We start from the raw sequence: 72089 nt of genomic DNA, 5'->3' as shown, positions 1-72089 counted from the left end.
AAGGAGCAGGTTCCAAGAGCAGATCTGTCTTTGAACGTACATTGTAGGGATTTCCTTATTGTGTGTTCTTGACAGAGGATAAAAAAAGCAAAATCTTTTATTTTATATGCATGCATGCTTTGCATATATATATGCATATATACATATTATACATATAAACATATGCACACCCTGTATATATGCCTGGTACGTGAATGGGTCAGAGGCAGCATCAGATGCTCTTAATCTGTAGTTATGGATGATTGTGAACTACCATGTGGGTACCAGGAAGCAGATACCTGTTCTCTGCAAAACCAGCAGGTGCTCCTAAGGCGTGGCCATCTCTCCAGCCCTGAAATGAGTTGGTTTTTGGGGGTTTTTTGGTTTTTTGTTTTTTACTTCCATATGCCCGGTATGATTATAGACAACAAAGATGCACTCTCATGTAGCTTATAGGAAAATATTAAAATAAAATGAAATCTTGGATAGAAATAAGAAATTCAATGAATAGAGTTATGTGAATGTTAACAGTGATCAACCAAGAGTACGGACTCTGCAGAGGGCTGTTAGAGTTTGGATCTTAAATGTCCCCCGCAGGCATGTGTGTTAAAGGCACTATGATGGCGAACCTTTAAGAGATAAGTCTCGATTCATTGACATCATGGTAGTCTATAAATAAGACAAAGACAGTAGATTAAAATGAAGGATTTGAGGTAAATGGTAAGACCCTGGAACAGTCTTCTTTCTCTTTCATTTTCAAGGTAGGATGTGAGTAGGCTTGTTCCATGTGCTCTCTCTAAAATCTGCTGCCTCCCCCAACATAATAGGCTTCATTGAGCATGAACTGAACCCTTAAAACTGATCCCAAGTGCACCTTGTTCTATTCATAAGTTGATATCTCAAGTGGTTAATTATAACTATGAGAAACCAATGAACACAGAGTCATCGAATAAGTAAATGAACGCTTTTAGAGCTGTGAAAATCAGGTGAGCTCATGGAAACTCAAGGTCAGTAAGCTTGGTGCTCTGGAGTTGAGCGACTCATGCCCTATTAACTTATATGGGAAGTGGTATGCCACGGGAGGCTTTAGGTTTACTCTGTGTGCTAGAGTCAAGGCAACTCTGTTGGGTAGGGAAATGTCCCATTTGTATTTTAGACGACACTTTGGTTGGTATGCAGTGGATAATTTTCACACAACCAACAGTAGATATAGGATACCTCTGTATAGGTCACTGAAATCAAGAAGGCAAGAGATGTGGAACATGGAACATGAAGAAGGCACATGGAACCAAGTGAAGTGGCTAAAGCCATGATGAATTTAAAGTAAATACAATATAACTTCTAGCTTGATTATAAGGTGGGTTTTTTTTCTCTTATTTTTTAAAATTAGGTATTTTCTTCATTTACATTTCCAATGCTATCCCAAAAGTCACCCATACCCTCCCCCCCACTCCCCCCCCATGCTCCCACTTCTTGGCCCTGGCGTTCCCCTATACTGAGGCATATAAAGTTTGCACGACCAATGGGCCCCTCTTTCCTCTGATGGCCGACTAGGCCATCTTTTGATATATATGCAGCTAGAGACACGAGCTCCAGGAGGTACTGGTTAGTTCATATTGTTGTTCCACCTATAGGGTTGCAGACCCCTTTAGCTCCTTGGGTACTTTCTCTAGCTCCTCCATTGGGGGCCCTGTGATCCATCCAATAGCTGACTGTGAGCATCCACTTCTGTGTTTGCTAGGCCCCGGCATAGTCTCACAAGAGACAGCTATATCAGGGTCCTTTCAGCAAAATCTTGCTAGTGTATGCAATGGTGTCATCGTTTGGAGGCTGATTATGGGATGGATCCCCGGATATGGCCGTCTCTTTAATAATTAAGAATGATTTGCATGGTTTGAGTTTAACTCTTTGAGTGTATGGACTATTCACAAAGTTGAAAAGATTGAACAAATAATAGGGACAGAGAGAGAAAGGGAAGTTTTACTTAGCTATATAAATTGGATGTTTATGTGAGAATATTGAAAAGCACACATACTCAATATATTTAGGTATTAGTATGCACTCACAAAAACGGAGTCAAGGATGGATTGATAAACTTCGACTTTATCAGGTCTAAGTATACTTAAGCTATGAGGATGAAGTGGCATCCCTATAGAAGTGTGTTAAAATACAAAAGAGATCCAAGACCTGGGCTTGTGGAATCTCTATATTTATCAAGAAGTTGAGTATAATGAAAAAAAAAACCCACAACATATGAGGGTAATATACTAGAGACAAAAATAAAGTGTGTTTTCATGAAAAAGGGTAGAGTCTAATGTCACATGACAAAAAAAAATGATTGAATGAGTGTAGAATTGAGTATTGACCGTTGGCCTTGGCAACATAGAGAGCATTACTGATCCTAAAGCTAGGAGATTCATTAAAGTGATAGATAATGATTCACCTTATTGAGTGGGGAAGATTTAAGAAAGAATGAGAGCACTGGAGAGGGAGAGTTAGCTCCGTGGGTAAAGAGCATAGCGCAGAAGCATGAGGATTTGAGTTTGCATCAGCAGAATATAACAGCACATATGTAATCCCAGTGACCCCCTCAGAGAGATAATAGCTGCAGACAAAAGAAACATTGGAGCCTACAGTCAGGAAGGCCAGACATTCCCAGTAGTAAAAAACTCAAACAAAGTAAAAAGTAGACAATGACATCTCCAATGGCCTGTCCCCCAACCTCTACATGCACTCTGTGCATACATGCTTTCACCATGAAATGAATGAGCAAACAGGAGCAGAGGGGGCGTGGTAGGGAGAGGGAGAGGGAGCGCTAAGATAAAGGAAGGGAGGTTATTATTATTATTATTATTATCTCAAAGATAAAGGAAGGGAGGTATTATTATTATTATCTCAATGAGATAATTGAGATAATAATGACAGTTAACATATTTTTGTGAGCAAATGAGAAAGCATGTGACTGACTTAGGCCAATGATTGGCCACGTCAACATACAAATAAACAGTTGCCTTTGTCACTTTGTTTATGTTCTTGTAGTTAACTTCCAAAAGACAAAGAAAAATATTGTTTTCATCAGAATTTGGATATTTACGTGTTAGATAAGTTAGCCCATTAGTCTCTGATGAGGATGACAACTAACAAATAGTAACTAAATAGTAACTATATATACAGCTGAGGAAAAAAAAAGAAGTGTGTGTGTGTGTGTGTGTGTGTGTGTGTGTCTGTGTGTCTGTGTGTATATACAAACATACATGTTGAATACGTTTATTTTAAAAATACATATCTAATTACTATGTCTTATCCTCACAACAGTCTGTAAACAAAAAGACAGTGTTATGAGATCTTTTCCATTGTACAGTTGACAAGGCTTCATATCACAGTATTCTAAAAGTCACATATAAAGGCAGGAATTAAACCAAGATCAAATGATACAGTATTAAGTCAGCTTTACTTTACCACAATGAAGCATCCAGGAAATTAACTTCCAAAAGCCAAAAAAAAAAAAAAAAAGATTATTTTCATCGGAATTTGGATATTTACAGGTTAGATAAGGTAGCCCATTAGTCTCTGATGAGGATGACAACTAACAATGGTAGAAGCATATGTTGAAGCAAATGATGATAGCATCATGAGCTGAGGAGCAGGGAGAAGCGACCCGAGATATTTCTTTTCCTCTCAAGGGTATGGCTCCAGAGACCTTAGGAATAGCCCCTGGCCGTCACTTCTTTTCTGTCCAGAGTAATTCTCAGTACTGCTAACCCAGATGTTCTTTGCACGTGGCCTATGAGGCAGCCTGATCCAAACGATAGCAAATACTTCCTGTTCTCTCTCCCTTTATTAAACAGTGCATACTTGAACTCCAGACATAGGACCAAAGAGAAAAACGAAACAGTATCCAGGACAATTAGACAATGCAAATATCTGACCCAAATAATGAATACCCAAAAGATACTTTAATTCATAAATTATGTACACATGCCCTACTAACCATCCTGAACCATTTGTTTTTTGCAGACACCGTCATCATATTACCAACCCAGGAGATAATGTGTTCTGCCTTAAAAACAGATTAAAATGTATTCTTAGAAAATGTGTATAAAAAAGATAGAAATGAGCCAAATATTTCTTTAACCATTCATTTAATCTGAAAAGAAATATATTACTCTGCAACTACTCATATACAATACTGAATTTGATACTGGGGATATGAGAGGAGATGGAGTGATTGGAACTGTTACTCTCTGGAAATCTACACTCTAGTGAGATACAAACATTAGTCAAACCTGCAAATACTAACTTCTTAAATCACAAGAATGTAAAAGAATGGAAGGGAAAACCAGAAACAATATAACTCAATATCACTGTGACTCAGTACACATGAATTTCCACAGAGTAGGCAAAAACTCCTCCCAGGAGCTAAGGATGAAAAAGGACTCTCCAAAGAGAAGTACATTTAATAACACACTTTGCAAAGATATATGAACAGGAAATTTATTTGATTTCCTAAGGAATTCATCTTTCCTATTAACAGATTAGGTAAAACAAGAAGTGTGCTTCCTTCTCCTAGTCCATAAGCAGCTTACAGAGGACAAGGTGAAGCATTAAAAGACTGAACAATTCTGAAACGCTTCTGAACTGTGGGAGCTGCCCCAAGACCCAGAATAATCAATGTGGAACCCTGCTTACTCTTTTCAAAGGGCTGAAATTTCCAACTGGAAATTGAAGCAACTAGGATTCCTTCCAGGCACTAATCAGTGGGAGTCCTCACTACTTTCTGAGAAGAGTGAAATTCTCCATCAATGAAAGAATCACTGGAGTAAAACTGGCAAACTTCTAAACAGCTTCTTCCCAAAGTGGCGTAAGTTAGAGATATAGATAGTGTTCCTCACTCACCCAGTCCTCTGTCCTCCAAACTGCTCACTATTTCTTATCAAGCTAAGCTACTCAATTCCCCCATCTCTCAATTCTCTCAGTTCTGGTTCCTGGTACCTCAACTGGATCAACTCTTAACATTTTTCAAACAGTTCCTGAGCACTCTGCCTTCTGTCCTGGTTAAGATTCAGAGATTTTTAACTTGATGTCTGAAAATCATATTTCAAGGGCCAATGAAATGCTTGAAAGGAGAGAAGTTTTCTCCTTGACCCTGTGAAATACAGCTTTGTAATTAAAAAGGAAATTTTACTGGATGTTTCACTATAATTTGCCTAATTTTCTAGGTACATATTGATCAATGATGCACAACATGTTTAAAACCATAGTACAGCTTCTGGGTAAGATAGTAGATTAGAAGCTGACTCTTTGAGAGCTGCTGAAGTTGAGAGATACAATAAAAAAAAATTATAGATTTTATCCTAAAAAGGAAAATGGAGAAAAAGTCTTGGAAATCCATAAAGGAAATGAAAGGATGACTGGGGTACAGCCAGCAGAGGTGAGTTGCATGCTACCCCCTCCCTCCAACTCCCTAGCCTTCCCTCCTGAAGAAGCCAGTCTGACCCAGGGCACATCTAGGTTAGACTCCTTCCCACCCATTCCCTGCCTGCCAGTCTGCCTGGGACACAGCCTCCACAGGTGTGCAGCATGCTGTTTCCTGAGCTCCATACTAAGGCCCAAGGCTCTGTCTGCCTCCCCCAGGAGTCCAATCCATGGCAGGAGCACCCAGGCAAGATCAGGACAACCAGATGGCTAAAGGCCATTGGAAGAACACAATCAACAGGTGCCAGGGATATAGATAACGTTCCTCACTTACCCAGTTCTCTGTGTTCCAAACTGCTCACTATTTCTCATTAAGCTAAGCTCCTCAATTTCCCCATCTCTCATAATTGTCATAATGCTATGACACCTTAAAAGCCCAGCTTTCCTAATACAGCAAGACCTGAATATCCTAACACTGCCAAAGCACAAGAAAATGACCTTAAATCCCATCCTGTAAAGACAATAGAGGCCTTTAAATAGGAAATGAATAAATCCTTTCAAGAAATACAGGAAAATACAACCGAACAGGTGAAGGAAATGAATAAAACTGTCCAATAACTGAAAGTAGAGATAGAAAAAATAAAGGAAACACATACAAAATAAGAACAAAGAAAAAAATACAAAGTAAACTTCACACACCTAAAAACAAACAAACAACAGATGTCTATAAAAATACAAGAAGCTTAAAGAACATCAAATAGATTGGACCAGAAAAGAAAATCCTCCTGCCACATAATAAGTAAAACACTATATGTATGAGACAAAGAAAGAATATAAAAAGCTACAAGGGAAAAAGGTCAAGTAACATATAAAGCCAGTCCTGTGAGAATTACAAGTGACTTCTCAACACAAACTCTAAAAGTCAAAAGAGCCTGGGCAGATATATTGCAGATCACAGGAGACCACAGATGTCAGCACAGACTAATACATCCAGAAAAACTTAGTCCCCAGAGATGGAGATATTTCATGACAAAATTAAATTTAAATAATGTCTATCTACAAACTCAGTCTTACAGAAGATACTAGAAAGAAAACTCCAACCCAAGGAGACTAATTACACCCAAGAAAACATAGGAAATAAATAACCACTACCTCTCTCTCTCTCTCTCTCTCTCTCTCTCTCTCTCTCTCTCTCTCTCTCTCTCTCTCTCTCTCTCTCTCTCCCTCTAGCTTTTGCTCTCTCTCCCTCTCCCTCTCAATCTATGTGTGTGTGTGTATACCACCACCAACATAAAAATAATAGAAATTGACAATCAATGATTGTTAACATCTTTCAATATCAATGGACTCAATTTCCTAATAAAAAACAGGCTAACAGGATGAATATGAAAACAGAATCCATCATTCTGCTGCATACAAGAAATATACTTCAACAACAAAGATAGACATTACTTCAGTGTAAAAGGCTGGAAAAAAGTTTTCCAAGCAAGCAGACCCAAGAAGCAAGCTAAAGTAGCCATCCAATACCTAATAAAATAGACTTTCAGCCAAAATTAATCAAAATATGGAGGAAGAACACTTCATACTCATCAAAGGAAAAAATCCAGCAAGATGACATCTCAGTTTTGAACATCTGTGTCCAAAAGCTTGAACCACACATAGAATTCCACACATTAAACAAGGGCGACTTTAACACTCCACTATCACTGGCCTAACAGATATCTACAGAAAATTTCACCCAAACATGAAAGAATATATTTTCTCAGACCTCACAAGTCTCAACATTTACAAAAAGATTTAAGTAACCCCTTGTACCTTATCAGACAACTATTTTCCAGAACAAGAGAAAGCCTACAAACTCATGGAACTGAACAAATTTTCTACTCAATGACCATTGAATCATAGAAGAAATAAACAAATACTTTTTAGAAGTCAATGAAAACAAAGGCACAACATATTCAAACTTATGAGACACAATGAAACCAGTGCTAAGAGGAAAGTTCATACCACTAAGTACCTTCCTAAAGAAATTGGAAAGATCTCATACTAGCAACTTGAAAGCATACCTGAAAGCTCTAGACCAAAGAAGCAAACACACCCAAGAGAAATAGATGGCAGGGAAAAATCAACCACAGGAATGGAATAAAAAATTTAGAAACAAGAAGAGCATTACAAACAATCAATTAAACAAAGAGCTGGTTCTTTGAGAAAACCATTCTGAAAAAAATTTAAATGAAATGGCAAATTTTCTTTTATTTATTTATTTATTTATTTATTTATTTATTTATTATTTATTTATTTATTATATGTAAGTACACTGTAGCTGTCCTCAGACACACCAGAAGAGGGCATCAGATCTCATTTCTGGTGGTTGTGAGCCACCGTGTGGTTGCTGGGATTTGAACTCTGGACCTTCGGAAGAGCAGTTGGGTACTCTTACCCACTGAGCCATCTCACCAGCCTGGAAAATTTTCTTGATAGACATTATTTACCAAGTTAAATTAATATCAGTTAAGTAACTTAAGTAGGCCCATGAGGAAATAGAAGCAGTTATCAAAAGTTTCCCAACCAAAAATATCGCCGAGGGCCAGATGGTTTTAGCACAGAATTCTACCAGACTTTCAAAGAAGAGGAAATACCAATACTCCTCAAACTATTCCACAAAACAAAAACAGAAGGAACATTGCCAAACTCATTGTAAGAGGCCACAGATACCCTGACACCTAAACTAAAGAGTCAACAAAAGAAAGAAAACTTCAGATCAATTTTTCTTATGAAAACTGGTGGAAAATACTTAATAAAACCCTTGCAAACCCAATCCAAGAACACATCAAAGACACCATGATCAAGTAGGCATCATGCCAGTAGTTAAGTGAGCCCAAAATTCTACCAGAGAATACCTACAGCTGATAAACAACTTGACCAAAGTGACTGGATACAAAGTTAACTCAAGAAGAAAAAAAAGCAGTAGCCATCCTCTATACAGACAATGAATGGGCTAAAAAAGAAATTAGGGAAATAATACCTTTACAATTCCCACACTTAATGTAAAATACCTTTCTGTAACTCTAACCAAGAAACTGAATGCTCTGTATGACAAGAACTTCACGTCCCTGAAGAAAAAAAATTGAGGAAGATATCAGATGGAAAGATCTCCCATTCTCATGGATCACAAGATTAACATAGTAAAAATGGCCACCTCACCAAAAGCAATATACATATTCAATGCATTTCTTACCAAAATTACAACATAGTTCTTTATAGAACTTAAAAGAGCACTTCTCAACTTCACATGAAAAGTAATAAACTCAGGATAGCGAAAACAATCCAGTACAATAAAAGAATTTCTGGCGGTATCGTGTCTCCAGTTTCAAGCTATACTACAGAGCAATACTAATGAAAACCACATGGTAATGGCGTTAAACACAGAGAGGTTGATCAATGGAATAAAATCAAAGACACAGAAATTATTCCACATACCTAGAGATACTTGATGTTTGACAAAGAAGTCAAAAAACATGCAACAGAAAAAAAAAAAAAAAGCATCTTCAATGGTGCTAGCCTAACTGGATGTCTGCATGTAGAGTAATGCAAATAGATCTATATTTATAATGCTGCACAGAACTCCAGTCCAAGTGGATCAAGGGCCTCAACATAAAGCAAGATAAACTAAATCTAATAGATAGAAGTGGGGAATAGCTTTGAATGCATTGGCATAGGAGACAACTTCCTGAACAGAATACTACCAGCACAGGCACTAAAATCAACAATTAATAAGTGGGACTTCAAGGAACTGAAAAGCTTTTATGAAGCAAAGGAAGTCATCAATAGGATAAAATGGTGGCCTATGGAATGGGAAATAATCGTCATGAATCCTGTATTGAACAGAGGGAACTTGTACAGCCCACCTCCAGCAGAAAGACAGGGCATCAAGTGAGAGAGGGGATTGCCATCCCGCAGTAAAAAACTCTGTCCCATAGTTGTTTTTGTCTGAAAGAACTGCAAGGACAAAAATGGGGAAGAGCCTGAGGAAAGAGGTCCAGTGGCAGGCCCAAAATGGGATCCAGCTCAAAGGGAGGCTCCAGGGCCTGACACTATTACTGAGGCTATGGAGTTCTCACAAAAAGACTCCTATCATGACTGGGAAAGACCCAACAACTAGATGAAAGAGTTAGATGCAAATATTTACACCCAACCAAAGTACAGAGGATGTTGACTCTTGTGGTTGAATCAGGGTAAGACTGAAAGAAGCTGAGGAGGAAGGCAAGCCTGTAGGAGGACCAGAAGTCTCAATTAATCTGGATCCCCAAAATCTCTCAGACACTGAGCCACAAACGAGGCAGCATACACCAGCTGATATGAGACCCCCAACACATGTACAGCAGAGGACTGCTGAGTCTGGGTTTAGTCAGAGAAGATGCACCTAACCCTCAAGTGATTGGTGGCCCTAGGGAGTGGAGAGGTCTGGTGGGGTGGAGGGGGAAGTGGGAGGGTGGGTACATCATCATGAAGATGAGTGGGGGGAGGGAGGTATGGGATGTTGAACAGTCAGAGGGTGGACCGGGAGGGGGATAAAATCTGTAGTGTAAAAATAAAAAGATTAAATAAATAAGTAAATAACTCAACAGAGAAATCTCTTATGACCAAGAAGCACTAGTCATCAGGAACATGCAAATCAAAACTATTTTGAGATTGCATCTTACATTCATCAGGATTTCTAAGATCAAAAACTAAAGTGGCAGAACATGCTGGCAAGGATGTGGACCAAGCGGAACACTCCTCCATTGCTGGTGGGAATGCAAACTTGTACAACTACTTTGAAAATCACTTCAATTATTTAAAAATATTTGTAATAGTTCTACCTCAAGACCCAGCTATACCACTCCTGGGCATAAACCCTAAACATCTACCATACTACAAGGATACTTGTTGAATTATGTTCATGGCAGCTTTATTCGTAATAGCCAGAAACTGGAAGCAAGACAGATAGCCCTCAAGTGAAGAACAGATAAAGAAAATGTAGTATAATTAACACAATGGACTACCACTCAGCTATTAAAAACAAGGACATCATAAAAGGTGCCATGATATGTACACACTTATAAGTGGATATAAGCTATATAAAGTACAGGATAGCCAAGCTAAGATCCACAGCACCATAGATGCTAAATAGCAAGCAGGGCCCAAGGGATAATGGTTGGATATCACACAAAGAGGAAACAGGGTGGGAGTGGGAACAGGGGTGAAGAGAGCAAAGGGATGATCAGGGGACTGGGAGAAAGATGTAGGGGACATCTCTGTGACAAGCCTGAAGCCTGGGTTGGGAGAAGCTGCTGAGAGTATATGAGGGTGACCCTAGCTGAGACTTAGAGTAGCAGGGACTATGGAGCCTGAACTGGTCATCTCCTATAGCCAGGCAAGACTACCAGTGGAGGGAGGGGGACACCAACCTATCCACAAAACTTTCAACCCAAAATTTGTCCTGACAACAAGATGTCCAGGGATAAAGATGGAGCAGAAACTAAGGGAATGACCAATCAATGACTGGTCCAGCTTGAGACCCACTCCTTGGGAGAGAACCATAATGTGATAAAAACAAACAAACAAACAAACAAAAAAAACCCCCTAAGAATCTAGAATCCAGGAGCTAGAATTAGGAGATGAGATTAAACACTAACAATGTAGGGGGTTTATTCAATGGAAATACACCAGAAATGTTCTCCAACCTAGAGAACGAAAGTCAAACATAAGCCGCATTTAAAACCTCTAGTAGATATGATCAAAGAAAAACTGTTATATGACATATTGTAGTCAAGATGTCAAAAATACAAAGTAAAAAAGCAATTTTAAAGTTATAAGAAGAAAACACCAATTCACATACAAAAAAAAAAAAAAAAGAAAATCAAAATAACATGAGATCGTACAGCAGCATCCCTTAAAGCCAGGAAAATGTGGAATGACATATTTCAAACCTTGAAAAGAAAATAAATTCCAACCAAAACTACTGTACCCAGCAAAATACCGTTTTAAAAAATGGCAGAGAAAAAATTCAAGACAAGTACAAACTAAGGTATTTCATGACAAGAAAGCTATCATTGCAAAAGATACTTAAAAGAGAATTGCATACAAAGGAACATGACAGTCACATTCATGAGGATATAAGAAAGAATCAATTTCAGGAGAAGAGTGGCTGACCAAAGGCGAAATAGGAAAGAACACATAAAGACCAACACAGGAAAGCAGCAGCCTCCAAATACCAATAGGAGAGAGAACAAAGAATAAATAGTGATCCTACCAAAGAGTAAAATGGAACAATATTAAAGGAATTGCTAAATGTCTTATAGCATCTTTAAATGTAGAAAACCACAAGTCACCAGTAAGGACATATAAATTGACTCACTGGATCTAAAAACAAGGTTCAACTTTCTTTTATCTTCAAGAAACATATCTTGGAAACCCAAAAATTGGATGTTAAAAGATGGAAAAAACTTTCAAGTGAACAGAAACTGAAAACAAGCTCACATAACGATGATATCTGATAAAGTGGACTTAACAAAAAAGTCAAAAGATATAAAGAATCTTACTACAGATTAATAAAGCAAATAATCCATTAGGATATAATGATCATGTGTGTGTTCAAAGTATACACACACAAACACACATATATGTATGTATATATATATATGTATATATATAAAACTGTTATACAACCTAATATATATATATATATATTTAATATATATATATATATATATATATATATAATTTGGGGGGTCTACTAATTTCATAAAAATCAAACACTAGTAGACAAAAAGAAGCAAATTAGTCCTGACACAATAATACTAGGTGACTTCTATTCCCCAAACTCTAGACATGTCACTCAAAATAAAACTCAGTTAAAAAACTTCAGGGTTAAATCACACCATAGATCAAAAGGACTTAACAGATAGCTACATAATGTCCAATCCAATAGAAATATAATATGCATGGTCCCTCTCTAAAAAGAGACAGCACTCTTGATCACAAATCAAACCTTACCTATCACCTAAGGATTGAAATGATGTTCTCCATCATTTATCAGATCAAGGAAGAATAAAACTACAATAGTTACTTGGCTAACCACTGAAGAAATCAAGTTCATTCTAAGCCAGCTCTCTCCAAGGACAAAGCTGTGCTCAGCTCACATGCCAAGATATGAAGCCAAACCGTTAGAAATCAAAAAAGTTGGAGTCGGACATCTGCCAGGTGCTTCTCCTGCTGGAGATTCACTTGGACCTCAAAGATCTGCTCGGCATCACAGCAGTCAAGGAAATTAATGTTTGTAGAAGTCAGAAAGTATAATTTTTGTTCTGGTTGCTCTGCTGAAATCTTTCTAGATAAAAGGAACAAGCTTAGGTACTATGTGAATTGGAGAAAACTTTCAGTGGAAAGGATATGTCTGCTGTTCAGAAGAGACTTTTCCACCATAGCTAATTCAAAAAGGCTTGATGAAAATTAACCACAAACTGCACCATGGCATCCTTGAAGACCCAGTCTTTCCAAGTGACAGTGGGCAAAGGGTTCCATGGGAAAGTTCAAGTTCATAAGGTTTGGCTAGACAGAGCACAGCAGACCAATATGTAACACGGTGCTGAGATTTTTTTCTGGTATGTCTAAGAAACTCACGGACAAGGATGCTAAATTTAGACTCCCCAGAGTGCCAATCGCAAACTGAAATGACTAAAGAAATATTATTCACAGTGAAAGAGAGAGAGGCAGTAGAAGGAGGAGGAAGGAATAAATAAATAAGTCGGAGAGGGATTTAAAAGTTTCTAGGATCAAAGAGGAATGTGCAATGATAACATGTACAAAGTCACCATGATGAAGTCTGTTACTTTGTGATCTATCCTAAAAATTAATTTTAACAGCTCATATTACAATTCCTTGAGTAATTGCCCAATGACAAACATATGAAATGTCTCTGTCTTGTGATTAAAGAGATCAGTAATGGTTACTTTGTGCATAGATGAAGTAGCAGGATGCCTCAAAGATTATAGGGATGCGTCTGAAGCCTTTGATTGTACTTTCATCTTTGAAAGGGAACACAGAAACCCCAGTCTTCCTTGTATTGAAAGGCTTATATAAATGGAAGCATGAAGTCGACAAATATAAAGATTGGCCTGGAATTTGTAGACATCCTTTCAAAAGAACTCTTGACTTGGAAATATTGGAAGACTGTAAAGTTTGTCAAGCTAGAAACAGATGTGTCCTTGACTCATTAGTATCCCTTATTCTTACCATGAAGTTACCCCAGCTAGAACCTCCTAGGGAACTCTGAACCCACCAAGTCTCCATTTCAACTTTCTGTTTGTTTTCTTCCTTCCTTCCTTCCTTCCTTCCTTCCTTCCTTCCTTCCTTCCTTCCTTCCTTCCTTCCTTCCTTCCTTTCTTTCTTTCTTTCTTTCTTTCTTTCTTTCTTTCTTTCTTTCTTTCTTTCTTTCTATCTTTTCTTCCTTCCTTCCTTCCTTCCTTCCTTCCTTCCTTCCTTCCTTCCTTCCTTCCTTCCTTCCTTCTTCTTTCTTTCTTCCCTTTTGTTATCTTCCCATTAAAGTTATTGCAGCATTTTTCTGTGTTACTGTAGTTAATTGGCACTGCCTTCATTTTTAAATTCAGGCAAGGTGATTCTCATAACACAAAACAGGAGCAAGAGGGGAGAAAGCCTGCATTCAGCTTGTTTTTTGAAAACACAGGCATCTGGCCATGTTGTGGGAGCTATGGTGGAGAAGCTTTATGAAAATAACAGGCAGACTTAAGCAACCCTTTGTCTATGGAAGCCTTGAGTTCCTGGGACAATTTCTACTATAATCAAAGTATAATATAGTGCAGAGTTACTTTGGGGGACCAAAAGGTTGTTGTTGCATTTTGGTTTTGTTTTACATCTAATGCCCAAACATTTTAACCTGTCTCCTAGAAGAACAGAGAAATAACTTGTTTCTTTGTTTTGTTTGAGTTTGGGAATCATGGTGCAGAAGTGGCTCAGTAAGAGGAGAAAGTTGGGTAATACATTCCAATGTAAGAAAGGCCTGAGATGAGAAAATAAGAGATGGGGCCAAGACCCTCTCTGTGTGATGGATAAGGGCAGGGAAGCTAGAGAACCAACAACAGCTACTTCCCTGAGCCAGAATAATTTCTACCTGTATTCAGTATACTTATCCTTTTACCCACAGATAAGTGTAGCTCATAAAAAAATTCTTTTGCAGCAGATGGATTCTGTGACAGAACATCCTAACTGGTTAAGACACAGAGAACAATTGGCATGCCTACAACACAACCCCTGCACCCAAGGCTCAGAGAACAACATAGAAGACAGTGTGGAAAGACTATAAGATCCAGAGAGCCAGAATGTCTTTTGCAAGATTGTGTCTTCTATACTGGGCTGGGAAGCTCTTTCCTTGAAATTGCAACTATACAGTCACTTGCACAAGATCTACACAGTGACACCACCATCTGACATGCTAACATGGATAGGGGATATCTCACAATATACCATCCCTAGATGAAGAACTACAGGCAATGAATGGCTGAGTAGAGAGGAAAATCCATCTTTCCAGGGGATGAGCCTCCTAATTTGTTTCCCAATACTGAATGGTCAGCCTTAAATAAATATGAGCAATATTAAACAGACACACAAGGTTACTTATGTACTTACATGCACGTACCATGTAACAATAATAAGTAAAAGGAAAATAGAGATAATACACTAAAGTAAAAAGAGGGCATGAAGGTAGGGAAAAGGAACCAGATAGAGTGGGGATCAGAATATGGTAATAGAGGATTGAAACTGATCAATGTATAATACATACACGTATGAATGTCACATTGAAACTGATTGTTTTGTAAATTAATTGATCCTAATAAAATGGGAAGAAGAAACCTCTGTGGTTAATGAGAGATAAACCCCTAGGAGAGTCTGCCATCATCAGTACCATGCGGTACTTTAGTGTAGGAGAAAGGAATAGGGAGACTCTATTTTGTATATGGTATAACAATGTGAGGAGAGGAGAGCAGCTTTGCAGTAGTCATGGGAAGACTGGAAGTGGCCCTGAAACACTTCTGGCAGGAGTTAGCAGGCCGCAGCACAGGGCAACAGCTGGGGAAAATGCTTCATTTTCTGGTGATCTTTGAGTCTACTCTGAGCACATCTCTGTTGTCAGCACCTGGCTTCATTCCAAGTGCTGCCGAATGACAGACAGAAACAAAACTGAACTTGCCTCACTCGTCATGGTGCATAGACCCTTGTGGAAGAGGCAGACAAAGAGCAAACGGTGTTGATTGTGTCATATGGTGGAGATTGTCATGGTGAAAAGTGAGGGAAGCAACAGAAAGTAGCAGCTGGAAGGAGGGACTGGTGACATTTTATGGAAAGAGGCAGGACAACAATTCTCAGAAGATGACATATGAGAAGCAACCTGAAGGAAGGGTGGGTGATCTATGCAGATGCCCATGAAAAGATTGCCCAGGCATAGGAAACAAGGAGAAAAGATTTTAGCCCCAGTGAGCTTGGCACTGCTGACCAGCATGAAGTTCTATGTGACTGATGAATCACTATGGTCTGTGTTGGTGTACATTGGTAAAGAACCTAGTTTTCCATTAACTTCGTCAGAAGCCAAACACGATTTAAATTAGTTTTTCCAGGGCTGGGGAGATGGTTCAGTGGTTAAAGCATTTGCTGAACAAACATAAGTGCAGATCCAAAAGTGAGCATCCCAGCCTGCCTGTAATTCCAGCCTCAGAAAAAAAAGATGGGGTCCCTGGAGCAAGGTACTGGGGAAACTTGCCATAACATAAGCTCTGGGTTTGACTGACTTAAAGAATAAGGTGGAAGAACGAGTGGGGATAATTCCCTACCTCAACATTAGGTCTCTGTGTACAGGAGTGCGTAGCCCACATTTATGCCCAAATGAAAACAAAAACATAAAAGGGGGACATCAACATACATACAAAAAAATGGGAAAATGTGGAGAAAAATAGATTTCCTAGGTTCTCAGCAAGAAATGCATACAGAGTGCAAGTCTATCTTTTTATTAGATATTTTCTTTATTTACATTTCAAATGTTATCCCCTTTCCTGGTTTCCTTTCTGAAAAACACCCTCTCCTTATCCCCTCCCCCATCCCCCTGCTCACCCACCCACCCACTCCCACTTTCCGGCCCTGACGTGAGTCTTACCTAGTGATACTGGGATCTTCAGAGCGTCCTCATGCCCAAGCATCTAATTAATGTCTGGGCAGAAATCTTATTTTTCTTCCTTTTCTTCTCCTTGGGTTTGTTATCATTGTTGTTTGTTTATTTGTTTTATTTTGTTGTAACTGAAAGACAGAAGGAAAGACAACCTGAAGACTTACAACATACAGGCTCACTTCCCCTTTCCTCATCATTACAGCTTCTGGCATCGGCCCCAGAAAGTTGAGCTTCTAGGTTGACATCAAAAGCTGGCCTCAAAAATGTCTTTATTTGAGCATGAACATGTAGCTCAGGGTTAATACACAAGGCATATGCAAAACTTTGGGTTCAGTCTCAGCATCTCAAAGTCTTTTTCTAGCGATATTTCCAAAATGACTTCGACTGCCATTCTAATTTTGCTGGCATGTCCTTTGGGGTTGTCCAGGGTCTTTTACACTCACTTTCAATTATTATAAGTTGCTGTTGTCTAACCATAGAACTTAAAGAGTGACGATCTAATAGCCATTGCTTCTGTCTTTCCAGTTCTCCTGCTCTGCTGCCTGTTCGATATGTGTTGTTTCCAAGCAGTTGGGTGGTTAGAGCCAAGCAATTAGACCTGGTTCATGACAAGTGAAAATGAGCACATTTCTGTCTCTGCATACACATTCTGGTCTTTTCTTATGAAAATACTGGTGTGCTTAGGAGGATAGCAAAATCTCTAACATTTCACACATATTGTTGCTGAACCTCACCAAGACCTCTAATTGCTTCACTCCTCTACTGTCTTCAATATCACCGATAAGGGAAAATTTGACTTCAGTCACTCCACATCCAACATCGTTGGTTACCACCCTGTTCCCTGTTCATGCAAAACACACTTAAACTCAAAAATACCCATTTATTAATGATGTCTTTGATTAGGATATATGTTCAGTGGATGAATGGGTGAACGAATGAATGAATGAATGAATGAATGACAGGTGCTACAATAAAATCAAGGTCTCTAGACTCAATGGGACTCTCAAGTCCAGCAGCTTTAGTTCTGTGCATGTGACTCATAGCTTTTAAGTTGAGGTTTCAACTCTTCTCTATTCTTCCAGCTCCTACCTCCTGCCACCCCACTTATGGATGGCCACCCACATATTTCTCCTTCACACCTGTGGTCTAACTTTACTGACTCCTCACTATCACTGAATCATGCATGTTCTTCAAATGCAAACAAATATCTCAAAGCTAAATATATCATTCTTTACCTTAACTGCTTCCTTTATCACCTTATCTCTCTCCTCCTTTTTCCAAAAACGTTTCCAAAATTACTGTCTTTGTTTACAAGCCATCCTTTCTCATCACTGACTCCGTGATACAATTTTGACCCACAACACACCTCGGAAAGAAATTTTGCCAGTGCTACCTGTTGCAAGAAAAGCTAGGCATTTTGATAGCAATTGGCATGCTGACTTCTAGCTATTTTTTGAAAGCCTTCTTCCACTGAGCTAACAGACTAAAACACCAGCTTTATTGAAATGCAATTCACATGACAAAAAGTTTACCCTTTTAAAGAGTACAACTCAGTAAATTTTACCACGTTGAGTAAGTTATGTATCAATCACTTCTATCTTTCTATAAAATATTTTATCAGACTGGAGAGAAGCTCTATACTTATTAGCAATCATCCACTCTTTTTTCCTTCCCTGACAAATAGTATGTTCTTTGTGTCTTTGGATTTTCCTATTCTGAGTAATTCATTTAAATGAAATCTTATATTAATGTAATTAACATTATACTTAGCATGTTTTAAATATTCATGAATATTTCATGATATAAAAAACTTTTTTATGTCTTAATATAATTGGTAATTTATATATTGATTCATCTGTAATTAAATTATTTCCACATTTTTATCTTCTTGAGCAATACTACTATGAATATTTATGCACAAGGTGCGTATATTTTCCTTTCTTTTGGATACATATCTACAAATGGAATTGCTGGGTTACATGGCTTCTCTATGTTGATGTCTTTGAAGAATTTCCAAACAATTTTCAAAAGTGACTACATAACAATGTATGAAGGTTCTCCTTTTTATAAATCTTGACAATATTTGTGGTCTACATATTATGGTCATTCATGTGGGAATGTAATGGCATCTCATTATAGTTTGTATTTGCAGTTCCCTCATAATTAATAATTTGAAGGATCTTGCAAGTCTTTATTAGCCATTTGTTTACCTCCTTTGAAAAAGTGGCTATTTTTGCCTGAATTTGAGATCATATATTACTGGCTTTCTTATATCTCTAGTTAGGGTTGCTTTTTGTTCATCTGTTTTACATATTGATGTTTCTCATCATTTTTAGCATAGATCATGTGGCGCCACTCAGTCATTTGGCAACTAAAGCATATATTAAACATAGTTAAATCTAAATTTCTTATCTTCCTTTAAACCCTTAACTAGTATTTCTAAGTTGAATGGTCCAACCAATCAACAAATAACTCAGACCATATCTGGGATGGCTAGTTTTATGTCAACTTTATATAAGATAGCGTTATCTGAGGAGAGGGAACCTCAATTGAGAAAACACAACTACCAGAATCTTCTGTAGGCAAGCATATGGAGTGTTTTCTTGATTGGTGATTAATATGGGAAGGCCAAGATCACTGTGCAATGTGTCATCCCTGGGGCTGTCTGTCCTAGGTGCTTTAAGAACACAAGCTGAGCAATCCAGGGATAGCAACGAGTAAGCCTCATTTCTCCATGGCCTCTGCATCCTTTTCAACCCTGACTTCCGTGGATGAGGGGCTTCCCTTGCCACCTCAAGTTGATTTTTATTATAGAATTTTATCAAAGCAGTGGAAACCCTAACGAAGACATTCTCCTAATTACCTTGTTTTTCCATTTCTTTTAGTCATACATCTACATCTGAAATGCCAATTCCACCTTAACTGCCCCCGACCCCAGCAAATAGGTTACTTCATGTTTTTCTTATTCTTGGTGCCCTACTTCATCATCTTTCATTAATTATCCTAACCTCTTCTAAATATCCCGACCTGATTCACAGCTATCTTATAAATGCCCTTCCACACTGCACTGTCTCAATGAGTAGAGGCTGATATCATGAAGAACCATATTCACCATGTTTCTCATGCACTGTTCATAAGCAGTGCCATGTTCTGAGTTGGAGGACAGAAAGGGCATCCACTGAGGTCCCTAAAAGCACTGTAAGGCTAACAGTTTGCTTATCTTCACAGTGTGTCTCTTATGGAGGTCCCTTTACAATTATTCTTAGCCTTAAGTTTGACCTAGCAACACCCAGAGGTTTTGTGATTTGCTTTCAATACTGTGAGTGGGCCCTACTCCAGATCAATTAAATAAAGTCTCTGGGGTGCTGAACAAGTTTTTGTGCTTTTATAAAGCTCTCTAGGTTATTGTTGTATACAGACAGGATTGGAAAGCATTACTCTGATGCCCAGCTGGTCTCTAACTTCTCAGGGCCAAAGCCAAAGTCGTGCCAGCAAAGGCAGCTCCAGATCCAGTAGCTTTCTTGAGTTTGGACAAGGCACTCTGGTTCTTGAGTAGAAGGTAGTGACTTTAGCTGTAGCAGTTCCTTGGCCAGCCACTGTAACAGTGTGACTTGTATAATTATTGTCTGAGAGTCAGCCTGCAGCCAGATTCCTGCCCTTCTGAAACCTCCCTAAGCTGCTTAAAACCTGTAAAAAAAAATCCTTTTCTAAGAAAAAAATAAATAAAAGAAAGAAAGGAAAGGAAAGGAAAGGAAAGGAAAGGGAAGGGAAGGGAAGGGAAGGGAAGGGAAGGGAAGGGAAGGGAAGGGAAGGGAAGGGAAGGGAAGGGAAGGGAAGGGAAGGGAAGGGAAGGGAAGGGAAGGGAAGGGAAGGAAAGGAAAGGAAAGGAAAGGAAAGGAAAGGAAAGGAAAGGAAAGGAAAGGAAAAAGAGAAAGAAAAGAAAAGAGGCCAGATATTTTTCTGAGCCCTGACAAATATTCAAGTATGACAGTATCACATTCTCTTGTTAAATAACTCATTCATTAAATCAAATATGCCTTCACGTAATTTTTATACGCCCCCTTGTGATCTGGTGTCTATCTTTACAGAAAGCATGTTAAAATGATGTACTGATATTCTATTGGACTAGACATGGAGGTATACCTATGTAATCCCAAGCCTCAGAAGGCTGAGGCAGGTGGATCACAATTTGAAGGACAGGTTGAACCAAACATCAAGTATATTTAACAACAGAATGAAGTCACTGTGTTATAATCCCAATCCTGTGAAGTGGGATCAGAAAGACTATGAGTTCATGGCCATCCTGAGCTACATAGCAAGCTCAATGCCACCTTAAACTACCAAAAGTAAAAATATGTATATATGTCAGAAACCTACAACTTAATTAAGAAATTAACATTTGTTGCAAGGAAAAACTGTGAAATTAACATTTGTTGCAAGGTAAAACTGTATGTATGAGAGTACATGTCAGTAAATATTTTTAATAAACTAACTTCAGAGTATACCAGATTATTATTTTTATTAATTGCTTCTCTCATTTCTCATTTTTTCAAGGAACCTGTATTAAGTCTATCCACAAACAAAACAAAAGACCCAAAAGCTAAAAAGCATGTTCACTTTAAAGTAGACATTATAATATTTATAGTTGACAAACCAAACCAATTTGTCAGCGTTCCTTGAAGAACAAGGACCTTGAAAAGAAGGATCCTTTCTGTGGAAGCTGGACTCTTTCTCGCTGGCTATTTCCTTTCATGCAAGCCATTGTGAGCATTGCGATGTCCTTTCTGGTGGAGAAAGAGGTGACAGGAACTGTTATAAAGCAGAGAGAAACTTGGTATCTTGAAAATCACATCTGTTTGCTGCTTTGCAGGATGAGAGTGAGAAAGAGCCCTCAAGAGAGAGAGGAGAGAGAGAGAGAGAGAGAGAGAGAGAGAGAGAGAGAGAGAGAGAGAGAGAGAGAGAGAGAGAGAGAGAGATCAAAGCAGGCCGCAGGGAATTAGGAGACATTTTCAATATTCTCCTGTATCTCCTGCTTCCTTTGCTCCTCCCTCAGCAGCATGTGTTGTGCAGGAAGAGAAAGTCATTTGATATTGACTGATACACATACAGATAAGAAATCATCAAAACATGTTAGCAGTACCTCGCGTCACCAGGAGCTTTAGCGAGCAGATAGATGTCAGGATTCTCTCAAGAGTATCTTACCCGGTTCCTTCAATAACTCCGCATGATGGCGATTTCTGCATCATTATTTTAGGTTGGGAAATTGAAGCTCCGGGAAATTAAATCCCTTGCTCAGATCAGCACAATTTATAAAGTGGCAGGCCAGGTTTCACAGCCCACTTTCTCTACCGATTGTCAAATAAAAACCTACAGAAACAACTCAGCTTTCAGCCAGGTCTACCAGGAAGAGAATGAGTAAGAAGAGCCCAGCTGAGACACACAATAGCAAGCAGGTAAGTACCTTGAAAAGAAAACAGAGCCTACTAATCCCCCTTTTAGCAAAGTAAATTTGAAGAGAAACACTCCTTTTAGAGATGGACAGTTTAACGCAGGAGACTGGTGGCTACATGGATCCGTGTAGGTGAGATCCAAGCAGGACCCATGATGCTGAGAGGCACCCAGCGCTCCTACCCTCTGTGATATACTCCTGTGAAACACTTGCACACCACTTGATCAGCAAGAGCCAGTGTATTCTCATCTGCCTCTCAAAAACCGTTAGCTTCCTATATACTGATGACTTAAACATCAATAATAATAATAATAATAATAATAATAATAATAAGCACCACAGGAAACTCCTTTAAATGAATACTATTTATTTTTGCCAAAATGTGCAATAACTGGAAGCAAAGGAAAAGTCCTGCCTCCAATGTCTTTCCCACTTTACCATCCTCATCTTTTCTGTATAGCTGACTCTTGAGAAGATTAATATTGATCCTGACAGTGAAAAGACCCATGCCCCTAACAGAATTTTCTTCTATTTGCAATAATATTCTTTCAGAATGTTTATAGGCATACACTGTACATCGTGCTTATTGAAAGTCATTGTAACAATATTGAAAATAATGAGGAAAAATACATAGTGCTGGTAAATACAAGTCTTCTCAGATAAACTATGATAGAGCACACCTCAAAACAAAATATGCAAAAGAAAACTTAGCTAGACATGAACAGAAATATTTAAATAATTGCCTACCAATCCTTTCTCCTATGGGACTTTATGCTTGTCTAGGAGGGAGGTGAAGTTCAAAGAGTTCTAGGAAAAGGCAGTTTACTCTTCGTCCCCAAATAATTACTGAGTAAATGAAACTCTTCAACCCAGATTATTAAAGAGAATTGAAAAAAAAAAGCAGAATGAAATTGCACCTGACAATACTCAAAGTAAAAGCCCTGCCTGGGCTGAAAGAGCCCAACACAATATAACCAAGCTTGTAAGACATGTGAGTTATTTTTGCTACTACTTCTAACTCCATCCAGGCATCCAAAATTTTCACGCTCTCTCTACCTTCCTGCTATCAGCTCAAAGACTGATCTGAAATCAATCATTTACAGCTTACTGGGAATACCTTTCAGAGCCAAGGTAGACCTGGCTGAATTGCTCAAGAGCCTATTCCCAGAAGTTACTGGAGTAGAGAAACACATGCAGGTAAAATACTCCCTATCTTGAATAGTAAAATTGCTTTCTAATTCCCCCACTTAAAAACTATTTTCATTTTAAATGGGTAGTTTTCATCTATAAAGGGCCAACTGTGTAGGTTGTGGGCTGGCATGAAGAATGACCTTCTTAATACTGTTCAATAGAGAGATGTGACCTAAATTCCAAAACAATTGATATCCATGCATTTAGAAAACATTGTTTCTGCTTCAAATTACTCTGGTGCTAAATTAGAAATTACAAGTTTTAAAGCAGCACTGATGGCTGTTGAAGGGGCATTTGTCTTAAGAACTGGGTTCTGAATATTCCTCTTGAAGGTAGGAGGAAGCCACTGGGGTTGTGAGCAAGAGTGAAAAAAGACATGTGACACTTTGAGAAATCAATTTGTCACTGGTGTGGAGAGTGTGGCAGAAAGGACAGAGTTGAAGGCAAGAGACTGAGAAAGCTTCTGCTGTATGTGTGCCACTGAATGTCTCACAAGTCTAACTTGACTTACTCATTACAGTAAGAAGATGATCCTTGTATTTGCATATTCCTTTGACAAGTTAGAACTCTCGTTGAGACTCCTGGCCTTCACAGAATCACACTGCTGTTAAACATCTGCCCATCTGAGAGAAGAGAGTATATAGTATTAACTTATGGGACTTTAGACATGTAAGAGACCTTAGATCATCCGCAGTGAAAGCTCTCTAGGAAGTGTTTCCAATTTCCCTCACCAGGAAAACATCTGATACTTACAGTACTAAGTCCAGGACTGCAAGCTAGAATGTGTCTGGTCACAAGCCAGATTAGAAAAACACTGCTGTGATCCTGGTGATTACTGAGTCATCTGGATACAAGAGAAACAGACTTTGGTGGCTGAGGGATTCCAATTAGACCTTTGGAAATCTGAGGGGATGACAAAGCACCTGAGAACATTGACAGATAATTTAAGTCTGGAAACATAGCTCATAGCTTAGTAAAGTGCTTGCAAACATGACATAATGAATTTAGTTCCACAGAATCCAAGGTAAAAACAGTAAATGAATAAAACGTAGCAAACAAACAAACAAAAACTGGGTAATTGCTTAGAAGGTAGAAGTAGGTAGGAACTGAAACTCCCCTGGCTCTTCATCCTTTTCTTCTAAGTGGGTTCCAAGCTAGAGAGAGACCCTATCACAAAAGTAAAAGAAATTAATAGGTTTATCACAGAAGGAAAGATACCTGAGGTTTCTCTGTAACCTCCACATGTATTCACATATTTACATACATGGACACCCTTACACACGTGTACCCCCTCATACACAAACTAGAGTATATATGAATGTGCATATACAAAACAATAGCAATAATAATAAGTATATTGTGTTAGTATTGAGAATAAATGTCAGAATGAAAAGAATTAATTGTGGCATTTTCTGCATGGAGATGATAGCATATAAGAGCTGTGCCCAAAAGAACAACAGTAGAGACTAAGGGCAAAGAGTAAACACATACCCAGGTAATTATGATAGCTAGAGAAGAGGGCTATGAATGGAACTGAGTAATATTTAAACTGACATGGAACTAGGAAGATTCTGTGCCTCAGAAAACAAAACAAAAGGAGCCTAATCCTATAACCATTAAAAGTAACAAGGACCAACACTGGGGTATTGGGCTACTACTGCTAGGTATGAAAACATAATGACTTAACTCTGAAAGAGTGCATGGCAAACCCAGAAATATCTACCACACTTTTCTCTGCACAACTGATAGAGGCAGACTGTCCTTGTAGGAAGAAGATATAGTACAGGCAAAGGCCTGTCCAGCATCATTGATTGGGTTCCACCTCCTGAATGATGCTTCTGCCATATGGAGCTGCATTGGAACAGACGATCTGGAGTTCTTTATGACTTACAGGTAAGCCTGGTAGGTCTTTGAATGAAACCGGGGTAGCTTGTCTAAGACATTAAGAACACATGTGCTGTATCATTTAGCCCTAACCTTTATATATGGCCACCTGGAATGAGGAATGGTCTAAAATTCAAGTTTGCTTTTTATTTTGATGACCAAATTGGAAAGAACATGATCTTAGGCCCCTGGGTCATATGCTAGTCTAGAGTCTATCAGAATTCTTCCTGATAGAGTATTTTTAACTTCCTATTGAATGACTACTTTGCTCAGAATTAAAGTTCATGTATTTCTGGGTATCCTGATCCTTTGGCCACCCCCCAAGTTCATCCAGATTTGTTCCAAGACTGCATTCGGACTCAAGTAAGAACTCTTTAGAGGTTAGAACAAAAAGAACAAAGCAAGCCAAACGTAAGGGTAAGACTAAGGTTTAAATAACCTAGACACCCACCTATACTATCCACAGCTTCCATCTCTATTTTACAGAACAGCCTCCACTCCTATCTCCAGGAGGAAAAATGAGGTACTCCTCAGGAAAGTGTTCTTTTCCACTGCCTGCATCTCACCCTTTTTCTGTTGTACATCAATCCCTTTGCACACACATTGCATTCTGTCTCATTTGTCTATCTAAGGCCTGTCCTTTTCCTCTAAACTCAGGTTTTTTACCTTCTGTCTTTCATATATCTTCATCTCTTCCCTCTCAAATGGACCCTTTTAATCTTTAGTAACACCTAAGATCATCCTTCAAGTGTAGAAGCTTTCCAGGGCTGCTTCTCTCTGGGTTCATCATGTTCCCCTCAGCTTCCCTCTAAATTATTTTTCAGTAAAGAGGTTCTGCCTCATTTTTTCTGTTTTGCCATTAGCCGCTCTAACCTTCTCCAAGATGTCTACCACTCACCATACTACTAAAGTGTTTCTGGGTTCCCACTGTGGTCACCCACCTTAGGCCAGAGTCAATAGGCATTTTCAGTTTTCACCTTACTGAACTATTAGTTGTTTTTAGGAGTGATCATGGCTTCACTTCAGAGACTTTTCCTCAGGCTTCAGTAACAAAGCATACATCATTCTGTGCTTTCTGTAGAGTTTGTTTCTCCAGCCTCTTCCTCCCTGATCCAGCCTGCCCTACCTACTTGGCAACTATTTAGTTAATTTAAACACCATTTCCTAGGTGTTTTCTCAGTTTTATTTTTTGTCCTTCAAGTGGTGATTTCTATCTATCTAATAATGAACTCCAGTGTATACATTCACTATAATCCTCTCATCCAAACTCTAGACCACTAACTCAACTTCCCATTTTATTATATTCTTTAGTGTAAAAGCTCTTTAACTTCATAGTGCTCCCAAATGAACTCAGGTTCTCACTTCAACCTCTGATTTTTCTCTATGATCCCTTTCTCATGGCAACTTGACACCCTCTCCATTCTCTTTCTTATTTTTTTTATTATTTCATTTATTTGCATTCCAGCTGTTGCCCTCCTCTTTGTCCCCCTCCCACAGTTCCTTCTTCCCTCTTGCCTCTGAGAGGGTGCTTTCCTCCACACATACGCCTCACCCCAGGCAGCCTCTTTCCCTGGGGCCTCACTTCTCAAGGATTAGGCTCATCTTCTCCCCCTGAGGCCAGACCAGGCAGTCCTCTGCTGTACATGTGTTGGGGACCTGGTATCATCCCATCTATGCTGCCTGGCTGGTGGCTATCTCTGGGAACTCCCTGGGGTCTGGGTTAGCTTAGACTTCTGATATTTCTTTAGGGTCACCCTACCTTTTAGCTCTTTTAATCCTTCCTCTAATTCAACCATAGGGGTCCCTGACTTTAGTCCCATGGTTGGATGTAGGTATCTGTGTCTGTCTCAGTCACCTGCTGGTACTTAGGATATACAACCCATTCTCTTTCTTAACTCACACACTGTCTCTTGGATTTCTCTCTCTCTCTCCTCTTTTCATTCATGCACTTCTCTTGTTCACTCAAGCATTGTTATCTTAAAATACACTTGTAGAAAAATACCTTGAGACATTTCCCAGTCTCTGGTATTCTAACATTACAAAACAAAATGTGTAATTAAATATTTATTAAAGATTAAATGACGACTCCCATCCCAGTATACTACAATCACTATGAAGTGGTATCCCTTATATAAAACAAATTTTGCCCCACAATAACCTCAAGTATTCACTTATTTTTCCTATTAAACTAGGCAAGAGGTCATAAACAGCATTCAGTTTTAAGCTTAATAATAATCTCCAAAGATCAAGTTAGAGTCAAGCTAAAGAAGAGGTAGTCTCAGGTTCTATTACTCATAGTTACAGTCAAGAGTAAGGGGTGCATCAAGCAGACTTAAAGGACCAGCCAAGGTGGAGTTTTCACCTTCCAGGACTACTCCAGAAAGTAAAGAAAACCATACATGCAATTTTTAATTTATTTCTTTGATTCATATACAAATATACTTTGATTTGTATTGTTCATATGAAGTTCAGAGGACAACACATGGAGTTGGTTCTCTTCCTCCATCAGGTAGTTGGCCCCAGAAGGTGAACTCCTGTCATCATGTTTTGCAGCAAGTGGCTTTACCTACTGAATCATATTAACACCACTGTAAAATGTTTATAAAGCAAAACAGCAATCGATTGATGGGTAGATATGGTATAAGCCCATAGAATGTGGCAGCAGACTGAAAGCAGGGGAAGTCTTTAACCACAGCTCTAACCCCAGTACCCAGAGGTGTGTCTGGCATATAAATGACTCCATTAGTGGCTTGTTAGTGAATAAGTGGTCCACCCTCTCATTTCTTAACAGTAGAATTTCTAGACTATATTTTTTGAATGACTAAACTCTTCTCTTTGAAGAGTCAGGCTGCCCTTAGAGGGATTAAAATCAAAGCTGCTAAAAAAAAAATAACATAGTCTCATATATGAAATGGATTCTAAGATGAAAGTGGTGGGTTACTCAAAATTACCCCTTGCAGATAATTCCATATCCTATTTCTTTAGTTAATTGATATTACTTCTTGAAAATCAACTACAGGGTCCTTCAGAAAGCCCTCCCCCACCCTGATTCCCATTGTTTATAACTCAACACTCCCCACAGTACTCCCAAAAGAGTGTAATACATTAGGAATATCTTTCATGATAGTGTTCACATTTTTAAATCCACTGATCCTCTCCTTGAGCCTCTAACTTCATTTAGGAAGGTAACATTGTCTTATTCTTGTAATAATTCTTAATTCCTAATATAGTATCTGGCACCTAGTAGATGCTAAATATGTTTCTGTCAAAGTGAACTGAATTCTTGAAGACTTTCATAGATGCTATCAATTTTATAACCTGATTCACTCATGCATTAGCTTTCAGCTAGTTTTTTTCAACTAATCCCTGTTCAAACCTGGGAGGAATGATAACGTATCATTTCATAAAGACTTTCTGGACTACTTTCAAGGTACCGAATGTCATTTTGAAAGAATTCTAATCAATAATAGTTTAAATTAGATATCAGAGAATCCAATGCATACATAAGTGCTTGCAATATTTATATAAAGCTAAACTCAACAGCTTTTTCATTCCCTTTCCTTCATTTAGCTGACATTTTAGCTGATCTTCCTGAACTGCTGAGTAGAGCAAGAGCATTTCTCTTAGAGCCTCTTTTCCTCTGTGGCATTCCACCAACAGGTGTGCAGGATTCTTTATTTTATGTATATTTTTTCTTTGCTTGCTTTATTATAAAAAAATTTACTTTGACTGGTTCTATTTCAATAAAGGCTCACTTGGATTGCATGTATAATTCAAATACAGGTCTGAGATGTCTCAGCCTGTGAAGTTGTCTGCCACCAAGTCTAACAATATTAGTCCAATCCACACATGATAGAAGGAGAAAACCAACTTTCCCAAGTTGTCCTCTGTTTTCTACACATATACTGTGGTGCACGTGCATGCACACACACACACACACACACACACACACCACATGAATGCAGACACACAGACACACACACAAATAAATGCAATTTTTAAAAGTTAAATCTAGCCCAGCCGGAGGACAGTGATCCGCCCTGCAGGGAGCACCATCTTGGCTCCGGGGCTCCGCCGAACATAGTCTGCACAGGTGAGAGTGAGGACCACAGAGGCAGACAGCTTCTGGGACAGGCGGGAGCCACAGAGCCGCTGAGGCAGCACCTTATTGGGGCCGCAGATATCCGGCACCCTCCCAGCCGGAGGACAGTGATCCGCCCTGCAGGGAGCACCATCTTGGCTCCGGGGCTCCGCCAAACTTAGTCTGCACATGTGAGAGTGAGGACCACAGAGGCAGACAGCTTCTGGGACAGGCGGGAGCCACAGAGCCGCTGAGGCAGCACCCTTTTGGGGCCACAGACATCCGGCACCCTCCCAGCAGGAGGACAGTGATCCGCCCTGCAGGGAGCGCCATCTTGGCTCCGGGACTCCGCAGAACTTAGTCTGCACAGGTGAGAGTGAGGACCACAGAGGCAGACAGCTTCTGGGACAGGCGGGAGCCACAGAGCCACTGAGGCAGCACCCTTTTGGGGCCAAGTCATCCAGCACCCTCCCAGCCTGAGGACAGAGGTCCGCCCTGCAGGGAGCGCCATCTTGGCTCCGGGACTTCACCGAACTTAGTCTGCACAGGTGAGAGTGAGGACCACAGAGGCAGACAGCTTCTGGGACAGGCGGGAGCCACAGAGCCGCTGAGGCAGCACCCTTTTGGGGCCGCAGACATCCGGCACCCTCCCAGCTGGAAGACAGTGGTCTGCCCTGCACAGGAGTCCTCTGCCCCAGGAGCAGGGAGCACATCTTGGATCCAGGACTCCACTGAAATTAGGAACTTAGTCTGCACAGCTGAGAGTGTGCACCACAGAAGCTGACAGCTTCTGTGACCTGCCAAAGCAACACAGCATCTGGGAAAGGTCCTGTTTTCGGCCTTCTTCTTTGGCCAGGAGGAGGTCCAAACGCCAGATATCTGTACACCTTCCCTTTAAGAGGAAAGCTTGTCAGCAGGGAGTGCTCTAACCACTGAAACTCAGAGGAGAGAGCCTGTCTCCCAGGTCTGCTGACAGACGATACTCAGAATCACCAGAAGAACAACCTCTGAACAGAGACAACTATAACAACTCCAGAGATTACCAGATGGCGAGAGGTAAACGTAAGAATCTTACTAACAGAAACCAAGACCACTCACCATCATCAGGACCCAGCACTCCCACTTCACCCAGTCCAGGGCACCCCAACACACCTGAAAAGCTAGACTTGGATTTAAAAGCATATCTCATGATGATGGTAGAGGACATCAAGAAGGACTTTAAAGAACTACAGGAGAACATGGCTAAAGAGTTACAAGTCCTTAAAGAAAAACAGGAAAACACAACCAAACTGGTAGAAGTCCTTAAAGAGAAACAGGAAAACACATCCAATCAGATGATGGAAATGAACAAAACCATACTAGACCTAAAAAGGGAAGTAGACACAATAAAGAAAACCCAAAATGAGGCAACACTGGAGATAGAAACCCTAGGAAAGAAATCTGGAACCATAGATGCGAGCATCAGCAACAGAATACAAGAGATTTCCATCTCTTGTAGAAGAGAGAATCTCAGGTGCAGAAGATTCCATAGAAAACATCGGCACAACAATCAAGGAAAATGGAAAATGCAAAAAGATCCTAACTCAAAACATCCAGGAAATACAGGACACAATGAGAAGACCAAACCTACGGATAATAGGAGTGGATGAGAATGAAGATTTTCAACTCAAAGGACCAGCAAACATCTTCAACAAAATTATAGAAGAAAACTTCCCAAATCTAAAGAAAGAGATGCCCATGAACATACAAGAAGCCTACAGAACTCCAAATAGGCTGGACCAGAAAAGAAATACCTCCCGACACATAATAATCAGAACAACAAATGCACTAAATAAAGATAGATTACTAAAAGCAGTAAGAGAAAAAGGCCAAGTAACATATAAAGGCAAGCCTATCAGAATTACACCAGATTTTTCACCAGAGACTATGAAAGCCAGAAGATCCTGGACAGATGTTATACAGACACTAAAAGAACACTAATTCCAGCCCAGGCTACTATACCCAGCCAAACTCTCAATTAACATAGATGGAGAAACCAAAGTATTCCACGACAAAACCAAATTCACACATTATCTCTCTAGGAATCCAGCCATTCAAAGGATAATAACAGAAAAAAACCAATACAAGGACGGGAACCACGCCCTAGAAACAACAAGAAGGTAATCCCTCAACAAACCTAAAAGAAGACAGCCACAAGAACAGAATGCCAATTTTAACAACAAAAATAACAGGAAACAACAATTACTTTTCCTTAAAATCTCTTAATATCAATGGACTCAACTCCCTGATAAAAAGACATAGACTAACAAACTGGCTACACAAACAAGACCCAACATTTTGCTGCTTACAGGAAACTCATCTCAGAGAAAAAGATAGACACTACCTCAGAATGAAAGGCTGGAAAACAATTTTCCAAGCAAATGGTATGAAGAAACAAGCTGGAGTAGCCATTCTAATATCTGATAAGATTGACTTCCAACCCAAAGTCATCAAAAAAGACAGGGAGGGGCACTTCATACTCATCAAAGGTAAAATCCTCCAAGAGGAACTATCAATCCTGAACATCTATGCTCCAAATACAAAGGCAACCTCATTCATTAAAGAAACTTTAGTAAATCTCAAAGCACACATTGCACCTCATACAATAATAGTGGGAGACTTCAACACACCACTTTAACCAATGGACAGATCATGGAAACAGAAACTAAACAGGGACACAGTGAAACTAACAGAAGTTATGGATCAAATGGATCTGGCAGATATCTACAGAACATTTTACCCTAAAACAAAAGGATATACCTTCTTCTCAGCACCTCATGGTACCTTCTCCAAAATTGACCACGTAATTGGGCACAAAACAGGACTCAACAGATACAAAAATATTGAAATTGTCCCATGCATCCTATCAGATCACCATGGACTAAGGCTGATCTTCAATAACAAAATAAATAATAGAAAGCCAACATTCATGTGGAAACTGAACAACACTCTTCTCAATGATACCTTGGTCAAGGAAGGAATAAAGAAAGAAATTAAGGACTTTTTAGAGTTCAATGAAAATGAAGCCACAACATACCCAAACTTATGGGACGCAATGAAAGCATTTCTAAGAGGAAAACTCATAGCTCTGAGTGCCTCCAAAAAGAAACTAGAAAGAGCACACATTAGCAGCTTGACAACACACCTAATAGCACTAGAACAAAAGGAAGCAAATTCACCCAAGAGGAGTAGACTGCAGGAAATAATCAAACTCAGGGGCGAAATCAATCAAGTGGAAACAAGAAGAACTACTCAAAGAATCAACCAATCAAGGAGCTGGTTCTTTGAGAAAATCAACAAGATAGATAAACCCTTAGTCAGACTCACTAGAGGGCACAGGGAAAGCACTCTAATTAACAAAATCAGAAATGAAAAAGGAGACATAACAACAGATCCTGAAGACATCCAAAACACCATCAGATCCTTCTACCAAAGGCTATACTCAACAAAACTGGAGAACCTGGATGAAATGGAGAAGTTCCTAGACAGATACCAGATACCAAAGTTGAACCAAGATCAGGTTAATGATCTAAACAGCCCTATATCCCCCAAAGAAATAGAAGCAGTCATTAATAGTCTCCCAACCAAAAAAAGCCCTGGACCAGATGGGTTTAGTGCAGAGTTCTATCAGACCTTCAAAGAAGATCTAATCCCAGTTCTTCACAAACTATCCCACAAAATAGAAACTGAAGGTACTCTACCCACTCATTCTATGAAGCCACAATTACTCTGATACCTAAACCACAAAAAGACCCAACAAAGATAGAAAACTTCAGACCAATATCCCTAATGAATATTGATGCAAAAATCCTCAATAAAGTTCTTGCTAACCGAATCCAAGAACACATCAAAACAATCATCCATCCTGACCAAGTAGGTTTCATCCTAGGGATGCAGGGAAGGTTCAATATATGGAAATCCATCAACGTAATCCAATATATAAACAAACTCAAAGACAAAAACCACATGGTCATCTCGTTAGATGCGGAAAAAGCATTTGACAAGATCCAACACCCATTCATGATAAAAGTCTTGGAAAGATCAGGAATTCAAGGCCCATACCTAAACATGATACAAGCAATCTACAGCAAACCAGTAGCCAACATCAAAGTAAATGGTGAGAAGCTTGAAGTAATCCCTCTAAAATCAGGGACTAGACAAGGCTGTCCACTCTCTCCATACCTATTCAACATTGGACTTGAAGTCCTAGCCAGAGCAATTCGACAACAAAAGGAGATCAAGGGGATACAAATTGGAAAAGATGAAGTCAAAATATCACTTTTTGCAGATGATATGATAGTATATATAAGTGACCCTAAAAATTCCACCAGAGAACTCCTAAACCTGATAAACAGCTTCGGTAAAGTAGCTGGATATAAAATTAACTCAAACAAATCAATGGCCTTTCTCTACACAAAGAATAAACAGGCTGAGAAAGAAATTAGGGAAACAACACCCTTCTCAATAGTCACAAATAATGTAAAATATCTTGGCGTGACTCTAACTAAGGAAGTGAAAGATCTGTATAATAAAAACTTCAAGTCTCTGAAGAAAGAAATTATAGAAGATCTCAGAAGATGGAAAGATCTCCCATGCTCATGGATTGGCAGGATCAACATTGTAAAAATGGCTATCTTGCCAAAAGCAATCTACAGATTCAATGCAATCCCCATCAAAATTCCAACTCAATTCTTCAACGAATTAGAAAGTGCAATCTGCAAATTCATCTGGAATAACAAAAAACCTAGGATAGCAAAAACTCTTCTCAAGGATAAAAGAACCTCTGGTGGAATCACCATGCCAGACCTAAAGCTTTACTACAGAGCAATTGTGATAAGAACTGCGTGGTACTGGTATAGTGACAGACAAATAGACCAATGGAATAGAATTGAAGACCCAGAAATGAACCCACACACCTAAGGTCATTTGATCTTCGACAAGGGAGCTAAAACCATCCAGTGGAAGAAAGACAGCATTTTCAACAAATGGTGCTGGCACAACTGGTTGTTATCATGTAGAAGAATGCGAATCGATCCATTCCTATCTCCTTGTACTAAGGTCAAGTCTAAGTAGATCAAAGAACTTCACAGAAAACCAGAAACACTGAAATTTATAGAGGAGAAAGCGGGGAAAAGCCTTGAAGATATGGGCACAGGGGAAAAATTCTTGAATAGAACAGCAATGGCTTGTGCTGTAAGATCGAGAATTGACAAGTGGGACCTCATGAAACTGCAAAGCTTCTGCAAGGCAAAAGACACCATCAATAAGACAAAAAAAAAAACCACCAACAGATTGGGAAAGGATCTTTACCTATCCTAAATCAGATAAGGGTCTAATATCCAATATATATAAAGAACTCAAGAAGGTGGACTCCAGAAAGTCAAATAACCCCATTAAAAAATGGGGCTCAGTACTGAACAAAGAATTCTCACCTGAAGAATACCGAATGGCAGAGAAGCACCTGAAAAAATGTTCAACATCCTTAATCATCAGGGAAATGCAAATCAAAACAACCCTGAGATTCAACCTCACACCAGTCAGAATGGCTAAGATCAAAAATTCAGGTGACAGCAGATGCTGGCGAGGATGTGGAGAAAGAGGAACACTCCTCCATTGTTGGTGGGATTGCAAGCTTGTACAACCACTCTGGAAATCAGTCTGGCGGTTCCTCAGAAAATTGGACATAGTACTACCGGAGGATCCAGCAATACCTCTCCTGGGCATATATCCAGAAGATGTCCCAACCGGTAAGAAGGACACATGCTCCACTATGTTCATAGCAGCCCTATTTATAATAGCCAGAAGCTGGAAAAAACCCAGATGTCCCTCAACAGAGGAATGGATACAGAAATTATGGTACATTTACACAATGGAGTACTACTCAGCTATTAAAAAGAATGAATTTATGAAATTCCTAGCCAAATGGATGGACCTGGAGGGCATCATCTTGAGTGAGGTAACACAATCACAAAGGAACTCACACAATATGTATTCACTGATAAGTGGATATTAGCCCAAAACTTAGGATACTCAAGATATAAGATACAATTTGCTAAACGCATGAAACTCAAGAAGAATGAAGACCAAAATGTGGACACTGTCCCCCTTCTTAGAATTGGGAACAAAACACCTATGGAAGGAGTTACAGAGACAAAGTTTGTAGCTGTGATGAAAGGATGGACCATCTAGAGACTGCCGTATCCAGGGATCCATCCCATAATCAGCTTCTAAACGCGGACACCATTGCATACACTAGCAAGATTTTGCTGAAAGGACCCAAAGATAGCTGTCTCTTGTGAGACTATACAGGGGCCTAGCAAACACAGGAGTGGATGCTCACAGTCAGCTATTGGATGTATCACAGGGCTCCCAATGGAGAAGCTAGAGAAAGTACCCAAGGAGCTAAAGGGATCTGCAACCCTATATTTGGAACAACATGATGAACTAACCAGTACCCCGGAGCTCTTGTCTCTAGCTGCATATGTATCGAAAGATGGTCTAGTCGGCCATCACTGGAAAGAGAGGCCCATTGGACTTGCAAACTTTATATGCCCCAATATAGGGGAATGCCAGGGCCAAAAGAATGGGAATGGGTGGGTAGGGAAGTGGGGAGCGCTATGGGGGACTTTTGGGATAGCATTGGAAATGCAATTGAGGAAAATATGTAATAAAAAATATTAAAAATTAAAAAAAATTTATCAATTTCTATTGTATTGTATATTATCTCTCTTTAATGTCCTGTTTTGGTATTTTTCTTAACCATGATATCACTATTGTTTTATCAAAAAATACACAGAAGTATTTTAATTTTTAGAAATAAATTTCCAATGAAATAACAAAGTTAAAATTTAAAACTATATTAATGACTACATTAATACAAAGAAATCTGATCCCAAAAGGGGAAATCTCAGTTTATATGAGAAACTAGAGGTAAAAATTTACTGTTTCCATTGTGTAATTTTCTATGGTCATAACTTAGATTTAAACTCTGTATAAATGTGTCAGGTTACTCTAAATTATTCCATGTCAGCATCTTATTATTCAGTTTTCTTCCTGATCTGTCCAAATAACTGAATACAACAACTTAAGAAAGGGTTTATTTTGGCTTACAGTTCAAGGGGACAGTTCAGTATGGCAGAGCATCTTATAAAGTGGATGGTCAACCAATGGAGGCACCCATGGCTCCAGCTGCATATGTAGCAGAGGATGGCTTTATCTGGCATCAATGGGAGGAGAGGCCCTTGGTCTTCTGAAGGCTGGACACCCCAGTGTAGGGGAATGCCAGGGAGGTGAGGTAGGAGTGGGTGGATAGGTGGGGGAGCACCCTCATGGAAGCAGTGGGAAGGGGGATGGGATAGGAGGTTTGAGGAGGGAAAGGGGATTAATAGTTGAAATGTAAAAATGGGGCTTGAGAGATGGCTCAGCTGTTAAGAACACTGTCTGCTCTTCCTGAGGTTCTGAGTTTAATCCACAGCAACCACATGATGGCTCAACCATCTGTAATGGGATCCAATGCCCTCTTCTGGTATGTCTAAAGACAGCTACAGTATATACATAAAAACAAAAAGACTAACTATTTATGTAAACAAATAAAATGTCCAATAAAATTTGGATGATAATTGTAAAAAAAAAAAGTGGGTGGTCACATTGCAAATAGCCAAGAAGCAGAGAGAGATTCATGCCTTTGCATTAATCAGCCCAGAACCCCAGCACCATGGAGTGGTTCCACCTACTGTGACTGAGAGGGCTGTTTGGCTGTTCTCACCTCTGTTAACCTAATCTAGATAATCCCTCATGAATAGCAGTAATTTATGCAAATGACACATGTCTATGATAGGCCTAAGATAGGAGAACCATATCTTTCTCACTGGAAGTCTCAGCTGACTTAATATCCCCAATCTCACCATATTCTGACTTTACCAATCAAAAGACAAGATCATTATTTATTATGCGGAACATAAGGTTTATGGTGGTACTCTTATTAAAGAGAGGAAAAGGTTTGTGGATCAGGTACACTCTTTAAGCAAGGAAAAATTTGGTCTTTTATAGGGCTGTTAGGAAGAGTGCAGTTGTGGGATTTATGGGTTGCTAAGACAGGGTTATGTTGACACCAGCTACCGAGGGTGGTTGCTAGGGGAATACCATCATTGAGAACTTGATATTCAGAACATGTTTCTTGCAAAAGTCCATTCTCTGGTGGGTGATGTTGAGAAGCGAGAGCTGTTACTGATTGGCTGATATTCTTGAGCAGTTCCAGTGATTATTATTGCCATGGCTACAGAACTGTCACTGGCAGATCAAATGCATTGAAGAAGTTCTGCTTAGTTGTTACTGTGGATTCTGAACAATCATTTGCTAAGAGTTTAAATTTTTGTCATGTTATTCTCCCATGTCAATAAGAAAAGGAAAGATGGTAGGACCATATGGAGGATTGTATAGCTTGGGAGTGGCTGGTGCCATTTCATACACATTTATTGTTCAGAGAAAATAATAGGGATGGGCTAACAGCAATGGAAAAGGAAGGAACAGTCAACACATATCAATGGGCAGCAATATTTTCAGCAATCATAGGTCCTTCTACCCTGGTAGATGTTATGGTAGACGAGAAGTACCATGCACTTATCTGAAAAGGAAGGGCATAATGTCTGTTTAAAAATACAGCCAATACTATTATTACTTGAAAAATTCCCTTTCTTCCGACCATCTTGTGAGTGCCTTCATTTGTGGAACTGAAAGACGGATCAATACTGAGGAAATCAAGTTCTTAAATGTCATGCTTTTTCTGTAATGTGTATTTTCTATAACAAATTACAAGGGACAAAAACATAGTATGTAGATCTTTAGTTTGCTACTTTATGTGAATTATAAAGTGAGGGACATGACCCAAGAAATATAAGACAGACTTATGCGACTGATGCATTAAAACACCACAATAATTACACCTAGAATGGAATCCTCATCATCTTTAGACTGGAATTTCTGCTTTCATTTATTCTATCCTCATGTTAGATCTCCTATAATGAGTGCAGTAATAAATTATATTGTTGTTTTCTAGTTTTTAAAAATCTCAAAGACTCCCTTTTAAAAGTTACTCATCAAATAGTATAAAGTCCTTTGCTTTATTGTTGAAATGAGAGGCAACCAAATACAACACAAATACTCAGAGAAGTGAAAAATACTCATTGAACACCAGAGAATGGATATTGAGATTTATTTTAGGTCTATAGTCTTTTGCCCTACAATCTGTTGGGCCACACAAATTGACCTGCTTTTAGCTTCCCTCATCTCTTCTGCTTTAGTTTGCTGTTAGTCCTATTATTCCCACCTTTATTGTGTGACTCAAATGACCCTCATGTGGGCAGAGGAGGCAATGCTGTTCTCTCTCAGCTGCTTAGCTGACAGGATTTCTCAGTATGGAACAGCGGCATCTATTAGTGAACTAATCATGTCTTTAAGATTAGAACTGGAGAAATTTCCCTGAGTTTCATCTCACAATATTTTCAAATTAAAAATAAATATGATCTTCCTAAATTTTAAGCTTCTGTTAGGGTTATAAAACTGTCATCTGAAGAGGCTTATAGTTCCAAGTGTGTACCCAAATGGACATGCATGTACCTATGTGAAATAGTGATGGTGGAATCTGATATGGATTTTCCTGATTTTCTTCCTTGAAACTGTATTTTGCCTGCACCATCCTTTTCAATGCTTGTCACAACAGTGTAGATTAGATATAAGGTATGTAATTGCTATGTGACAGGTGCAGTTTGAACATCAGTAAACAATAAACTGGGTATCAGATACTTAAGCTCCAGAACTATTTTAACCACATCCCTCTGTCTTTCACAGCAGTAAATATGTCCTTGTGTGTGAGGTGGTGGTGGTGGTGGTGGTGGTAGTGGTGTGTGTGTGTGTGTGTGTGTGTGTGTGTGTGTGTGTGTGTGTGTGTGTGATTGGGTCAATATTTCCATGGCATTGTCCACAACTCTGACATACAAACCATCATTTAACAACGGGGTAGCAGGATTCTTTAGCTTTGTCTGATTTCAATCACTATTACCTTCATGCCAGCTGTATTCGTCTGACATAAAGCAACTTCATCCCTCCTGCATGTCTGTCTCCTGAATTATTTTGGACTGCTTCTCTCTGGTACACAAATTGCTGAATAATCTCCTCCTTGCATGGCATGCTGCTAATCTACTCTAGACACCACTATCTAAGGTTAAATCATCCAGTGCCAATAAAATACTCACTTTTCATGTCAAACATTGTGTGGAAGAAGCATGCTTCACTTCTGCTCCTTGGGATACATGATGGATTGACTCTGTAAACATGGTATTTTGCACACACACACAAAAACATACTTTTCAGGTAAACAGACTATTTTATTATTTTCATTTTTCTTCCCTGCATATTTTTTTTCTGAAAAACATATAAAATAAGTTTTGTTATTGCCTCAGTTGGCCCTTTAAGGTTGGATGAACAGCTTTTAGATTCCCCAGCTGACCAATGAATGGAACAGCATCAAGCTTGTCTTCTGAAACAGCTTCAGTAGATGGGACAAAGTCAGTTGCCCAGTAGAGGTGGTCTTTAGCTAAAGGTCAAATGAAATTGTACTGGAAGCTGTGAGATTACCTTCAAGTGGGTATTTTAGGTGGTGGTAGTAATGGGTAAACTTTGTGGGAACTGGCGAGAAAACTGTAACTTTCTAAAGCCAGTGGTCTTTATCCCTCTCATTTTGTCTTCTTTATTCTAAAGAAATAAGAAATGCTGGCTTGTACTTGATTTATTTTTTTCTCCTTTGTTAGACTAGGCAAAAGGTTGGAGTAGGGTATTTACAGTTAGAAAGTTTGTATGTGTGAAAGACTATACCTTGTGAAATTCACTACATTGGTATAAGGCCTATTTTTGAGCTATAGCTACTTCCAAAACAGCAGAGGCCAAAATGCCACCCAAATCTCCCCTGTTCTTTCTAAAACAGGAGATTGAAAGGCCATGTGAACAATGTCCTTCCAGTACTAGGAGAAAAATGAGTTGTTTATCAAGGAGTCTAGACCTAGAAAATTCTGCACAAACAAGTATTATTTAAATAATTCTTATCTCCCTCTATCTTACCCATTCCCCACAGCATATAGTTGTTTTCCCATATTTACCTATCTTTGTTCGACTCATATCAAACCCCGGGGCTTTGTTACCCCTTTTCTTCACAAGAGATCTGATGCTGTGTTAAATTCTCCTGTTCATATTTCTTATGTCAGTTCATGCTTTCCTCTTGTCAGTTTAATTTTCAAGCCAGAATGACCTATACGAACTATAAAATTGTTCCATACTCTAAAATTATTGGGGGGGGCATAAAAGGTACATACTAAGTTTCTTTAGTGATTCATCACAACCTGGTTGCTCAGGACAACAGAAAAGCATTGTCTGACAGTTCTGGAGGACAGATGTTCAAACTGTGTCCCTATCTGAAAGCTCTAGAAAAGGATCCCCTCTTGATTCTTCTAATGGTTGGTAGGAATACTTGATGTATTGAGGCATATTGACATATTACTCTGACCTCTGCCTCTATCACCACAGAATTCTTTCCTGTGTGTCTGAGTCCCAATTCATTTCCTTTTTGGACATAGGTCCTCATATCAGTACAAATATGCCCAATATGATTTTTTTCTTAACTTGATACCTGCAATGATATAATGTCCAAACATTGTCACATTCTCAGGTGCCAGGGAATAGGAATTGAATAACATCACTTGTGAGGAATGTCACACTCCTTACATCATGAGGCAAGACTACATTGTGGTGAAAGCCCAGGGCTTGTAGCAAAGGAATTACTGGAAACAGGGATCATGGATTTCCTCTTGGTTTCCAGCAGCAGCAAGAGTCCCCTTTTGTCCACAATTAAGGCTGTGTTTTCAGCAGGGTGTGTTGTCACTGTTCTTTCTATCTTGATGTGCTCCACAACCAACAAGGAGACTATAGAATAACCAGAATCTTTATCTTACCTTTCTCTATCCATGTCCTTAGCAACAAGGCTCTCTTGTGAAAGAGATGTACCTTTCCCACATTTTAACAGATGTACCTTTCCCACATTTTCTGTATGGATTAGATTCTTGGTTTGCTTTGGGCAAGAGAATATGGCAGGAATGAGTCTTCAGTCTAAGTCTGTTATACTATGAAAGTGTTGTATATTTTCAGTCTTCCTCTGCAATCTAGCCATCATGGTTAGAATAAGTCCAAGTGAGATTTCCCATGTGGAGCAGAGGAATCTTGTGTCATCTTTGATGCATCTGTACTGGACCAGGGACCACCCAGTTCCCATGTTACTCACAGTTTCCTGCTGATTTATGTGTATGTTAAGCTATGTTCAGATGAGCATCAACTAGATAGTCTGAAATGCCTTGCCAACCATAAATTTGTGGAAATAACACATACTTTTTAAAAAAAATTTTATTATTAATTCATTTAAAAATTACCTTGGTTTGTGTGTGTGTGTGTGTGTGTGTATATATATATATATATATATATATATATATATATACGTACATGTATCATGTTGTATATATGAAGATCAAAAGACATCTTTCAGAAGTTGGGTCTCTAATTCTAGTACATGGTTACCTGAGTTCATACTAAGGTCATTATTTTTGCAACAAATGCCTTTCCCCACGAGTCCATGATTATTGGTTTAAAGCATTGCAGTTTGAAGAACTTGGTGTGCAGTATCTATATGGCACAGAACAAGAACTTTTGGGGTTATACCCAATCTCCAAAAACATTGTATTAATTTTCCTTAAAAAAGAAAAGTTGAAGTAATTTTCAATAATGTTCATAACCTTTGTTATGTGAGAGAAAAACATGCTGGAATTGTGGCCTGGGATAATTTAGAAACTAGAAACTGCTCTTTATGTGTGTTTGGACTCAGTCAAGATGGTTTCCATGCCAATATTTAAAACAGTGACATCTGGTTGCTCTCAGCTGCATATGATAAGGAACCCTAAAGAATGAGACAAGTTAAAGAAAAGAGCTAGCTGTATGCAGAACTCGGAGGTGTTACAGAGAGCCTTCTTTGTTGGAAAATAAAACTGTTTCCCAGCTTCAGTTCTGTTGCCAAGATCAAGTTCTCAAAGTAATATAAGGCTGGAAGACAAATTAGAGCTAGCTTGTGAGAGCCTTTGCTAAGATTTTAAAAAGAATTAAGGCCATGTTTAGTAGACCTTGTCAGCTGGATAAAAGGGCTGTTAGGAAGCGTGTATAGGCTGGGTGGCACTGAAGTCTCATTCCAAAGTAACTGTGATTACATCTAGAAAGTGAGACTTAAAAAAAGATTTTTTCAGGTGACTTTTCTACCACAAAGTAGATAATGATCAGGTTCATAGAAAGCCCACACAGTTTTTAATTGACTTCTATTGACTGAAGAGCTTCAATATTGAACTAAAAGGGACGGACGTCTTTCAAATTGCAAAAGTAACTATGTTCCCTTAATTTTACTTGAACAGGAATCATATTGAGAAATCTACACAGCTGCAAACACAGGACCTTTCTTCAGAAATAAGATGTGACAGAAAAAGGACATTTCAGATCTTAGGAGATAAGTCTTTGCAGAAGCATCCAGAGGGGGCGTCGGACAAGTGAATCAGTCCCAGGTAGTAGAATAAACATTGGATAAAGGGACACTGCTTGGACCCAATATCTTAAGTCTGGCGTCGATTTACTAAACAAAAATCTTAGAATTACTACCAAATTCTGATTATTCTGTAACCCCTAGCCTGAATTTTTAATAGGAATGAAAATTTGCAATGGATTAGCAGCATCTGTCTTGGACCATTATTGTATTTGGAGTATAGAAGCCTTGTCTTTTCAGTTGAAAACATCTCTGCATTATGAAGAGGCACAGAAGACTTGATGTAAGACTTAATGACACAGTGTGGCAGAGACTGTAGCTCTTGAAAGGTGGTGGCTATATTTTGTCTATGAGATAGACGTAATTAATTGAGATCATGGGGTCTTTATAGTCATTCAGTTGTAAACGCCATCCTGATTATTCAACCTTTCATTTTTCTTATCTCTTTTTACAATGTGAAGGTGTCATTTGTACTTTCAATACATAGCATCTATTTCCTTCCTTTTTGAATGTCAAATGGCCCTGTGAGTTTTTGTTTTTGTCAGTTAATACAGCTGATGCGATGGTATTCCAGTTCTGTCCTTACGCTGTGTGAAACTTCGCATTTGCCTTTTCTTGCTTTTGGAATCTAGCCAGGTTCATGCACATCCAGGTTAGCTTTTCAGATAAGAGATAGATGAGGGTAGAGTCTCCGAACTGCTTCCTAGCTGGTTCAACAAAGGAATGGACAGGCCTAGATAAGCTGCCTTCTTAATCCATGTGTTAGTGACCCAAGTCAATATGCAGTGAGCCTCACATCTAGACCACGGTGCTCTATGGCTCCATTCATTACTTCTGAGAAATTACAGTTACTCGTGGTTTAAAGAGTGCTATATATTATAATTCTCATGCAGCAATACTAATAAATAAAATATCTTAGTCTGTGCTGCTGTAGCAATACCTAAGAGCAATATATAAGTGACAGCTGTTTATTTATCATAGTTACCTAGACTGGGAAGTCCAAAATCAAGCCACTAATTTGTGTGCTTATGTGTTGTCTGTTGATGTTTGATCCCTGTCTTCAAGATAATGCCTCACGACTGCATTCCCCAGCAGGAAGGGATTCAGTTTTCAAACTGAGGATGGCAGAGAAAGAAACAACCCTTGCCTTTCAAGTTATTCTATGAGCCCTAATCCCATCTGCCAGACTCCACCCTTCTGACTTAGCTACCCTTTGTATACCTCTGCCTTTAAAAATCCTACCATATTGACTGAAAATCAATACACACACATTCTGGAGTGTGTTTAGACCACAGCTCTGCCTAAACCTAAAGCTAGACAGGAGAAGGAAGAGCTCATCAAAATGTGTGCTGAGCTTGGGGAGGCCACAAGCACATGTTCCATCCATGTTCATCCTGCTGGTGGATGAGCTTGGTCCCAGCCCTGCTGGTGACATGGTTGCTGGAGAGAAGCGGAAAGAGATAAAAACTTTACTAAATTCACATTACTTTTGGGAAGTAGACAGTAAATAGTTGCTGATGAAAGTTCACAGTAGAAATGGGTGTCGGGGGCAATAAGGACAGGTTGGTGACAGTGGGAAATAGTGACAGACAGCCTCACATTATAGCCTAGTGATAAGATGCTTTTCTTTAACCTAGGAGGTGCTGAACTCTGAAATGATATTAGAATACACCAAGAGCACACCAGAACCACACCCAACTCCAAGACTCCTCATGGGTATGCAGGGGTGGCAGAAATAAAATGTAAGATTGGTGCTTATGGAAATCATGTGACAAGGATTGGAGAAAGGAAAACTGCTCCAAGTCCTATCTGAGCAAATTGAAATTATATTTCAAAGTGAATAAAAATACCATCCATTTGCATTTGTGGTTTACAGTTATAAAAAACATTTACAAACATGGTTTTATATATAATTTATACATTATATATGGGTGTTTGTATATACATATCTATATATTTATACATAGGAATGTCTATAGGTATGTATATACATACATATCTATGTATGTATATGTAGGAATATCTATAGGTATGTATAGGTTTATATATATATGTATATATTTGTATAACACATTAACATGAATACTACTCTCTCTCTTTCTCTCTCTCTCTCTCTCTATATATATATATATATATACATACATATATATGCATTTATGTATGAATAAAAATAAAAAAATGTTAAATGTTTCCTAAACTGTTGTTCCAAAAATAATGGGTTGTTTCAAATATTTTTTTAAATATTTGTTGCCATATGTACTGTTATTTTCAAAGTAAAGGAACTAAATATTTACAAACTTCCATTTGTTCCAAAACTGAATGATGCTTTTCTTCTTATTTTATTCTTCTAGGCCTCATTAAAAATATGGTTGCTAACCCTATAGTTGGAACAACATGATGAACTAACCAGTACCCCGGAGCTCTTGTCTCTACCTGCATATGTATCGAAAGATGGTCTAGTCGGCCATCACTGGAAAGAGAGGCCCATTGGACTTGCAAACTTTATATGCCCCAATATAGGGGAATGCCAGGGCCAAAAGAATGGGAATGGGTGGGTAGGGAAGTGGGGGGCGCTATGGGGGACTTTTGGGATAGCATTGGAAATGTAATTGAGGAAAATATGTAATAAAAAATATTAAAAAAAATAAATAAAAATTGAAAGCTTCTAAAAAAAATATACACACAGGCACACACCCACTAATAAACGAGTTACTCCTTTCAAAAAAAAATATGGTTGCTAATCTTTGCTATCACCTTGATTCGACATAAAAATCACTGTGAAAAAAACACCATTCATGTGACTATGAAAGACTTAGCCAAGAAGCCCTGCTCAGAATGTGACAGCCACCAGTATTCATCTCAGCTTCCAGATACATATGCACGGTGACCGGCCATCTTGTCCTTAGGCTGATGTGCCTTTGCTGACGTGACAGACTGTATCCTCTCATATTGTAAGCCAAAACCTTGCCAGATGTGTTGTCACAGAGCCCAAAAATGTAATTAATATAGCAACATTCAAAATTAAGAAATGTTTAACTTCTGATTTTATGCTACTCTTGCAAGGTACATGTTTAAATCTTGGAGTCAAATTCAATCTAGAAAATTTTAAGTTTTGTAAGTAAAACAAAAATACTAAATATTTCTGCATCATATACTTTACTGAATTTAATGTTTCCCCTTTGCATGCTCTGTACTGATTCTGCAGTGTGCTAGTATGTGCTTTGCTCTTCGTATTCCTAGGACATCTCCTGAGAAGAAAAATGATAGCATGTGTGTGTGTGTGTGTGTGTGTGTGTGTGTACTTGTGAGTGAGGGGTGGGAGTCAGGGAAGCATTGAAGGCCATTTGCTGGTAGGTGTCCCTCTTATTTCTAAGTGGTCTCTCTTTTGTTTTACTAAGGCCTTGGACTAAAAACATGGTGTTCATTTTTGCAATTAAAACTTTTCCCACTGATTGCAATGTCATTTTCACCTAAAAATACACTTATGGAAAAATTGAGAATAAATGTTGAACAAATATCTGTACTCTGGTCCAGTGAGGTCTAAGTATAAAATTACACTACACATGCGTGCATGCATTGTGTGTATGTGTGTGTGTGTTTGTGTGTGTGTGTGTGAGTGAGAGTGTGTGCATACACGCATGTGTGTGTGCCTTTTTCTAAAATCTTTTGAGTGTTTCTTTGACCATTTCTTTTCTTCATGAGCTAAGGATCTAGCCATATTTTAGCAATGATTTTAGGACCGATTTAACAAAATGCTGATTTCCTACTACTGTTACCCCTTTGTTTGTGTTCCTTTACTCTTCATACTGATAAAACTTATATATCCATTTATTGTGTTAGCTATGATATTAAGTTTAGTAATTAAATACAAATAACTGATTTTTATAATTCTCTACTACTATCTACATTTACTTACTTATATCCAACCTAGGCTAAAGCGCTGATCAAGATGTGCTCATCGTTGAGACAAAGTCACAATCATGCATCCAGCAGAGTAAATATGTCTTATATTTTGGTCTCAATGTCATACTGAAGTGCTGTATCTTGATTGATTATAACCCCAAGCTCTTGCCTTACAATGCTGCATCTATCAACTCTTATCAGCTCTCCACTCCTTATGCTTTCACTTTTTTGTTTTTGCTGCCTTCCTGAATATGACATTCTATAACACAATATCCCTCACTTGTCTCACACCCGGCTCGGCCTTCCTTCCTTTCCAATCTGGTACCACGAGTCAAGGCAGCCTCTATCTTCATGTCTCAAGCAGATATGTTTGCAAACACTGCTGAATTGAATCATAACAGAGAATTTCCAAACCACTGTGTTGTAATCATCCATCTCAATCCAATGGCTATTCTTGGTTATTTGACCAAAGTTTATTTATCATACAGAAGAATACTGAGTTTATGGAATGTTATGTTTTTCCTCCACAAAATAAATTAACACCTACATGAAAAAGCTGAAACTTTCTGGAACCTTCCAAGTTTTCCATACTGGAATTCCCTTAGCTTTCTATGTTCCTGTCATGTAACTCCCAAACACCAAAGATCAACTCCAACCAGGTTAGGTTTATCCTGCTCCTTCAGACCTTTCAAGCCTCTTATCAGAATCAGTATTCTTTCCTTTGCCTTGCTTGCTCCCAGGTTCCAGCAGACTTCCAGGATCCGATGCTCTCTGACCTTTTATGTGTTCCCTTCTGTGTTCCCTCCATGTCAATTTGAACTCCTGATCACTGTTGAAAACAGAGCGCCTTAGTCACCTTCAGATCCACATTGTTAAGGAGAGCCGACACCTAGCAAACTCATTATTTATAACCTATCTGTTCTTTGAGAAGGACTTATAGACATCCTGTATGTGTATAGTTTTCTATTTTGAAATGCATTCTGACACACATCCTCACATTTAATCCTCACTACAAGCTTGCCAGGAAGCAATGGAGATTTCATCTGTTTTGAAATGAGAACAGTCAGTCTCAGAGAGATCAGGACCCACAGAGTTTACAAAACAGCCTCAGGCCAGGAGACTGGTAATGACAAGGTTTAGAGTACAGGTTTTTGACTGCTTTTACTATGGTCATACCGTATGCTACTGTATGGCGAAAGTGTGGGACTATCTTAGTAAATAGAAAAGATACCTTTAAAAGTTTGTTTAATGATATCACTATTTTAGAACATTTTAAGAACTTCTGCATACTTATCAAAGCCATACTTATTCTACTTTGAGAGTTCAACCAGCCATTCATAATTAAATAATAGGGCAGATTTTTGCTAATAATACATCTTTGCTGTGCTTAAGTATTCAGCTGCCACCACCAACAATCTGATAAGGGCATAATGAGGACGATGTATCTGAAAAATAAAGATATCCACAGTAGGACTAGCTGGGTGGTGAAGCTCACCTGCAAAATTACATATTAAGTCTCTATACTCTGTCAAATATTTAAGTAACAAATCAAGCAAGAGAGTCTTTGTCAGCCTCTTATTTGGAACCAGATGTACTTTTAGACTTTTGTCCCATCTGTATATTTAATCTTAGATATGAAAACATCATATTAATTAGAACTGCCCCATTAATTACAGCAGATTGTTTAGGGCATGAGATAGTGAGCGTATATTTAGTGCAGCTGGAGTGATTCTTAGACATATCATATTCATGGCAGACTGAACAATTTATTTTTAATCTACCCTGGTAAAATCTATTTCATCGAAAAAGTATATAGATACTTCAATCTTTAAAAAAAAAACTACAGTCCCTTTGTTGCAGTAATTTTTCTTTTTATAATAAAATTTTTTCTTATGAAAGAAAAATGACTTTACCATAATTGGTTTCTAGTAGACTTTATTCTTTTGTGCATACACCTGTCTTCTTATCTTCGTGTCTTTAAGATTTAAAGCTGCAGGACTGGCTCTAGTTCATGGTGGTATTTGTGATGCAGTATGGATTGAATTGAAATCCTTTGAACCTCATTTAGGCTGTGACATTTTATGGCAGATTAATTAAAATGATTCGTAGTTACTTTAGCCTCGGTGGGAGAAGTGAACGGGTTTCTCATGTAAAATTCTCTCCTGGTCCACCCCACTCTCTGCTTGCTCACTCTAGCATTCTTTGCATCTGCTTCTGTTAAAGGTTATTCAATAAAGACATTTGAGTTGAATGCATAGATAATTTTGTTTGTGGTCCAAGACAAAGCCTTTATAATAACAAGTGTTTGTGACTCAACAGGTCACCATTTTTTCAATCCAGATCACTTTAACTGCCTGGGAACAGAGCATCAGAAAATCAGCAGGCTCTCTTTTGCCAGGTTTGTTTGAGAAGTTAATTAAACAAACAAACAAACAAACAAACAAACAAACAAAGGAGACAGCTGTATGCTGTGGCTCCAGTAAGAAACTAACCCTGGAATGCAAGTTTTTTGTTTTGTTTTGTTTTGTTTTGTTTTGTTTTGTTTTGTTGCTTTGCTTTGCTTTGCTTTGCTTTGTTTTGTTTTGTTTTGTTTTGTTTTGTTTTGTTTTGTCTATTCCTTCACAAAATATCTGAGTCAAAAATAATGATCAGTACCTATGCTATTCACTAGGGACATTTTAGCACCACAACTATAATCATTTTCAGAGGTCTGTCTGTTTGAAACAAGCTAGTCAGCATGTAAAACTGGTCTAGTAAGTATATCATGTTGAAGATGGGCAGGAAGTTAGCTCTTTGATTGCTTCTTCAGCTGACATTTTAGTTGTTTTGTTGTTTTAATTTTTCTCTTTTATTTCTCCTTTGTTTAAATTTCTCTTCTCTGGTTATTTTGCTATGTATTAGCTCTGGCAAAAAAAATTGGTGCTCATTCTTGATGAATGTTCTAGTGAAAGGAAGGCTGAAAATGAAGTGAAAGCCATAAAGCAGAAGAAAAGTTTAGAAAACATGCAGTTCAATTTCCTTATTTGAAGTCTGTCAAATTTTAGATTTAGCTGTTAGATGAAAATACTATGAAAAAGATCAATTTGGAAAAACACTTAATGGATATTAAATAGACTTGATATACTATAGGCTTTTAACTTATAATATCTTTACCAAAAATCAAGAATTATACAATATATTTTAGATGTATTATATGGCTATCAGTGATGTTAGCATACTTTATTTATTCCATATAAATAGCTCATATTTTATGATGACCACATTAATGACACAGGACTGCTGGTTATGTGGCATTTCAAACAGTTCTAAAGGGCTTTTGTGAATACTAGAACTTTGTCTTTTAATCCCAATCAGAAGATTTCCTTTATACTTTCTTATATTTAAGATAATTAAAACACAAGAATTATTAACATGCACATTAGATTTATATTTATTTAAATAGTGCTTATGTGCCTGTATCTAAAAAGAGTAGAGATATATCATTTGGGATTGGGCTAAAGAAATTTCACTAACCTAGCCTAAGCCTTACCTGAACAAAGACAGCAACAATAGACAATGTTAAGGTGGATGGAGAAAACCTCCTGAGACATAAACCCTGCACAAAGAACTACAGATGATTAAGGAATACAGAAATAGTCTTCTCTAGGGAAGAGCAAATCAATTGCTTATCCAATATTGAATGGTTAATATTGAAAACATATACATACAAGTAAAATCATAAAGCCTGAGTAAATTGTATTTATGTATTCAGGAATATATATATAGATCTTTACCTCTTTCTTTCTCTCTCTCTCTCTCTCTCTCTCTCTCTATCTATCTATCTATCTAAAATTTTATATAATAGTGTAATGTAATTAATATATATGTATATTACTATTAATTTGAGAAAAGGGAGGGGTTGGAGGAAGGAATGTGGAATAACATATACATTTTATTATTTTTTTTCGAGGCCAGTCTGGTCTACAAAGTGAGTTCTAGGACAGCCAGGGCTATACAGAGAAACCCTGTCTCAAAAAAAAATATATATAGATAAGTAAATAAATAAATAAATAAATAAATAAATAACAGGAGACTTTTGTAAGAAGCCACGTGTATATCAGACTTAAAGCCACCGATGTGCCACCTCTTTATACCCTCAGATAAATATTATATCCTATAACTATTTAAAACCTCTGGTTTGGGTCATCTGAATTTAGATGATACTATACAAACTCTATTTTGGCCTCCTCTCTCTAAGGGATAGAGTAGGGGTTTTACAACCATGTACAGGTGTCAGTTCCAGGCACTACCTATAGCTGTAAGTAGATAGTGCATACTTGTCATGGTCTATGCCATGTGACCATTGGTTTTCTCTAGGCTGCTGGTCTTCAAATGATCATGACATTCATTTGGTAGTTCTTTACTGCCTTCCACTTTTAGTCTCAGATGTCTTGGTCCTGGTGAGTTATATTTTCCCTCTTTCTTTTCCAAAGAATAAAATTATTTCAACACAGAACAATAAGCTGAGAAGCTCTTCAAAACTGAAAAAAAAATGTTCAGAAGTTTCTGCCCCAGCAGCATGTGGTCTGACCAAGTCTCTAAAGGCTATAAATCAAAGTGCTGAAGAAAATTCTTATTGGTCCCAGCTAGGCATTCACTTCAGTTGGATTTGGTCAAATTTTTATTTAGGACCCTAAATAAAAATAAAATGTAAATTAAAAAAACTGGGTTAGTCAGCTGAAGAGAACTGAGATCTTTGGAGATTCAGTTGCGACATGTGATGTTTTTCTGGAAACTGTCTTATTGAGAGAATGCTTTTGCTGAAGTAGACAAGTGAGAGGATGTTTTGCTGAGAACAGACGTACGTTATTTTTCTGGAAGCTGCCTGGAAAAGGGGCATGTGATGTTTTGGTAGAGCAGATGCTTGAAAGAACACGTGATGTTTGGAAAGGGTATAAGTATAATCCAACATACAGTGAACAACACTGTGTGGCATTGGCCCTCCTGGCCATTCTTTGCTGGTTCTCAATGGTCTTTGCTGACTTTGGTCTTAGCTGACTTTGAGCTTTGCTGATGACAGTTTGGTTTGTCTTGCCTTCTTTGTTGATCATCATTTGTGGTGAATTCTTAGAGAGAAACAAACCAAAGAACGTCTCGTTATGTTCCAGTGACTTCTTGCCGCCTCTGCAGGCTCATGCTGATTGGTGGAGCTTCGGGATTCCTTCCGGATCAAACTGCCTTTAAGTGAATGGTGTTTGTGAGGGGATCAAGCTACCGCTGCTGATCATGTAAACTGAACTGCGTTACCCTGACAACACAGATTGGATTCTCCCCAAAGAACTATATCTAAAGAGATCCACATCTTCCTTTGCCCTACTAACCTTTTCTTTCTACTACCTCTTGTGGGTAATGGGGCTAGAAGGGAGGTTAAAGTATTTAAGTACACTTATAAAAGTAGGTTTTAAATATAAGCCTACAGCCTGCTGTCTGCAATTGGCAAAAGCACAGGCCAAAATTTATCAAAGCAAGAAAGCAAGTAAGTGAAGAGACAACCCAGAGAGTAGAGGAAAATAACTTCAAGCTCTCCACATGATAAGGCACTAATATCCAGAGTAAGCAAGTAATTTTAACTCAATAACAAGAAAACAAATAATATGCTTAAAAATAAGCAAAAATACCCAAATAGACAGTTTCCTTTGGAAATCATAGAAATGATTGACAGGTTTCTTCTTAAAATTATGCTCACGAAAAGACTGGAAATGCAAAACACAGGAGATACCACCTCAAAGTGAATTACTATTATCAAAAAGGTGAAAACGAACATGTCTTTGTGAGGACACAGAGAAAGTGAAACACTTGCAGATGATCATTACCAATGTAAACTAATACAGTTATTACAGAAAACAGTGTGAATACTCCCTCAAAAAATCAGTCTAGTATTTACTATGTGATCTATATCCCATACCCTTAGGTACACATACAAAGGAAATTTAAAAAGCATTTTGAAGTGCCTCTTAAGCCCTGTGTATCATATTTAGTATAACTAAGCTATGAAACAATATTAGACATCTGTCAGTGAATATGTGAATATAGAAAATGTGATTCTGGCACATGCACCGTGTAGTAATTCTCTGCTTGAATAAAAGAAAACATGACACTTGCCACAAAGTACATGGACCTGGAGGAGATGAATAGGAAATGTTTAAGACAGAAACACTACATGATCTTATATATAGGTGGAATTAAAAAAAATGTTGGTTCTCATAATTGAGAATAAAATGGTGATGACCAGGGTCTGCCATGGAATGGTAGGATGGTCAGGATGGAGTGCATAGAGCTGGTTAGGAAGGTGTCAGCTAAAAAGTGCAAAACTTCAGTTGTGTGGTAGAAATAAGCTTAAGAGGTCAATTGAACAGCATGATAGCAATAGGCAGTGTTACTATGTTATATCTTAAAAATCTCTAAGAAAGTAATTATATATCTCAATATAAAAAAGTGTGATATAATGAAAGTTAATTAACTCAGTTAAGTCATTCATGTACATATATCAAAATAACATTTTGCATATGTAAGTACATATGATTTTAATTTATTGATTTAAAAATTAGTCACAAGGAATGCTCCTAAGTTTAAATTTGCTTTGATTAGGTAATAATTTGGGATATAGAAACTAAACAACAGCTTTCTATTTATTTTGCTTTAGCATCATGTACACAGGCTTCTCCAATACCAACAGATGAGTGGAGAGTTGGCTTTGAGTCCTAATGGCCTAACATGGTCTTTCTATGACCTTTATTCTTCCCATGACACTTGCTTGCTGAGTCTCTCAGTGCCATTCACTTTTTGTTCTACACTATCATGTATTCTCCAGCCATATCATGTGTATTTGTTAGCCAATCATTTCACTATTTCCATGGCAACCAGTCTCCTTTTATATGGTGATGGAATGGGCACCATTTCAGGGAAACAAAAACACCCTAAAAATTTCCAATGACACTAACCTATCCTCAGTGGGTACATGGGAGAGACATGATTAACCATGCCTCATGATTAAGATCTTGTCAGGATGATAAAAACCCTGCTTTCTTGGCAGAAAAAGTTACTTTTTGGAGAGTTCTGTAAACTGTGAAATTCTAGGACCAGGAATCAAGCTTCATTTAAATATGACTATGAAGAATTTAACACTAAAAAAAAATCTGTGAGCTATTTTAATAGGTACACTTGTGCCAGTTATCAACTCCTTGGGAATCATTACATGATCTCATATGGTATGTTATTTACTAAGTCCAGTATGTTTACATCAATAGAAAAATTGATAGCTATGCATTAAATGTACATCAAATTATATGTTATAATCATTATTTTGATAATCATGCTTACTGGAATAATGGTATGACAGATAAAGGACATTTGGTGACAGATACTTAAAACTTAGTCAGGAATGTACGAAGTGCCAAACTCTGCTGTAGGGCTGCCCTCTAAAAGCCCCATAATAAAATCAATGCCAAATTTTCATTTGTTAAAAAACAGACGATTCCTGGATTGTACTGCCTCTGAATCAGAGGGGAAGGAGCATTTTCTGAAACCTGTCTTTCAGACAAATATCAAGTGTGACTTTTATAAAGATAAAGCAAGAGAGTCACTGATGTTGGCACTGTGAGCTATTTATGAATTTTGAATCAAAGCACAGTAGGACAAAGCAGTCTTTTTCTATCCCACCTCAGTACAGAGGGTGGACCAGAGACGAGAGAGCTGGAAGGCTGATGCAAGGCACTAGGTAGGGAACCTTGGATAAAGTCCAAGTGAGGGGATAGATTTGTTGGCACTAGGATGCAAAGACAGAGAAAGCCGAGACTAGGAAACATGATGATTTACTACGTGATCACAATGTAGAGCAAAGGAGTCTGGTGATTGCGAACTTCTATGATGATGGGAACACGCCACCCTTTTCAGGGAACAAACTGCAGAGGAGGACAGTAGCAGCTGCTGCCTGTGAATCCATGCTGATCTGTAGGAGGCTTCATATCCCACACATGTGAGTCATGCTGTGTCTGCAAGTACATGTACCCATAACAAAACTCACGCTAGCTCTGTTTCACAGATGTGGCATCTCCCTACCTGACTCATGAGTAAGAGGTCTTTAGAGAAGTGGGTGAAGCCCAGAGATTTAATGATACTGTGCACGATTATTGGGTTAATGGCTTGTCTAGCTTTTACTTTAGAAGGTATTGTTATTCATTTCAATTTAAAACCAAGCATCATATAATAACAATCCTTACTTTTGTAGAATGTACAACATGGAGTTTGTATATTAACATAGGATTTATTCCATCTATTCTTGCAAGCAGTGTTCTGTGCTAGACTGCACAAGTCATTTTTCTCATATCTGTGAGGAGAGATTTGGTTGCTTGCTGCCTCTCCATGTGAGATACATCTGCATCTACAGTCTTCCTTATCTTGCCTTTAGAGACCAAACTAAATATCACCCCTTCGAAAGTTTATCCAATCCACCTTCACAACTTCTTATTTCCTCTCATTGCCTGAATGTTTTACACATGATATATTATTCCTGTCATTTCTCTGTATTTAGTGATTCACTCATCTTGATCTCTATCTCTGACCACAGTGTAGGTCAAAGGAAACCCTATAGACCAAAGCTGAAGTTATGTTTGCATCTAAGATCAGGAGTGTCAGAGATGATAAAGCATCAATAGACCTGTCAGTCAAGATCTGACTCAAGATCCAAGACATTCAGTGGATGTGAGAGGGTTCCTATCACATCATACGAAGTGATAGGATAGGTCAGGATCAGGGTAAAAAAACCTGACACTTCAAATTGTGGATGAACGCCCTTAAAGAAAGCCAAGTAAGAGCACAGCTCAAGTCAGTTCTCAGTCCTGAGGGATTCACCTTCCTTAAGTCTGCTTTTTTTTTTTTTCTTTCTGTCCAGATCTCAAGAGTCATCACAGAGGTCGCACCTAACATCCTTGTCTTTTCTGTATCCATTGTGGGTTTTGAATCTGCCTAATTGTGCTCTATGAAATGTGCTATTCAACAAGCATGAATACAATTCCGATATCCGTTCCTCGTTTGATCAGTTTGGGAACTGCAGAGAATCATCTTTATTAACTCCAGCATCCCACAACAGCCTGCATTGTCATTATCGATGACATTTTACCTTCTTTTTTTTTTTTTGTCAGATCCTTTTAGAAAGCATTCATGGCTGAATCAGTTTTATCTACAGTTGAATTGAAAATGTGCTGGGTGCACGTTAAACACATTGTGAGAGTGCAAATAGGCAGCATTTCCCTGATTCCCTCTGTCCTTTAATTTTGTCAGTTTGCTGAAAAGAGCTATTGATTGTGTCGGAGATGACTTGCTCTTTTGTAAAACTAGGCTGCTTGTTGTTCAGGAGTCCATCATCCTCCAGGTTTTGATAAATTCATCTCATGGGGGCATGTTTTATTTTTTCCACTGTTGATTTTAGCTTTATCTGGCCATTATGAGCAAATTCATTTCTCGTGTGTTTTGTAAAATGTGTACTTATACCCACATATGTTAGGATCCTCCCCTATATCATACAGTGGACCTTACAATAACTGAATGTATACTATTTAAACTACACATAGTAAAGGTGTTGCAAAAGAGCTTTTTAAAATGTAAATAAAGTGGGGGAAAAGTTCTTAAACAGAACACCAATGGCTTATGCTCTAGGATCAAGACTTGACAAATGGGACCTCACCAGTAAGAAGGACACATGCTCAACTATGTTCATAGCAGCCTTATTTGTAATAGCCAGAAGCTGGAAAGAACCTAGATGCCCCTCAACAGAAAAATGGATACAGAAAATGTGGTACATTTACACAATGGAGTACTACTCAGCTATTAAAAGAATGGATTTATGAAATTCCTAGCCAAATGGATGGACCTGGAGGGCATCATCCTGAGGGAGGTAACCCAGTCACAAAAGAACTCACATGATATGTACTCACTGATAAGTGGATATTAGTCCAGAAACTTAGAATACCCAAGATACAAGATACAATTTGCAAAACAAATGAAACTCAAGAAGAACAGAGACGAAAGTGTGGACACTTTGCTCCTTAGGATTGGGAACAAAACACCCATTGAAGGAGCTACAGAGACAAAGATTGGAGCTGAGACGAAAGGATGGACCATCTAGAGACTGCCATACCCGGGGATCCATCCCATAATCAGCCCCCCAAACGCTGACACCATTGCACACACTAGCAAGATTTTGCTAAAAGGACCCCGATATAGCTGTCTCTGGTGAGGCTATGCCAGGGCCTAGCAAACACATAGGTGGAGGCTCACAGTCAGCCATTCGATGGATCACAGGGCCCCCAATGGAGGAGCTAGAGAAAGTACCCAAGGAGCTAAAGGGGTCTGCAACCCTATAGGTGGAACAACAATATGAACTAACCAGTACCCCCCAGAGCTCGTGTCTCTAGCTGCATATGTATCAGAAGATGGCCTAGTGGGCCATCAGTGGAAAGAGAGGCCCATTGGTCTTGCAAATTTTATATGCCTCAGTACAGGGGAACGCCAGGACTAAGAAGTGGGAGTAGGGGGGGAGGGGAGTGAGAGGGGAAGGTTTCGGGGACTTATGGGGTAGCATTGGAAATGTAAATGAAGAAAATACCTAATTAATAAAACAAACAAACAAGCAAACAAAACAAAACAAAGCAAAAAACTGCAAAGCTTCTGTAAAGCAAAGGACACTGTCAATAGGACAAAACGGCAAACAACAGATTGGGAAAAGATCTGTAAATATCTCACATCTAATATATAACATATCTAATATATGCAAAGAACTCAAGAAGTCAGACTCCAGAAAACAAAATAACCCTATTAAAAAATGGGGAACAGAGCTTAACAGAGAATCCTCAACTGAGGAAAATTGAAGGGCTCAGAAATACCTAATGTTCAACATCCTTAGTCATCAGGGAAATGCAAATGAATATGATCCTGAGAATTTACCTCACACCAGTCAGAATGGCTAAGATAAAAAACTCAGGTGTCGTGTATGTTCATGGGCATACAAGACACCTGTTTTTTTTGTTTGTTTGTTTTGTTTTTTGGTTTTTTTAAAGAGGAATGGATACAGAAAATGTGGTACATTTACACAATGGAGTACTACTAAGCTATTAAAAAGAATGAATTTATGAAATTCCTAGGCAAATGGATGGACCTGGAGGGCATCATCCTGAGGGAGGTAACCCAATCACAAAAGAACTCGCACAATATGTACTCACTGATAAGTGGATATTAGCCCAGAAATTTAGAATACCCAAGATATAAGATACAATTTGCTAAACACATGAAACTCAAGGAGAACAAAGACCAAAGTGTGGACACTTTGCCCCTTCTTAGAATTGGGAACAAAACACCCATGGAAGGAGTTACAGAGACAAAGTTTGGAGCTGAGACGAAAAGATGGACCATCTAGAAACTGCCATATCCGGGGATCCATCCCATAATCAGCTTCCAAACGCTGACACCATTGCATACACTAGCAAGATTTTGCTCAAAGGACCCAGATATGACTGTCTTTTGTGAGACTATGCCGGTGCCTGGCAAACACAGAAGTGGATTCTCACAGTCAGCTATTGGATAGATCACAGGGCCCCCAATGGAGGAACTAGGGAAAGTACTCAAGGAGCTAAAGGGATCTGCAATCCTATAAGTGGAACAACAATATGAACTACCCAATACCCCACTGGAGCTCGTGTCTTTAGCTGCATATGAATCAGAAGATGGCCTAGTGGGCCATCAGTGGAAAGAGAGGCCCATTGGTCATGCAAACTTTATATGCCTCAGTACAGGGGAATGCCAGGGCCAAGAAGTGGAAGTGGGTGGGTAGAGGAGTGGGTGGGTAGGGGAGTGGGTGGGGGAGCGTGTGGGGGACTTTTGGGATAGCATTGGAAATAAAATTGAAATAAATACCCAATTAAAAATATGGAAAAAAAACTCAGGTGTCAGCAGATGCTGTTGAGGATGTGGAGAAAGAGGAACACTCCTTCAGTGCTGGTGGGATTGCAAGCTGGTACAACCAGCCTGGAAATCAGTTTGGCATTTCCTTAGAATATTGGACATAGTACTACCTGAGGACCCAACTATACCACTCCTGGACATATACCCAGAAGATGCTCCAACATGTAATAAGGACATATGCTCCACCATATTCACAGCAGACATATTTATAGTATCCAGAAGCTGGAAAGAACCCAGATGTCCCTCAACAGAGGAACGGATACAGAAAATGTGGTACATTTACACAATGGAATTCTACTCAGCCATTACAAACAAGGACTTCATGAAATTCGTAGGAAATGGATGGAACTTGATAATATCATCCTGAGTGGGGTGACTCAGTCACAAAGGAACAAACACAGTATGTACTCACTGATAAGTGAATATTAGCCCAAAAGTTCGGAATACCCAAGATTCAATTCACAAACCATATGAAGCCTAAGAAGAAGGAAGGCCAAAATGAGGATGCTATAGTGCTTTTTAGAAGGGTAAACAAAATATTCACAGGAGGAAATATGGAGATAAAGTGTGAAGCAGACTGAAGGAAAGACTATCTTGAGACTGTCCCATTTTGGGATCCATCCCTTATACAAACACCAAACCCGGACGTGATTGTGGATGCTGGGAAGTGCTTGCTGATAGAAGCCTGGTATGGCTGTCTCCTGAGAGGCTCTGCCAGAACCTGACAAATACAGAGGTGGAAGCTCTCAGCCAACCATTGGACTGAGCTCAGCGGTCCCTGATGGAGGAGTTGGAGAAGAGACTAAAGGAGTTGAGGGGGAGGGGTGCTGCCCCATGGAGGGAGCAACAGTGTCAACCAGACAGACTCCTTGGCGCTCCCAGGGACTGGACCACCAACCAAAGAATACACATGGAGACACCCATGGTACTAGTCATATATATGGCAGAGGATGACCTTGATAGTCATCAATGGGAGGAGAGGCCCTTGGACCTGAGGATGTTCAATGCCCCAGTGTAAGGGAATGCCAGGGTGAGAGAATGGGAGTGGATGGGTTGGGGAGCACCCTCTTAGAAACAGGGGGAGGAGGATGGGATAGGGGTTTCCACAGGGGAGACCTGGAAAACATTTGAAATGTAAATAAAGAAAATATCCAAGAAAAAAAAAAAGAACACACACACACACCACACACACATATACATGTTGTAAATACGATAGAAAGTGTCAAACACACCTATAATAATGTTAGAACAAAACTCTATTCTATATATAATTAAAAAGGTTAACTATTTAATTACAAATCAACTTTAGACAAAGTGGAAAAGGAAAATACATTTCTAATGCTCTCTATTTACTAGGGAAAATGTACGTATTCTCTGTACACACAGTTAGTACTGAACTCTTACTGGATACCAGCTATAGATGCTCTTGTGCACAGTTTACCTGCAAGGCACAGGTACAGAGAGGTTTGCCCTGTAAAGCCAACAACAGGTGGGGAGGCTGGAACTTAAACACAGGCAGGACAGCCTTTCACACTACTGGTGAGCCAGGTTCAACAACAAATTTTCCTCTCTTTTTAGGTATTTCTATTCTGCTATATCATCAGAATGAATCAGGCTCTGATCTTACAATTAACCCTTGCTGTTCTATTTAGTTTCATTTCTTTGTTGTTGATTGCTACACTGAGCTTTTCAGACTATAATATGTAAAGTTAACTGCACCATGGAAGTGATATTTGTGAGAGCCACTATAACAAGAAATTAAAATTCACAAGTGAAGGAGGTATTGTTAATGTAAATAAATAAAATATGAACTTTTCCTTGACTTAAAATTAGACTAAAAATTGGGTACAAATGCTTTAATGGTCCTTTGGGAGGGGTTGGAAATGTTAGGAATGCCACCTCAATACAAAACAAAATTTTCTTCAGTGCCTACTATTTGGGAAACCATATGAAGATGAAATAGAAAAATTAATAACATTCTGTATGACAGAATGTTAGACATTCTGTATTTTCACTTAGTTATTCATTCATTTGATAATATTCACAAGAATCTGCTGAGTGCCCTAAAATAAGAACAAGAAAACAATACACTTATTTCTGGGAAGTACATCAAGAAATGATAAGCAAAAGAAATGTAGACATTCTATGGGCAGTGTCTCATCTCTTATAAGTTCTATTTTCAAATGTGTATCATTATTAAATTTTTAAATATTTCATTTTTATTTTGAATTATATGTATGTGTTTGGGTATGGATATGTGCACCTGAGTGCAGGCACTCCTGGAGGCCAGAGGTGTTGGCTTCTCTAAAGCTGAAACCCAAACAGGGTGCTAGAAGTCACCTATGAGAGCAGTATGTGCTTCTAACTATTGATACATGTCTGAATTCCTCGAGGTCATCTTCCTTCTTACCAACTCTACAGCTCACTTATTTGGACATACGTTTCACGTTATGAAGAATCTTACATATCAATCTGGGTTGAGAAATTTAATGTTAACTTGTTGATGAAATTTCCAAACATTGGTTATTGATGGGGATGATTGAATCAATAAAATGATAAAGATTATTTCTTTTAAGCCTATAGTATCCCAATGCAAATATCTGGCTTAAAAATTAGGGTTACCATATAAATATATTGGAATTTATTGCCACAGGTGATAGAAAAGGTTTCATACCTCTGTGCAATAAATAGCTGACAAAAATAACAACTTTTGCTTTGAAATTATATATTCAATTTCAATTATTCAAATGTAAAGAATTTTACTAAGTTGTAGGAGCTTACTTATAATATTTGACAATATTATTTTGTCTGTCTTTACCTTAATAATGCCATCTAAGGGTGACAGTGTACTTAGGAAAACTTGTAGAATTATATAATTATTTATTAATTTGATTAATTAAATTTTGCCTAAAACCTTAGTTAGGAGTAGAAGTATAATTTTTTAGCACGTGAGATTTTAGAGTACTGTTGTTGTTTAGTTTTGTTTTTCTTCTCCACAGGAGTCGAAGCAACCCATTGATTTAATTACACTGGCAAAGATAGTAAATTATTTTCATGGCTTTTATCATTCTTTCTTATTTTGTTTACATGAATAAACTTATTAAGACATTTAATTTGTGAGTACAAAGACTCCCATAAGCCACTCTTTGGAGCCTCCATCTCTTAGCTCCTTTGTGAAACTGTAAAGTCCGCACAGCTGCTTTGGAGATATAAAAAGCTCTGATTTGTTTGAAAAAGCTTCACTGTGCATAGGCAATGTTTAAGGAGGCTTTGGCAAAATAAAATGTAAAAGCTTTAAAGCAGCCATACAGATTCTGTCAACTGAGGAGTGGATCCAAGATGGTGGGACACATTGGAAAACTACCCAGTGTGGCTCAACAGTCCCTTCATGAAGTGCGACTGACAGCTGGGGTAGTCATGTTAATATCCACAGGGTCCTTATTGACCAAAGATTAAATTCAGCCATTGCCATCAGGGTCTTCCAAAATGCTTCTGAGATTAATTACTGCAATATCCCAGTTTAAGGGGTAAAAAAAATCTGTAATGGCTCAGCTGTGTGTATTTGACCATTATATTAAAAATTGATTTTGAAGTGATGGGAAAGGCTTTATAAATGTGATAGAGAATTAAAATTATATAGCCAAATTTTATCTTAGGTTTAGTGTATTTTCTACTTTTAAGTAGAAATAAGAGTTTGTCTTACTTTTTTCTTCTCTTTGAGAGAATTATACTATGTACCAAGGATATTTAACTAACAACAAGTAAGTAAATCAAGTGAGTTTCCTTGTTCTATTTAGCTGAATGTTGAGTTACGCTTTTCACTATACATTGGAAAGCATAAAAATCAAAAATGAAGAGACTAAGTCCTTGCCTTCAAAGAGCGTATGCTCTCATTGAAAGTGAAAAATAAATGTATACATGAATAATTAAACAGCAATCAGATGAACTGCAACAATGAGATCTTTGTGATAGAAAATGCAGATAACTACATGTTAAAATGATTCGCATCGATGTAGCATTCTTAGATTATCACAGTAGGAGAAGAAAGTGCTAAAAAGAACATCAGATTTCAAAGAAATCAGGATTTAGTGTCTAGCACTGCTACGGGACAATTTGACTCGCCTTGATTTCCCTGAGATAATACCTGCATTTAAGGGTTTCTTTTACCACTGAGAAAGTACTCAAATGTCAGGCTTAATAAATTTGGCACTGCCACTTTTTTCTTTTTCAAATGAGACAAATTCTCCCCGAGTGCATTAGGATGTGGGGGGTGTTAATATCTACCCTGTTGTTAGGCATTTAGCATAAGTCATAGTCTTTTCTTAGAAGTTATGTGTTTAATTTCAATTACTCATGAAAATGAGGAGGAGGGATATGAAGACTTGTGCAGTTTTATAAGCCATTCTTTGCCCATCTTGGTGTGTTAGTCACATTTCTGTCATTGTGCAAAAAGGTAAGCTGTTGTGTTTCTGCTCCTAGTTTCAGAAATTCATTTTGCTTGCTTCCTGCTGACTTCACCTTGAGGAAGACATAAAAATTCTCCCAGGGAGCATATGACAGAGCAGAGCTGCTCACTTGTTAATGATTAAGAAGTGAGGCCAAAAAAGGGAGCATAAACCACACGATTCTCCATCACAGGCTGTAATGAGAAAATGGCCAACTTCTAGGCTCTGACTTTGAATCAGTTGCTGAATCAGTGTTGGGTCACACTGCTTGTTCTGAAACTTAGATAGAGACTGAGAATCCAGTGCTTAGAAATGTCTATAGTAATTTGATAGGGCATTCCCCATCTGTTGAATTAATCATAAAATCAGAAGATTGAATGTTCTCATGTCTATAGATTTATTTTCTTCTAAAATTTATTTTTATTGAATTTTACAGTTTTATTCATTTATAATTAGATCTTCATTTCAAGTAATCTGAGAAGTTGCATTATAGTAGATAATTACACTATTTGTAAGTTGATATGGAAGGCAATTTTAAAAAATCAACTGTGCAGTTTACTCTGCTTTTTGGACTATGGTGTACATAGTATGCTTTTGTCAAGATGATGCTGGAAGTTAGGACTGAGAGGATTACATAGGGCATAGGGTATGTCTGTAACTGCTTATCTAGGGGTTTAGGGAGGCACACAAAATAGGTGTGTGTGTGTGTGTGTGTGTGTGTGTGTGTGTGTGTGTATCTGTCCTTTTGTATGTATGTACATGTGCCTATCAGTGTCAATGAAGGGAGTCAGAACTCTTGAATCTGGTATTACAGGAGGATGAGAGCTACCAGATATAAATGTGAACCAAATTCAGGTCCACTACAGGAACAGTAAGAACTCTTAACAATAGAGCCATCTCCTCAACCTCCGAGAAAAGGATTTTCTCCTTTTACAAATGTTTTAGATGAGAGGAAGACTTGCAACCAAATCAGCGAAGGTTTATTCATACAGAACCTCACATGTGCAAGAAAATAGCAGCTGTCAAACAAACAACACAGAAGCAAGCGGCAAGCCCTCTGCATCCTTACAGAATCCCGAATATGTTAATTCAGACTGGCTCATGCTACTCAGGTAAATAGCAGTCAGCAGCATTTCCTTCCCAGGTGGTTTATATGCCCCATTCCTGAACTGTGGTAAATAACTGGAGGGGAGTGAGGACTACAGAAGAGACTTCTGGCACTGTGAGTAAACTGGGCTAGAAGGACATCAAAGCCATCTACAAACATGATGTGTGCATCCTGCTTGAAATGCCTCAACTTTGGGCTGTGTTCTCTGACTTGTTCAGGTATGTATAACTGCATGAGTAACACGTACCAAAACATATCTGAGATTAAATATTAGGAGCTCGAGGTAATTTATTTTTCAAATTGGTGATGGGAAGCCAAGACAGTGCCAGAGCGCATGTGATACATAGGCAGCAATTATACTGTCAACACCTGCTTGACCCCACTTCTTCCTAGGAAATAAAAACACTTGCTGGACAAAATAACCTATTTGCCAATTCCATTCAAACTTTCATTTAAAATTTATTTTTGTTTTTTATTTGTGTGTGTGTGCATGTGTGTGTGTAGATGCCTGTGGAGGACAAAAGAAGGTGTCAGATTGTAGGACCCCAAGAAAGAGCCCCCCACTCAAGTCTCGGGACACGGGGTTACCCAAAGAAACATGAGGGACTTCCTCGATGCAAAAGCACGAGGTAGCTTTAATGGCAGAGCTCCGGGTCATTATGATACGTACAATACGTAACTCATGCAGGAGACAGAGGAATCCACCACGAGGCTTGGAAGCTAGGTTTTTTTTTTTTTAATTTATTCTTTTTTTTAATTAGGTATTTTCCTCATTTACATTTCCAATGCTATCCCAAAAGTCCCCCATACCCACCCACTCCCCCATTTTGGCCCTGGTGTTCCCCTGTACTGGGGCATATAAAGTTTGCAAGTCCAATGGGCCTCTCTTTGCAGTGATGGCCAACTAGGCCATCTTTTGATACATATGCAGCTAGATACAAGAGCTCCGGGGTACTGGTTAGTTCATATTGTTGTTCCACCTATAGGGCTGCAGTTCCCTTTAGTTCCTTGGGTGCTTTCTCTAGCTCCTCCATTGGGGGCCCTGTGATCCATTCAATAGCTGACTGTGAGCATCCACTTCTGTGTTTGCCAGGCACCGGCATAGTCTCACAAGAGACAGCTATATGTGGATACTTTCAGCAAAAAATTGCTAGTGTATGCAATGGTGTCAGCGTTTGGAAGCTGATTATGGGATGGATCCCTGGATATGGCAATTACTAGATGGTCCATAGAAAATGGGCTGGGGCTGGGGGAGGAATTGGTGAGGTTGCACATGATTGGGTCATTCAAACATCAGCAGGGAGGAATTGGTGCGGTTACATATGATTGGCCCATTTAAACATCAGCAACATGATTATGAGTCAGCAGAGTAGTGCGTGCAGGCTGGGGCGTATAAGGATTCTAAAGTCGGGGGCTTATCTGAGTTGACAATGCATCTGGTTAATGTTTCAGCTTTTAACTATGCTCTCTATAGAAAGGGGTGGGGGTGAGCAGGAGGCGCCGGGCTATTTGACATACATTACATGAATCACAGGTCTCAAGTTTTATTTCCTTCCAAGATCTCCTAGAGCTGAAGTTGCAGACACTTGTGAGCCTCCTCACATGGGTTCTGAGAACAGAACTCATGTTCTTGACAAAAAAAGAGCAAGTGTTCTTAATCCCAGAGTCATCTCTCTGATTGAAAGACAGACAGATAGACAGACAGGCAGAAAGAAAGAAAGAAAGAAAGAAAGAAAGAAAGAAAGAAAGAAAGAAAGAAAGAAAGAAAGAAAGAAAGAAAGAGGGAAAGAGGGAAAGAAGGAAGGAGGGAAGGAAGGAAGAATATTCACCCAGTGGACTAGTATTAAGGGCATTGGAAGGCAATGACTGGGTCAGTTTGTAAAGGAAGGACTGCCTTCATAAGGAAAACTTGCCTAATGTTGGTTGCTCATTCCAACCACCCCCCCTCCAAAAAAAAAGCCCAGTGTTACTTGGCTACTTGCTAGTCTTTGTTAATGTGAATTTCTATTGCTGCTATAGCCAATGTGTGCCCACTCCAGCTTCATTGGCTTTCTAGTGGCTCTTCTGGGAGCTAGCTTTAGGCTCTAGCAAGGTTTAGCAACACTCAGGTGTCCCATTTCATGGTCTGAATAGTTACTTGTTTCTCAGCCTCTCCAGCATACAGACAGATATTGTTGGAATAGACACGTTCTGTCCTGTTACTCAGTCTAATACATCACTTTGTACTATATACAGTTTATTGGTTTTATTCCCATGGCAAGTTCTAATATACTAAGAACAGACATGGAATTGATTGTGTGCTTATGAGCATAATTCTTCAGAGGTGATGGAATACATGAGAACAACCAGGTGTTGGTAACTTAGGCATCCTACCTTCTTTATAGACTTCAAAATATAGAGCTGATACGGGGATTCTGTTTATCTGATTTTGGATCCTAAGATTTTTTTTTTCTTTTTCTATTTTCCATAGTCCCAAATTCAGTGCCATTAAACTTTTACTGATTTTGTTTACTCAATATGTAATTTCAAGTATTTATACATTTCTAAATATATAAGTAAATAATGAAAAAGGAGCATGAAAACATCTGACATACATGATAAAAATACTTGGTTAAAGTCATTGTTGATTTTTTGCAAATGTCAATTTACATCATTAGCCCAGGAGTAACTTAACCATGTGAGAAGAGTTGCCGGTGTTCTCTCACTACTTCCTTCCTTGTACTAAAGGACTGGATGGGACGTGAAGTGTGGGATGGAAGTAGACGCTAGGAGAGGAAGCATAGCACAGAACTCAAGTTGGTACATTTATAGTTTCCTATAAATTGGCTCTTGCTTGTGTCTCTCCTCTGTCCTAAATGATGAATCCTGTTTGGGATAAGGGATTTCTCAGCATCTGGATATTAGCTTCCCTCTGGACCTAATTTTACCTCTGTACTGACTATTGCCAGCTGGAAGTACTAGAGGGAATCTCAATTCCTAGTTAAGAGTAGTAATGTATGGGCAACAAGCCCAGAGCTCTCTTTCCCTTGTGAAATGGCACTCATGGGGTTTTGTCACAGGTGCCCAAAAACTTAAAGCAGCTGCGCATTCATGGGACATTTGGTGGGGACACTTCCCCTTCTGAAGAAACCACAAATCCTTCTTTGGGCATGTGTTAGTCTATTTAGAAAATTACAGTCAAATCCACTAATCTGGGTGAGGTATAAATAAGAAGGAATTTGTGAGGGGTGGTGATGCCGGCTTAGAAACCTAGCTGCTTTGGAGACTGAGGCAGGAAGATTGTAAATATAAGGTCTGCCTAGAATAAAGGTCACAATTACAGCCTCACTTGGCACACTTAGTAAAATTTTGTTTCAAAACATTAAGTTTTAAGAGAGATGGCCATAGCACTTACTTTGAATACATGAGGTCCTGAGTTCAACACAAAAACTACAGGATTTTTCTTCTCACAGTTCCGAATTCTAGGACCATCAAGGTGCTTGCAGACGTATCATCTGATGAATGCTTGTCCCCTGGTCTAGGATGACATATTTTTCCATGTCCTTGCATGGTGGACAGATCAAAAAGTTCTTTGGAGTCCGTTTTTAAAGAAACATCAATTCCATTCACTTATTCATCTCTCACAGACTCAGGATCTCATAAGAAGCTCAGGAGTTAGGACCCAGGACAAAATTTGTCAGGTATCCAAATACTCAACCCCCTACAATTTGAGAAGAATATGGGATGTCTCTAGTTACGATAACCGAAATATAAGGCCATCAACAGGGAGGAAAGCTCAGCTTGTCTTTCTACCCCTTCTGATACTGAAGGCAGCTATAATGGCCCAAGTTAGGTATTGGGTTGCTAATTGAAATCCCCTTGAAACTTTTTTTTTCTTTTAAGTAGTTACTGATATGGATCCAAGAGAGTTTGTGCATGTTTGCCAAATACTTTAGCACTAATCTATGTCCCCAGGCCCCTTTTTACTTTTTCAAATCTTGAGCCAGGGCTCAAGTTTCCAAGGCTAAACTTTAACTTGTAATCCCTCCTCAGTTTTGAAAATAGCTGAGGTTAGAGTCTTAAACTACAGGCTTGACTCAACAACTGCTTTCCAGTAAGATTTACAGAAAATCTAAGAGGTACCACTTTGGTCGAAGCACAATGAACCAACACAATGATATCCTGGACCTTTAGTGCTATGGGCTCATTTGCTTAATCACTCAGAGAGACATGTGGGACACAAACATAGTTTTGGATGGTTTTACAACGTTTAAATTGTATTAATTTTGTTATATCAAACAGTTAACATTTCCATATTCCTTTGCAGCATCGCAAATCATTAGTAATACTATTGTTATTTAAATTGAATCACTTAAGTTGCAAATTGCTATTTAATCTTTATTTGAATATACATCAACATCTAAAAGGATTGCATACACACCCATAGACATGTAAAACTCCCAGGTAAGAAAAATATAAAGTGTAATTTTGGCAGTGTACCCTGGGCAGTTTTAAATATTTGAATTGCTTAAGTCTACAGGAAGTATATGATGCCCTGTTTTGCTGTGATGCCTATACTCAGATTGCAGGTGTGAAAGCCAGGGTATAAACTGGAAGTGTGGATGTGATGCTGTGTGGCTGAATGCTGCTAAACAAGGTGAAATCCAGTTGTTTAACAGGATTCCATCCAAAGAGAGGGAAGAGAAAAAGGGCAGAGTAAGACTGGAACAGACAAGGAGCTCTTGCAGCCCCTCTTTAATGAACTAAAGATTCCTTTAGAGTGGAGGCTGTTCTTGAGGAAAGACATAAACATGTCGCTTGTTGCACTTCTACCATCTATACCTAGAGATGAGCTCCTAGGACTTAACTGAGGGAGGGAGATGGAGAAAGATGGGCTGTAGGATTATCTGAAGAGGGAAGATCCTCCAATGAGCTGGTAGCATCTTCTGGTGAAAATTTTCCCCGAAGGGAAGTAGGGAGGTCAGAGGGAAAAGCAGGGCTGTTCAGCTTCATTCCTTTCTGATAAGTCCACCTATTTTGTTGCTACTACTGCTACTGCCATCATTCTCCAACATTGGAACCCAGTGTTTTAGACCTTCTAGTGTGCTCTGCAGAGCCATTGAAGGTAAAACTCCTTAAGGATTTTACTAGCTTAGGAGAACTAAGGCATCCAGTTTCCTGGACTGCAGAGCTGGCTCCTAGGTCCTTAGCCTCTCTGAGAGTGTAGTTGTCGACTCTTGGGCTATCCAGCCCTAATAAATCCACTTTGTAACATCAAATTGCTTTGCCAGTTCGGTTTCCATAGAGATCCCTGATGAACAGAGGAAAGACGTGGACGAGTGACCACGATCAGAAGTAAGGTGTCACTTGTCTCCTGTTCCAGGTTTTCCAAAACTTGGATGGCTATCCATAGATTCTTGGCTAGAGGAAAGTGTTCTAGGAAACACCTGTAAGAAAGCTCCTCTCTTGTCATCCTGTCTCATCCTTTGATATTAATTGCCATTGACACAAGTAACTTTATGGTAGAATTACGCTTGGGAAGAGATTCATTATCTAACTGAAAGAAACAATTCCATATGAATCAGAATAAAGAAAATAATCTTCAACATAGGCCTTGTTTTTTCAAGTGTTAAATTCACCTCACTAGATTTTCAGTGTCTAACTTAACAGTGTCTTTTGTTCTCGTTAAAAGAATCACTTTGACAAGCTTGGGTTGCTAGACGCTTTACATTATTAATTTCAGTCAAAAAAGAAAAAGAAAATCTCTCATAGATTGTCATTTTTCCCCAAATGTTAACATATTTCTCTCTCTCTCTTTTTTCCTCTCTTAAATACTGAGTAGATATGCTGGTAAGCTTCAGCAAGCAAGTTATAATAGTAAATTTTGACATTAGCACTCATTTCTGATTACTTCATGGATAATCACTGCACTACGTAGATGACCAAGGCAAATCATGCATACGGAGAAGAAGGGATATATAGAAACATTTCATAGTAAATCACAATACAATGACATATACTCATACAATATTTACTGAACATAAATTGTGCAGTAAATTTTTTTTTACGAAAAAAAAAAGCCTATAGCTGTGCTGAAGGAGTAGAAACCATTTTTATTCCTTATTTATATTACAAAAGAATAAATTATTTTAAAGAGCTTAAGGACTCAGACTGACACATATTGGGGTTAGTACATGTTCAAGGAGAAGCTAGAACTTTTGACTTATTGAATTGTTTCTCTTTTACACATATATTCGAGTTTTAATCATTCAAATAAGCCTCACAATACTGAGCATCTTGAATGTGTCGAAACTCTCTATGGCATTCATTGCTCTGTGACAGCTTGTTAAAATCGAAGTGTGTCATAGTCCACTAAAATGGGACCTTAAAATAGTAACCCTCAGTCCTATCAATAACTTGAAATACTTGACCATTTCAAGAATGTAAGAAGATGCCAAACATGAAGAAACCTGACTTGTGACTGTGGTTGCCCAACCTCCTAAGAGGGAAGTATGCTGATAGGGCCTCTTCTTCCAGCCAGAAGGAAGGAGCAACCAGAGGCCCACCAAGAGCATCATGGGTCTTTTCACTCCTTTAAGTCAAGCCCAAGAACAGGGTAGGAAGAGAACATCACTTTTGAGACTATAAGCAGGCATTTCCTATGAGCAGCATGGGGACAGCACAGTGGAGAGAAGCTGACTAAATGGCCCACTCCAGAGCATCAGGATGCATCAACTGTGTGGGCACCCTGGGCACGACATCATAACAGCAATCCTGTGAGGATGATATTGAGAGATAGAGAGGGAGAAGGCAAGAGAGGAGAAATCTTCCTTTCTTCTTAGCCCTTTGGCCCCAGCCTCAGCTAAGGTAGGAGGAGGGAAGACAGGGAGGATGATTCTCTTTTCCGATGAGGTTAGATTCAAGTGTAATGGACAACTGGAATGAGCTCGGGGATATACTGAACAGGATATTTTAATTACTTTTTTTTTTAAATTAAAGTCCTGTTTTAAAGCTACTAGGGTTTTATTTCATATGTGTACCCATAAGGGAGCTATCATCTCTGGTGGGTGACTATCTGCCGGTGTGGAGGCCATGAAGTCAACCTCTCTCCTGCCCTATACCCAACATCCATCACCCATTCTCTTGAGCCGCTTTTGCATATAACACTCTTGTCTTTCTTTGTTGCTGCTGTTGCTGGACTCTCAGGCTACATGGGAGCCTGGAATGTTCCATGCCTATGAAAACATATGCCCAGCTACTATCTGCTTGGTTAGGGCAGGGAGCCTGGCCAAGTTCTAAAGACAGTGGTCTCTAACTTAACAAATAAAGCCTGTTTGGTGTAGTCCATTAATCTGGTTCAAGGGCAGAATCCTGGCACGAGAAAGTCTCTGTTCTACACCTCCCCAGAGTGTGGGGCATCTTTTCTGTCTCCTGCAAACACTGATGAAGACTGCAAGTGAGAAATGCTACTGTGCTTCTCCTCTTTCCCACTTGCCTCATGGCATCCTAGGCTGGATCAAGATCATGAGAGAGAAATACAAGGAGTTGATTCTTTCTTTCTTTCTTTCTTTCTTTCTTTCTTTCTTTCTTTCTTTCTTTCTTTCTTTCTTTCTTTCTTTCTTTCTTTCTTTCTTTCCTTCTCTTCTATTCTTCTTCTTCTTCTTCTTCTTCTTCTTCTTCTTCTTCTTCTTCTTCTTCTTCTTCTTCTTCTTCTTCTTCTTCTTCTTCTTCTTCTTCTTCTTCTTCTTTTTGGTTTTTAGAGACAGGGTTTCTCTGTGCAGTCCTG

The 72089-nt window shown here is 38.7% G+C and overlaps 1 long non-coding RNA gene across 2 annotated transcripts; it reads left to right on the top strand.

The window, feature by feature from the left end:
* The first annotated feature begins 25038 nt into the window (after positions 1–25038).
* Positions 25039–45365, top strand: LOC115029231 (uncharacterized). 2 transcript variants are annotated; one of them, XR_015044753.1, is made up of 3 exons: positions 25039–25145; positions 42750–42896; positions 45226–45365. It is a non-coding gene; the product is annotated as an uncharacterized LOC115029231 (long non-coding RNA). The 2 variants fall into 2 exon arrangements; XR_003834785.2 differs by lacking the exons at positions 25039–25145; positions 42750–42896 and adding exons at positions 43045–43157; positions 44512–44616.
* The last annotated feature ends 26724 nt before the right edge of the window (positions 45366–72089 follow it).

This window comes from Mus caroli, unplaced genomic scaffold (genome assembly GCF_978045245.1).
Source record: "Mus caroli unplaced genomic scaffold, Mus_caroli_1 scaffold_12, whole genome shotgun sequence".
Classification (NCBI taxonomy): Eukaryota; Metazoa; Chordata; class Mammalia; order Rodentia; family Muridae; genus Mus; species Mus caroli.
Note: the sequence above shows the minus strand (reverse complement) of the source record. Positions and strands in the feature narration are given on the sequence as shown.